The sequence below is a fragment of the Amblyomma maculatum genome, chromosome 6 (genome assembly GCF_055883805.1).
Source record: "Amblyomma maculatum isolate TAMU_Amacu chromosome 6, ASM5588380v1, whole genome shotgun sequence".
Classification (NCBI taxonomy): Eukaryota; Metazoa; Arthropoda; class Arachnida; order Ixodida; family Ixodidae; genus Amblyomma; species Amblyomma maculatum.
This window is the reverse complement of record NC_139349.1, coordinates 25,637,333-25,709,421: the sequence shown is the minus strand read 5'-3', so window position 1 is coordinate 25,709,421 and position 72,089 is coordinate 25,637,333. Positions and strand designations below refer to the sequence as shown.

Below are 72,089 nucleotides of genomic sequence, written 5' to 3'. Positions count from 1 at the left end.
CGGCGTAGTAAAGAGCTGTAAATTCATTTTGACAACATGGCGTTTTTTGGCCTGCACTGCCATCGCAAAAATAATGCATTTAGCGTTTTTGATTTTATCCACAACGAATTGCGCCGGACCCCGCTGGCATCCAGAGGAAACGTACGGTTGCAGTGCCTTTGGCCGATAGGTCAGTACAAGTAGTGATATTGCCTCCATGATCGGAAGGTGAGGCGAATTGGCTATTAATATTACTGCATTAGCATCACCAGAGTCAAGCAGCTCCAGGAATAATCTGAATATTAATTAGATACTGAAGCAATAAAGTAACAGTCCGAATTAGAATAAAGATGCATTGATGAAAGGCGCCGTACTATGTCTTCGTTTATACGCAGCTGCGGACCTATATGCCGCCTTGGAGGCTCATTTATCTTCAGTGGGCGTACTAACTAACAAAATTACAAATGTGTAGTTTACACTGGCAAGCCAGCGCACAAGTTCATTGGGAGAAAGTGGACTGACAAGAAGCGGTGTTCTTCACAAAGATCCAAAGTAGCCATGGAGGCAACTAGACAGAGTTCTCTGACGGCTACACAAGGCTACAAAAAGGGGTTAATCAATTATCTTCGTTGCACCGAGGACTTAATTTGATAAAAAAGAAACGGTTGACAGCTTGTACGTAAGAACACAACACCTGTAGTACCAACGCTAACTATCAACTAGCTGCTCCTTGCAGAGTTCTTGCTCCTTTTTCTGTACGATTGTTTTGTTTTTTTGTTTTTGTTTTTTGTCGAAATATGTAGCTTTCGGAACTCTACCGCTAAGCTGTTGTAAAAAAATAAGTAGGAAAGCTGCTTTCCTCACTTCATAATTTACTCAAGCGATGCAATAACTGGAAACTGGACAATTATTTTTGTTCCAATTTCTTGTGTCTTCTCTTCGATTCTTTTTGGGGACGTTTGACTATTTCTAAAGTATGCGCCCGCCATCTTAATATTGCACTCTTTCACGGGCACTACAGCAGGCGCTTGCAGGGACATACGAGGAGGCTGAAGGACTTTCCACATATAAAAACCCTAGCGTTGAAGCAACGTTTCCGTGAATACTCGCGATATCCCGCTGTGATTTTTCGTCGCTAACTCTCCTTGGAGCTCTATTTTAATGTCTTGGTCGAATGTGGTCTCCGAGGCCTCACACCGACAAGAGAGAGTGTCTCTGATGAGTTTGCAGCGAATATCAGTCACTCAAGATATAAGCAGGCCCTTAACAAATACTCAGCATGGTAGATTTTAAAGTGCTCTGATTTAGCTGAATCTTGTCTGAGTCTTGTTTGAGAAGTATATGCTTTAAACTATGCGCTGGCAAAAAGACCACGAACACACACAAACACGAGAGGAGCTTCACAGGAGGCATGGCATACGAGTGCCTAAGAAAGTGAGAAACATGTCTTATGCTACAAGATAGAGCGACCCCATTTCCGTAAGGTGTACTCCTGTTCCTTGGTCTTGAGCTAAGATACCGATAAAGCTGTCTGCCACAGAAACATATCCAAGCTCAAATCGCTAATTGTTTGCAAAATGTCCATCTCAGACTTCCGCGTCTACACTCAAGAACCCCCCACCCCTCTCAGGAAGTGAGCTCGCATAATAGTCGTGCCACGCGTATCCACCCGTAACACAAGCGTAAAAACAAGTGAAAACAAGAAAAAGCCGGACTCAAAGCGCACGAGGAAAAAATACAACCCTTTTCCGAGAGGCTACACGGCTCTCGCACCGTCGCGGGCGCCTCGCGCGGATCCGTCTTCATCTGCGCGCCACGCTGTATATTCCGCGCTGACCCAGTCTCGTGAAGGAGCGGGGCCTCTCCTCCTCCGGATCCTCCCACTGCCCCTCTCCATAACTACTCGCTACGTGAATCCGTCGGTGCGGTTCGTTTGACTGGCCGCGCGGCGGTTTTGCTTGTCTCGTTACTCACGCACTACACAGTAAGGCCACTCGGCCCAGCCGAGCTGCGCCCAGGGTGAAGGGTCGCCCCTGAGAGAAGAGCAAACGAAGCTGGCTACACGCAGCTGGTGCGTTGATGCTGGAGCTGCACTTTCGTTTGCTCTTCGTCCGTCGGCTGCCTTCCTTCCGCGTGGTCCCCCGATCCGGGAAGAGAAAGAGAATTACGCACGAACGCTTACGTGCAGTCCCGGAGTTGTTTCGGTGCGCAAGGGAGACGGTGCAAGGACCATCCTGTACAGGGCGGGGTTAAACTTGGCGTTTTCGCTAAACTAGTAGTGACGCAGGTAAGATATAAATCAGCGCACATTCAGGCTTTGAATAAAGGAAATGTCTCGTTCTTGAAAATTTTAGTATTTTGTATGTTTTTTTTTTTTTTGTTTAAGTCATATTTTGTCTTGCCGTTGTTTATGGCGCATATAATCATTATTTTGCTCTACCTGCAGAAATATTCGCTCACATACGTTCCTATATTGGATATTCCGCCGAATACATACTGTCTCTAGCTACTAAAAAAAAAAAGCAGAACAAAAGAAACGATATAAGCTATCGGGGACATCATGTTGATCGCACATCCCCGCCGGCAAGCAATAATAATCCAGTGCGAAAGTGGAGGAAAGCTAACGTATATAGGCGAGAACTGTTGTTCCGTCGGAACTCCTTTTATTGCTGCATTCCTGATGTTCGATTTCGCCAATATAAAACGGGTGCAGAACACAATGGAAACGAACAGAGCAACAAGAACGTATGTTTGTTTGCACATGTATAAATATAAACAAATAATGAATATAGTCTTCGGCGCCGTTTTTATCCCCGTTACATCTCCCGTATATGCTATTTTTCATTTGCTTCAACACCTTTGCCGTTGCCCGAGTCTTCACAGGCGAGCCCTTGATTCTCCTGCTGCAGGATATTGAGGACAATATCGTAAGGCATTGCTAATGTCAGGTGTCGACACTGCCTACCAGCTACTCCTGCAGCCATTGGCGTCTAACGAATTAAAAGTGCATGGTTATAGTTAGGTGCTCAGTAAAGTAGAAAGCTGGCCCAGTTGGTAATGACCTCTGTCAAACGGCGCACATTGAAGACATAGAGAACAACAACACAGACAGGATCGCGCTAACAACTGCTGCGTTGTACTAACCACGCATCGGGTGTTAATGCGCACCTGTCCGTGTTGTTCTCCTCTGTGTCTTCGTGTCTATGTACGCCGTTTAACACGGATACTTGGGTGCACCTGGTATCATGCATATATATACTTTATTCTTCGCTCGACAGTAAGGCATGTTTAGATATGTATTTAGATAAATAGGACTGTTGATTTACTTCGCCTGGTTCTCTCAGTTTAATTTTGAAGACAAACTTTGTGATGATCGCGACAATTTTGCAATTATCATTTCTTTTCTAAATAATTTGCGTTTTATTTTCATTAGGCGACATCGGTTCTTACACTACATAAAGCAACAGACTTTGCTTGTAAGCTATAAGTCCTTACTTCACATGCGATCTCTTACATGCAGTAAATGAACACAAGTAAAGTGAACAGGGAAGCCAGTTGTCACCAAGCTCAACCACTATGACCACGTTAAGCCAGCCATGAGGGCAGAATTGGCCGTCCCCCTCCGTCTATATTAGGCGCGCAGTTTTCTTTACTTTTTTTTTTTTTCACTTAAGCGGTAGATGACTGCCCACCCTTAAACGTAAACGCGAGACGCTTGCGATAGCGTTGCTATTAACTAGTGCAGCTTACATGCGTCAACATAGGGCACGCAGTATATGACCCGCACCGCTAGCAATGCATGTAAATGGCACCGGAAAAACGAAGGCTGCGCGAGAGGAGACCATAAAGTAACAAAGAGGGACGGGAAAGAGGGTTACACTGACCTCAGGCCAGCTGACCGAAATGGGCCAGCGAGTGCCCCACAGCTTCGGGGGGCCGGTCTGCACCGTACCTGTGGCGCACACGGCAATTGTCGGCCGCAGCCGGTTCTTCGGAAGCGCCAAGGGAAAATCCTCATCAGCGGAAGAAGAGCGCCGATACAACAATCATACCATGTTTTCCACTGCTATAGATTAGATATTTTTTGCGCTGGCCGGGAAGCGCGGTATGAGGTACATTCACAATGTGATCCGCGCGATGTCTGAACACAGGATACACGGGCGGCAGTATCGCTTCGGCGAGGTCGTTTAATTTAGACACGCCTCCAAGATCGCCTAGTATCAGCCAGGGCACTCCTGATGGCAGTCATACATCAATCCCGAGCACGTCAAATTTGGGCGAGGACAAAACATACTGGATGAAAATAGGCATATAGATAAAATGAATCACGGCGCTCTTCCGCAAACTCACCTTCAACACCGGAGCCGGCGGCGTATCCGAAGATGCACGCGGCCTGAATGGCCAGCAGAACAAGCGCGCTCGCACTGCAGCGAGTAAACTCCGTCATCGTTTCAGGTGACGGGGAGACGACACGTTGGCGGCGACGGCAGCGTCAAATTCCGGGAGACAACACTGTGACGCCAGTCGAGTGAGAGCCGAAGCTCATCGCACACAAACTGAGTCACGCGGTCAAACACACTTTGGCCCCTGACACGGCCACCCAACGAAGATCGCACTCAGAACGCTGACGTCTTCGCCGCCGAGCGGCCGCAAGGGAGCACACCTCGTCCGGAGAAGTCGCACGCCGTGCAGCAGTGTAGTGGACGGGCAAGGAGAGGCGCGACACGCCAGCTGGCCGTCCGGCGAGTCAACTGGCCGCCCTCGGAAGACGCAGCTCCACGCCGCGCGGACGGAGCAGTCGGAGGAGCATGACGACCACGCGAGAACGGAGCGGGGCTGGATCGAGGGAGAGAGAAGGGAAACGTGGTTGGGAGAGAGCGTTGGAGGGGAGGGGAAGGTTAGGGCGGCAGCGGACCGGTCGAAACTCAAGGGCGCCTGCGTGAAACGGCCGCCACTCGTCGCGTGCTCGGTGGCGCCATCATTTGAATGGCGGCTGCACTGTGGCGTCAAGCTAGCTTCACTAACAGGATTAGGCAGCATGGTCACTGTGGAATGACGCTGACTCATCTGTGAGACAAGCCCATCACACCGCTTCTCTCATCAAATTTGATAATTCTCGCTCCATCATACACCTAAACATCATCTCTCTTCATCCTGACACTCATGTCGCAACTGGCGTGCCCCCTAGATCCATACCCAATAAAGGTACCTTTGGGGAAAGGTACATTCTACTCCAACTACGAGTTGGTGTATGCTGGCACACTTCCGGGAAGCATCGCCTCAGCAAGGTCACCCCCCCCCCCCCCCCCCCCTTTGCACCCGATGCGGAGATACTGAAACATCTACTCTGTACTTGCCCCACTTTCACTCAACAAAGAATCTGCTACGCCAACACATCCGATACCTTGGATTGTCTTCATTTACTTAACATCACCTCCTCTTCTCAACATGTCACCGCTTTGCTGCCTTTCGCGGCCTAATTATATTCGTGAAGAGATTAACCTCCTGAACTGCCTATAAACCTCCCCCATCCCTCTCTGCACTCTCCACACATCGTTCTACTGTATTCTCTAAAAGGTTTATCTCAACCTTAATATACCCTTCCCAGACCTTTAGGGCGCAGAGCAGTGCTATCCACCAAGGACTGCAAAAAGTCTTACTCTTTCCTTCCCTCCTTCATCAATGTACTTCTTTGCCAAAAGTAGCCAGGCTGTGCTGCGCTTCTCAGTCTGGTAGTAGAGACTACGTAAAACTTCTGAAGCTCTAAACATATGCAAAGTAAAGGCAAGCTCCTATCCTCAATTTCTAAAACTTTTGATACTGTGGAATTCCATGTTGACTTTAGAATTCAAGCGAGATGCAAAACATGCAGCCTGGTTACTTTTGGCAAAGACTGTACGTACGTACTACGTACATACATACATACATACATACATACATACATACATACATACATACATACATACATACATACATACATACGTACATACATACATACATACATACATACATACATACATACATACATACATACATACATACATACATACATACATACATACATACATACATACATACATACATACATACATACATACATACATACATACATACATACATACATCCCACTCCATGGCTGCACCCGAGGAGCCTCAGGAATGCGCCAATGTGGAAGAGAACCTTGATCATTTGTATGTGCTCCTAATGCTGTCAGGTTATCACTTTCTTGAATTGCGCGTAGGGGGCCCAACGTATCTCGCTGTTTTATCGACGAAGTTACATGTTCTCAGCACCAACACATTCTGTATGGATTCATTAGACCCCATGCCGAGATACACAACCACCTGTGGCAAGGATCAAACCTATAAACTAGCCAAGATGCATATAAACGAACTCACAGATGTCAGAGCGACGCAAACCACGACGACAATCTACATGTGAGCTAGAATTCTATCCGCGGACTAATATTTAACCCTGTCGACCAATGTCAGCCTTCATGTACACCAGGCCTAAAAGCTTTATTAATAAATTCATACCGCGAAGAGAACAGTGTAAGCGGGTGTTGTTACAAAACCTTATCGAGAACAAGCGGCCACCTAAAAAGCCTCACAGCAGCTCTACCCCCAATCCAATCTTGATTCCTCACAACGTATGCATTTGAGCCCTAAGGCTCAGCCTTGGGATAGGATCTATTTTCATTGACAAGACGCAAAAAAAAATAATAATAATAATAATAAAGCCATATAGCCCTTCCGTTGCACATTGTAGGCTCTACCGAAATACCTGATCAACGGATATAGGAAAGAGATGTGACGTAACCTATCGCGCAGTTCGGGCATATGTTACCAGTTTTACCAAAGAAAATATGGTAATTATAACCGATGCAAGAGCAAACATGGATTGTGCTGGCCGAGCTATTGGCAACGGGAAGTCGAATAATTATCGAGTCAGCAAACTTTCGTCAATTGGTTCGCTTTAAAGAATGGTCAATGTTTTTCTTTCTATATTTCAGATGTTATACAAGCAACCAAATCGACCATGATTTCAAATCGGCTTTCTTTTTTTTTTTTTTTTCACAGCCGTAACTGCAGTAAACTGAAACTTAATTCTATCCTTTCTATTTTGGTTCTTCTTTTCCCAGAGTTAAGCTAGGCGCTTATGCCTGCGGTTCCGTTCTCCACTTTTCCATTATTACAGCACTCAATCTTATTTTTTGTTTCATGATAAGGATGTGACATAAGGGAAAGGATATCAGTGATATTTCATACCAGCTGCCCATCAAGAGAAACAAAGGAAGCGTCGTTGTATAAACGTCGCGGTGTACTACTTGTTTTACGTTTGTATGTGTTCCTCCTACAGAATACTGCTCATTCCGAGGGCCCCACAGGCAACAAATTTTAAAATAAATAGATAGATCAGCTACGTCATTGGAAATGGCAACTAAAGAGACGTGATGCCAAAAGAGGGCAAAATGCTATGCCATGCATTAATAGATAAATTATCAAGACATTCGATTCACGTCGACCCCATAAGATTCGTGCTTCTCTCATTTTCAACTCGAGCTTAATTTTACTCGCTCGGCAAAGAACATTAACAAGGCCAACTCGAGCCCACAAAACGCAGTTCCCCAAATCTTTTTGTAATAAGGCCCCGCCGTATACGGAATTCGATTTGTCCAGTCTAAGCCCGATTGTGAGGAAGTTTAGGAAGTTTTAATGAACTGCTTTCCATGTATTCCTAATGGGGCTTTCCGTGTAAGGTTCACTAGATATGTAGTGGAGATTTTATGCGAAGCTTCAGCCTGTCCTGGTACCGCAAAAGCGATTAGAGAAAATTTTGTAAATCGCCGCTGTCGCAGCTTACGTGATTTGTTCTCGAACGAAAGCTGAACTTAGGAAAAAGCACTAAAGACACCAGCCACCGAGGAGCAGAAATAGAATATGCGGTTTAGCTTGACTGAGTTCTACAGCGAGCTAGAGGCGATTCAGTAGCGTCCTCCATCAGGTTTATGACTGTTCGATCGTCTCAATCGATACCATAGCAGATAACCCCATTCTGGCATTTTCATAACGTTTGACATTCATTAGAGGTAAAATGGAACATAGCATGCTCCGTTAGGTGCGCCGCAAGATTTCTAGCCGCCATATAGCTATGCTTAAAGCCATGTTGTCCATGGACAAGAATCATTATGGGGTAAATAAAGTTCAATCGCTGTGATCAAGGAGCATACGTAGTAAGTCTTCACTAAAGGGCGGTCATTGGTAGCCAGTCATGCTTATGTCGCGGTATGCCGCGAGCGCTTGTTTCTTATTGCTCAAGCTATTACAAGATTTTGCCCTAGCCCAAGACTCGGATCAGAGGTTACCGGTAAGCTAATATTGAGCTCATATAGCCATCCGCTGTGCTCTTTCCATAGACTTTCGGGTGTATCATCGTTCTATGCATCATACATTACCGGCTCGCTGTGTAATAAATAACATAAGGACCTGCTATAAGTGTATTATAACTAATCTCCTTGAACGTCCCGCTAACCGAGCCAGGGCTACGAAAACAAAAGCCATAACCACAACCACTCTTTAAAAATACCGAATAATTAGGGCCGACTAATGGCGGTATATTACGAGCGATAGGAGCATTGCACATATTTTACTCATTACAGTCGTCGTAGACGAAATAATTAATGAATCAAGGAAGGACCAGCCCGGAAGTTAGGTTGCAACTTGTTTGGTTACAATGGCGCTTGCCTAGCAACATCCAAAACACCTTTACATAAACGGAACAAGACCTTGAGACATTGTGGATCATTGTTCAGACCTAACACACACACACACACACACACACACACACACACACACACACACACACACACACACACACACACACACACACACACACACACACACACACACACACACACACACACACACACACACACACACACACACTGCACGGCATATTAACTACACAACAATACTTCACAACAGCTGCAAACTAATTGTCCGTTCCTTGGGTGCCTAACCATGGGTTAACGTTATTCGGTGTGCACGTTACAGCAGGCGGCTAACGAAGCTTCCGAATAGCCTCATTCCCAAGGTTACTGCAGCCAAAGGAGCGGTATTTTCCGCAATTTGCTTCGTATTTGTCGGCGTTCACTTCGCATCGAAACATCTGAACCTTAAGGTTACGTCATGGATACTGAGTCGATAGCCATCAGCCGTTTCATGGCCGTCACTTTCACCCCATTCTGAACTCCCACGAAAAAGTTTCCGCCAAAGCTGCAAGGCAGAGCTAACGTAATTGCGACCTTCTTATTTCTACCGAGCCGCGTAACGTCGTCGTGGAAGAGAACTCGAAAAGAGTGCGGACGGCATTAAATAGGGCACTGCGTATAAGGCGGTACACGCCTAAGCAGCAGTAGCGAGACGGCGTCGCGCCGCAGTTGGGAGCGCGCCATTCTGGCGTCATCGGACAGGCACGTAACACCCCTGCCGAAATGTGGGAGCCCACCCGCTCTGCGCGTGTGGGAGGTGTCGGCCTTGCAGCAGGATCCTGCTAGGCAGGCACCCAGCCAGTCGCGCATGCATTGAGGCTCTGCCACTACAGTAGAGGGAACAGAGGACATGGCCGTGGGTCGGCCCACAGTTCCTCCTTGAGACGGTCCTCATCTGCGAAAGCGCCAGTGGCAGACCGCCCACTGCTGCGTTGCACCCCCCCCCCCCCCCCCTTCGACTGTTACGCTTAACGAGATGTGTGTCCGCGCCGAAACTGGAGCAAAGGCGGCACACACCCGACGACGAAAGATCTTCCAGGAAGAGCGAAGTGGGCGGCGGCACAATTCCCCTCGCTGCAGGGTGCGCCTAGGTAACACTTCATTCTCACATCAAACAGTTAGGCCACATGTTGGCGCTGATTTCCACATATTCTCTCTGGTCACTTAATCACACTTACTACAGGTCAAATGCAGGTAATATAGTAATAACTCTTCTTACGGGGTTTAACGTCTAAAAGGGAATCAGGCTATGACAGATGCCGTAGTGGAGGGATCCGGAAATTTCGACCAGCCGAGGTTCTTTAACGTGCACTGACATCGCACGACAGACAGACACATTGTTTTTCGCTTCCATCGAAAAGCGGCCGCCGTGGTCGGGATTTGATCCCCTATCCTTACCTGCACGACTTATTGTTTGCGAAGAATGATTTGCCGGTCGCTCGAGTATGTAACTGTAACGGATGTCTTTCCAGAGCTAGCTCGCCAGAGGAGTTAACGATTTCTCCTTGAAGGACTAATTGTTCGACCGCACAATCCGAAAATGAGTATTCTTATTTGACGCTCTAATACTATGCGGTTAACTGTGTTTCATGCGAAGATAAATAACCTGGTTATCTTCAGTAATTTCAAAAGCAAGATATATTTAGGCGACACCTTCCGGTCTTCCCCTCAGTTAAGTAATCACCCCGTGTACGCAGCTTGTGCTTGGCGCCTCGGGCACTTCAAATGTCATCAAGGGTAAACAGCGTCCTCAGATTATATGAGTACTAGACACCTTCGAAATGCTTCTTGAGCGCTCTATGCGCCTTTCAATGGTAGTTCGAAGTAGTTCAGGTTTAAGGAATGTACAGTAGCTATATCTTCTAAAGGCATGTGCCTTATCTTGAAAGAAGAAATTAAGGATAACGTGCAATGGACAGACATCTAAAAAAAAATTATATTAGCACTTTCTCCGAGTTTCTTGATTTACGATAATAGTGTAAGCAATAAATTTTCGTCGATATGAGATCGCACATTTTCGCCCGCAGTGGTGGGTCAGTGGTAAAGCGCTTACCTTGTGAGATTAAGGACGATGATTAAATTTTAGTCGTCGATGCCGGGTTTCTATAAAGATGAACTCGCTATCACATGACAGCATATTTGAAGGCATATATATAGAGCTGTGGATGTCGTAGCTTCAAGGAAACAACGCAACTAGCCGTTTATTGAGATCTACAACTTCTGCATTGCCACCCTTCTGAAGGCAGTATTTCTTCAGGGACCCTAAAGAAGGATGGTCCACTGTCCGAAACTGCCGGTAGAATAAAATAAGATGATCGGAAAAGCTGTGTGCCATATATATGCACGTAGCAATATATATATATATATATATATATATATATATATATATATATATATATATATATATATACATATATATATATATATATATATATATATATATATATATATATATATATATATATATATATATATATATATATATATATATATATATATATATATTATACCCCCCGGGTGGGGTATTACATAAGAGGGGGGGGGGGAGGTAACACATAAAGATAATTGTTCATGGTCTAAACATTGGTACAAAAAGTCGAAATGATCAAGTGCAACAATGTGCGTGTGTGTGTGTGTGTGTGTGTGTGTGTGTGTGTGTGTGTGTGTGTGTGTGTGTGTGTGTGTGTGTGTGTGTGTGTGTGTGTGTGTGTGTGTGTGTGTGTGTGTGTGTGTGTGTGTGTGTGTGTGTGTGTGTGTGTGTGTGTGTGTGTGTGTGTGTGTGTGTGTGTGTGTGTGTGTGTGTGTGTGTGTGTGTGTGTGTGTGTGTGTGTGTGTGTGTGTGTGTGTGTTATAATTAAGTTTCTTCGCATTGTCTTCCCGCACTCTCAAATAACGAATTAGTTCCATCTGCACAAATGGTAGAATTAAGTACTGTTGATATTTAAAACGGCGCGATTGCCGGCACAAGCAGAAACACACCCCAGAACCCTCCATTGTTGTATTACTTGTTCTTTATTCTTATTACGTACGCAAGGGAGCAAGCAAAGAATCGTTTGTTTTCATAATTTCATGACAAACGTATTCCGTGCAGTTTCTTGCATGCATATGCACAAAACGCTGCCCCTTATCCAAAACCGCCGCCGGTTTATTCGAAAGGGTGCAAGCAAGTCTCAGAGTATGAAACAGCTGCAAGATTGGCAGGTTTTAATTTTTAATTCCAAATTGCAGTTGTAAAATGAAATCATGTTTAAATGAAGCGAGGCATATATAGACGGGCTCTAATTAACGTCACGGCTGTGTTTATTTATGTGAACCAAGCATATCGAACAAAGCCAATCGATCTAAAGACTAAAGAAGCTACTGAGCACATCTTAATCAAGCACTCAATCACCCAGGACGGATCAAAACTGAATGAAAACAAACACTGCAAGGAAAATATGGAAGTAGGCACGACGGGCGTTCATGTGGATGTAAATTTGATAAGAGGAGGTATTTCCGTCTCCCTTTTATTTACAGGGGTAGTAATGCAGCGTTTCCTACATCCTTTTGATTGTACTCGGCCGCTGCAGTTGCAGACATACGCGATCTGGTGAGTAGCGGTTCCACTTCCTTTTTTTTCCAACAAGACCCTACGTGGGGAGCATAATATATATATATATATATATATATATATATATATATATATATATATATATATATATATATATATATATAGAGAGAGAGAGAGAGAGAGAGAGAGAGAGAGAGAGGGGAGGGTTCCACTTTTGATCGATCGTTATGCTAGTTCGTTTTGGTCGACGCGGTGTGGAAATTGTATTCCGTGTTTTGGGGTATCTCTGAGCTCAATTCTGAAAGCAGACCCTAAAATCGATGTTTTACCTTGAACAACTTCCCAAATGTGCTGAAAAGCCAGTTCTCTAGGGAGTGAATAGTCGTTGGCGCGTTGTGTGTGTGTGTGTGTGTGTGTGTGTGTGTGTGTGTGTGTGTGTGTGTGTGTGTGTGTGTGTGTGTGTGTGTGTGTGTGTGTGTGTGTGTGTGTGTGTGTGTGTGTGTGTGTGTGTGTGTGTGTGTGTGTGTGTGTGTGTGTGTGTGTGTGTGTGTGTGTGTGTGTGTGTGTGTGTGTGTGTGTGTGTGTGTGTGTGTGTGTGTGTGTGTGTGTGTGTGTGTGTGTGTGTGTGTGTGTGTGTGTGTGTGTGTGTGTGTGTGTGTGTGTGTGTGTGTGTGTGTGTGTGTGTGTGTGTGTGTGTGTGTGTGTGTGTGTGTGTGTGTGTGTGTGTGTGTGTGTGTGTGTGTGTGTGTGTGTGTGTGTGTGTGTGTGTGTGTGTGTGTGTGTGTGTGTGTGTGTGTGTGTGTGTGTGTGTGTGTGTGTGTGTGTGTGTGTGTGTGTGTGTGTGTGTGTGTGTGTGTGTGTGTGTGTGTGTGTGTGTGTGTGCGTGCGTGCGTGCGTGCGTGCGTGCGTGCGTGCGTGCGTGCGTGCGTGCGTGCGTGCGTGCGTGCGCATAAGTTTCCTTTTTTTTTACTTCGCGTGTGGCATAAAGCGCTATGCGTTTAGATGTTGAATCTCGAGTTAATGAGTGATATCCCTCACTGAATACCCCGAGTAGAAACACTGATGGTAGAATAGTGGCGCAGCATTTATCATACCTTACCTAGTGCTTCCATAGTACCGCTGGATATCAAATATACCCTTTGTAAAAAGTTACCAGGCAACGGGATTTGTTTCTCAGCCGTATATAATGGAGGCTTGGCGACACACCTAAAGCCCAAGAGGTCTCAGAAAGTGAAAACAAGAGGTCACGGTCCCTGACTATGATGAGCTGCTCAAGTGCCTAAGGGCTCCTTTCCACAGCTAAGAAGCAAACCTCTACTTGAGTAGAATGAGAGACAGAAGGTGGCTACACAGTATGAAAGAGCACTGAACAAGGGTAGAGTCAGAGCCTCAGTTCTCAAGCCAAGTAGACTTGTATTCGTCTGTGCCCAGACGAAGGCAAGTCTACTTCTCCAAACGTTGACTCGGCTTGCGAACCGAAGCTTCCCCTCTAGTCTTGTTCAGTGCTCTTTTAAACCCCTACATGATTTATAGTTGGTTAGTAGGCAAAAACGGCCCCTAACTCGGCAGTTATTATGATTGATATAGTAGTCTGCCAATAATGACCGTTTTAATAATCCGATAAATGGTTTCTGTGGCGCTCGATCGCCATTTTGTGGAAGTTAGTTTTTACGCAGTTACGTGCGCCATCACTGGAAACACAGCTCCTCGCAAGAGTCTTATCTGTTGAAGTTGAAGTTTATTGTGGTGAGAGTGGTACTTGGCTATATTTGCGATAACGTGTCCGTAAAACGTGGAATCAAAAGTTGGAATCAAAACATGGAAGCATATTATCGGAGCCATTATCGGAGCCAAATGACGTCACATTAAGATGAGACTGATAGTCACGATTGTGTATGTAGTCACAAGTGGTATATAAATGTCGTGTCCTGCCTACTGATATCATGTGAGCCATTATATTTCAGTCATGTGTTGTAGCCTATTCTCATGAGTCAATCAGATTGGAAATTCAAGGTGCATGACTATGAAGTCCATGACTAGTGTCTAATCACGACTCTCAAAAGTGCTGAGTCATGACCCTCTAGGATGTACTGAACAGCAGTCAACGCACATGCCTCTGCATTTCTCCAATGGAGATCTCTGCAGTAAAAGTTTTACCCTCTATTACAGAGCAGGAGTCGGGACTAAACGCTGGGGCAACAGCATGACGAAAACGTCCCAGCTCGTTTGATAAGTGGCAGAACAGTAACACGGTGGTCGCACCACATTACACAGATTACAAAAGGAGGAAAATGGTTGTAAAGCATGTCACGACATTTCACGCAAAGAAAATACTATATTATTTTTATCGCTGACAAAGTAGTGCATAAACAAAATGCAAGAGTCACGCCTGAAGATGCGATTAAACGAGCAATTCATAGGCCATGTATGCGCGTCGCAAAGTAATCACCATGTATTATAAACAAGCAAGTCACACACAGACAACACATGATGAATCTGATGCAACAAAGTGCAAAAAAAAAAAACGAGAAATCAAGCTCTCAAGAGCAAAACGTGTATCGACAGAAATCCCGGAATACGAGTTTTGATGCACAATAAGTTATATCTGAATTACCATGGTTTACTTTCATTAGTAGAGTGGGAAGGCTATAGCATAGAAACAGGTTCGTATAATATAAGCTCTTAAACTTGGTATAAATCAAACTTCTCTCTCATAACCGCTCGTGTTTTCTTTAAGTTGCGCAAGCAAAATGACGGGATTCTAAGGTGATGTGGCATTTGTAGCATACTAGAATATTGTAAGGGTATAAGTTGAATATAGGAAGAATGTAAAACCTTATGAACTTTGCTAGACCAAATGACATTTGCGATACATCGCATTGTCTTTTTCTGAAGCAAATCTAAATTGCTAAGATTGGTCAAGCCTGTGGTACTCCAAACAGGAATGGACTATTGAAAATAACAAACTACTAACTCATTGTAAAGCTATGTATTTACCCTTACTGGAAGGTGCTTAAATCGTGTAAGTATGCCAAAAGCATAAGTGACTTTTGACCTAGTGTATTCTATATGAGCATTCCAAGCTAAACTGTTTAAAAACGTTATATCCAATGTTTTCGCAGAGTCGACAAGCTCTATCGGCTGATTATTGTACATTACAGCAATAGTTTTTATGAATTTCTTGCAGTTTGGACGATAAAGAATTCTTTTTTGTTTTTACCAGATTTATTCACAAAAAAATAGCTTCTTGTCAATTGCCTTCAGATAAATAAATGCATTACTCTTTTTTTCTTCGACATCTGCTTTTAAAGCACCTGTGACAAAAAAATGTTACTTCATCCGCGTTTGACACCACCTGCGAGCTGGCTAGTGGCTTGAATTCCGCGCGGACCTTTCCATGAAGGATGTCTTTCTCCAACCTCGCGAACACATCCTTAACTCAATCCTGAAAATTCGCAGAAAGTATGAGCTTATCTGCCACCGAACCGTGTTGATAGATAGGGTCGTCCACTTTAGGCTGCACACGCGAGCACGTAGCTGCTTCTTCCGGAGCCCCGGTGCGTCCGACTCAATGATGCGTCGAAGCGAAATGACAGCCAGTGCGAAGCACCACGTCCAGGTTTCTTGATGCCTGTCCACTTTACCTTAATAAGCGACTGATGCGGCCGCTACAGAACTTCGAAGAGAGCGACCATCGCTTCGCACGTTCACCCAAAGAGAGCACAAAAATGTATCTTCAGTCGCAGTACAATTTCAGCTAATGCTTAGCGCTCACCCTATATTTTTCTCTCTCTTTCTCCGCGTCCTATGCGTTATTTTTTCTTATCGTTATTCGCGAGAAACCAACTAGCCCAATAAAACATGTTGCCGGGCTAGTTTGTCTAACATCTTTTAAAAATTAGCCCAGCCTTCTGCAATGGCCCCATCTTTGCTTGATTCTTCGCTATACTGAGGCAGTGAAACCACTCTATTTGTACACAATCACATTTCAATTTTCTGAACAATCGCTGAACGCCTTCAAGAAAATATCAAAATAGCCAGCGTTCTCGCACGCAATAAGTAAATCATTCATGTTGTAATTCATTTTGCATGCAATGAAGGAAGTATTTCTTGTTTCCATTCCTTCTGATAAGACACGTGTATCATTAAACATATACCCTCTATTGACGTTAGTAAGGCAATTGCAAAGAGGAGGTTCCGAAGAGCAATTTGTTTTGAAACTTCGTTGTATTTGCCTATCTCAAAGAGAAAAACTTTCTCTCTCTCTCTCTCTCTCTCTCTCTCTCTATATATATATATATATATATATATATATATATATATATATATATATATATATATATATTGTCACGCTACTGACGACGAGGAAGGATTGTACTGGTGTGGCAGAAGAAGAGGAAGAAGCGTTGGTGTCAGGGGCCTAGTAGGCTTCACCTTGTCCCGCTGCATAGCACTGTAAATAAACACCCCCTTTCTTATTTAACCGTAACAACGTGGCGTCTGTCATGTTCGTCCCCGTGTCCGCTCCACTTCCTGACCAGGTTTCATTTCAGGCCGTATTGCACCCAGTTCGCTCAGCATGCCTGAAGAAAAATGTTGTTATTCCCCACTGTATGTTCTCCGTGCATCACGGTAGTGCCTCGTTATGGGCAATCAATTCATCGTCCGAGCCCGCAGTTTTACCAACGGGATTGAAGCTTGCCTCCTGTGGACCCGATGCGTCCTGCATCGTTGCTTTGGTCACAGATGCTACCAGTGCCACCGTACCTCTGGCTTCTGATGAAACTTCTATCTTCCGCATGATCAGCGCTGATCTCAGCTCACCTCAACGCCGTACTCTTGTGGATATTCTTCTACCATTTTCGCCTATGTTTGACTTTTCTCAAACAGATGGACCAACCTCTTGCCCTGCACCTCGGACCCATCATACCATCGACACTGGTTCGGCTCACCCCATCCGTCAAATGCCATATCGCGTGTCCCCATCTGAGCACAAAGTCATTCATGAGCAAGTGGAGGACACGCTACGGAAGAAGGTGATACAGGAGTCATCTAGCCCCTGGGCTGCCCCTGTTATTCTCGTACGCAAGAAAGACGGTTCGTGGCGATTCTGCGTCGATTATCGGCGTCTAAATTCAGTTACGAAAAAGAACGTCTATCCTCTTCCTCGCATAGACGATGCCCTCGACTGCCTCTCTGGTACGTCCTATTTTTCTTGTCTTGATCTCAGATCTGGCTACTGGCATAACGCCAGATGGCCTTTATGAGTTTAATGTTATGCCATTCGGGCTGTGCAATGCGCATGCCACATTTGAACGCTTTATGGACACAGTATTGCGCGGCTTAAAATGGGACACTTGTCTTTGCTATCTGGACGATGTCGTCATATTTGGGAAGTCCTTCCAAGAACACAATGACCGTCTAGTACGCGTCTTGTCTGCACAACGCCGCCCTAATTCTAAACTCGAAAAAGTGCTGCTTTGGAGAGCGCCAAGCGCTCGTGATAGGACACCTTGTCAATGGTGATGGTGTAATGCCGGATCCCCAGAAAACTGCCGCTGTTGAGTCTTCCCCACAGACAGTGAAGCAGTTGCGCAGTTTTCTAGGGTTGTGTTCGTATTTTAGACACTTTATATATCGCTTTGCTGACGTTGCTTACCCATTGACGTGCCTTCTCAACAAAAACTCCACTTTTTACTGGACACCAGAATGCGACGCGTCATTCCGTCAACTGAAGTTTCTTTTAATATCGAAAACCATCCTACGTCACTTTGATCCTACTGCAGTGACAGAGGTTCACACGGACGCTAGTGGAATCGGTCTCGGGGCAGTCATTGCCCAACGGCGCGATGAACGAGAGCATGTTATCGCGTACACAAGTCGTACCCTGAGCAAGCCGGAGCGAAACTACACAGTCATCGAACAGGAAAGCCTGGCTGTAGTTTTCGCTGTGCAGCGTTTCCGTTCATATTTGTACGGACGGTCGTTTACTACCGTAACTGACCATCATTCACTCTGTAGGTTGCAGAACCTTCGAGACCCATGTGGTTGCCTCGCACGCTGGGCCCTCCGGTTACAGGAATATGACTTTGCCACGGGAGACGTCATGCAGACGCAGATTGTCTTTCTAGGATGCCGATGGCCACCACCAGACCTGACAGCGACGATTTCGACAATTACATATCGACCCTCGAGCCATGCGTTCCCCGACACGAATGTTTTCAGAACGGAACAGTAAAGTGATAGCAGTCTGCAGCCTCTCTTTGCCGCTGCCCAAGCCAGCGTACCTACAAGCCGTTTTTTTATGTGCGTGATGGCCTCCTATGGAAAAAGCGTTATTCGCCTGTCGGCCAGCGATACTTACTCGCAGTTCCCAAGACGCTTTGCACGGACGTATTGCGTGTCATGCATGATGATCCAACTTCAGGGCATTTGAGATCGGTTCGAACACTCCACCGTGCTCAAGAAAGATTTTACTGGCCCAGAATGCGCTCGGCGATTGTACAATACGCTGCCAGTTGCAAGCAATGTCAACGCCTCAAACGTCCAACTGCAACTCCATCTGGCTTGCTGCACCCTGTGAAGACCCCGACAGCTTCGTTCGATCAAGTAGGCATTGACCTCGTAGGTCCGTTTCTGAAGTCCGTGGATTTAAATCGCTGGACTGTAATTTGCTTGGACTATCTCTCACATTACTGTGAAACCGCCGCCCTTCCATCTGCTACGGCGCATCAGGTGTCGCTTTTCTTGCTGCACTCAGTCATCTTACGACACGGGCAGCCACGAATTGTCATTACTGATCGGGGCCAACAATTCAGTGCTGATGATGTTGAAGAGCTCATGCGCTTATGCGCCGTAACGTCCCGACACTCGACGCCATACCATCTCCAGATAAATGGCTTGACTGAGCGCGTAAACAGAACGCTTATCAACATGCTAGCCATGTATGTGGACGCAGGGCATAAGAACTGGGACACTATACTACCCTTCATCACGTATGCGTTTAATGCCGCCACGTACGAGACGACTGGGTACAGCCCATTCTTCCTACTCTATGCCAGACCGCCACGCTACTGCCTGAATACTATCCTGCCCTTCTCAAGCCGTAGAGACCCCTGCCTGGCTGAGACCCTCTGTCTCGCCGAAGAAGCTCGGAGAATCGCCTGATTACGGTCTTGGGCTTCACAAGAACGTTCTAAAGTACGAGACGATGCCAGTCACCGGCGGGTCATGTACTCTATAGGCGATTTAGTCTAGTTTTGGCGTCCAATTCGGCGCCGTGGCTTACATCAAAAACTCTTGGCCCACTATAACGGCCCATATGTGGTTGTCAAACGCATCACTGATTCAACTTATACAATAACCCGCCAGACAGCATCGGGTCGTCTCTCTGCCGAAACCGAACTATGTCACGTTGCCCGCTTGAAGCCGTGTCAGCCTCGCACGACTCACGGACACGCCCAGAGGGCTTAGGCTGAGTAGGGGGGAAATGTCACGCTACTGACGAGGAAGAAGCGTTGGTGTCTGGGGGCTAGTAGGCACCTTGTCCCGCTGCATAGCACTGTAAATAAACACCCCCCTTTCTTATTTAACCATAATAATAATAATAATAATAATATATATATATATATATATATATATATATATATATATATATATATATATATATATATATATATATATATATATATATATATATATATATATATATATATATATATATATATATATATATATGCACGTTAAAGAACCCCAGGTGGTCGAAATTACCGGAGTCCTCCACTACGGCGTCTCTCATAGCCTGAGTCGCTTTGGGACGTTAAACCCAACAAACCAACCAACCAACGATATATATATATATATATATATATATATATATATATATATATATATATATATATATATATATATATATATATATATATATATATATTGAAAGCTCCGCCTACTAGAATACGGTTCCGCGAGCCATGCTCTCGCCCGACGAGTGAAACACCAAGTCTTTCTTAAAAATACCGGTATATACCGGGTCAACAGAAAAGTATTAAATAAAAAAGAAACAGCATTGGTGGACAAAATCGCGCTGAAATAATGCCGTCGAAGTGCGCGACAATGGACTATCAAGAATAAAACGAAACATGGGTCAAGGCTTTACCGCGGCAACACAAAACACACTGCGGCGCGAATAGGGGCGAGTAATAGGGCCACGGCGTTGACGACGGTACAAAAACATTGCTTCTCGCGTGGCAGCACTCACTAATACTCCTAAGGCATTCGTAGACACCGCTTCCGTCTTCGTCTGCGAGGACACCGCTCCGTCGTCCGTGTACATCCCGCCGGCCTATGACGCTCCCTCGCCGCCCTTCGCTGGCCGGCCGCCCGGCGAAAAGGCCTCAAGCCTTGCTTCCGATGCGCTTATCTACCCTCGGTTTCACGCCGATATATATATATATATATATATATATATATATATATATATATATATATATATATATATATATATATATATGTGTATATATATATATATAATTATTGTCGCGGTGCTCACTGCTGCGGAGCGCATGCTTTGTGAAAGTGCAAGTGCCGCTTCATAACGAACGACTTTGCGAAAGATGCCTGGAAGGTTTCTCTGTGCATATGACAGGTATCTTCTGGAGATAAAACAAACTCCCACGAAACGCACGTGCCCTCGAAAGAGCTCAAATTAATATTACCTGAGGCCTCTAACTACGAGAAATATCTGAATCACGGTTGTCGCGCTGAGCGCGATCTTCTTATTTCTGAAAAGTGCACGTCATCCTTATCATCATCAGCCTGACTATACCCACTGCAGGGCGAAGGCCTCTCCCATATTTCTCCAATTAGCCCGGTTCTGTGCTAGCTGCATCCACTTGACCCCTGCGAACGTTTTAACCTGCACGTACACTGTGCAAGTACACTGTGGAAATTAAGGCACGCGTAGCCGCGCAATCTCAATTGCTTTCAGTTCTCTTCGTGGCAGCGCAAACGACGTGTTCACGGCCCTCACACTCGGTGTTGCTAGTGCAAACAAATTTCTTCGCGTTATTATCCTTGCCGACACTGCACGGAAATACTTCGGATCGAGCAATCTCCCTCGCGGGTGGCTGCCACGTACAACGGGGCCACGCTCCAGTCGCGTTTTGGCTTCAACCCTCGAGTGGTAGCCCCACGCCTTCCTCAGCAGGTGTCAATTGGGCCTACGATTTATCAAGTAAGCGAGAACGAACCGCAGCTTCCGCATTCTTTCTTTTCTTTTTTTTCATCTCTCTACTCAGTGTTCCACTCGATTTCCGCCTTCTCGTGGGCGCTGTGCGTTTGTCTTTTCTATTTTGTACCACATCCCGCCGGACTTGTGCCTTGTTTCCTGTCTCGTCATTGTTCTTCTTTGCTTACTTTTCTGATACATTTTTGTTCTTTTTTTTGCTTCCGCTCTCCCAAGCATTCACTTTCATGACATGAGGTGCGCATGTGATCGCCACGTCCAACTCCTGCTCAGACAGTGCGTCGAATTTCTATCGCTATAGCTTCTTTCTGCCCCCTTTGTTTTCTCCTCAAAAAGTGTGATTGCTATTTCGGTTTCTAAGCAGATATTCCTTTTTTCATTGCCGGCACCTAGTTTGCCGCCACAGCCGCCAAGGCGGAAACACTGTCATCTTGAAACTGTTTGTGCCTATGTGCTCCTTCTAGTCCCGTATATTTTGAGCAGTTTTACTCGTTCGCTTCAAATGAACCAACACCCCCATCAGAGCGTCTTACTATCCTCTTGACATTACAAATAACTAGAGCATCTAACCTGGCTCGGCGGGCATTCAATGCGGGCCCGTTGCCTCTAGCGGCTCCCTGTACCCGGGTGCAAGGACCGCCAGGGTTGGTGGAAGGGAGAGCACTCCTGGAAGCATTTCCCTCGGGTGGTTCGCGTTGTCGGGGAGGCTGTGGTGGCGCGGTTTACGATAACGTCGCCTGAAGTATTCCGCGGTCTGCGGGAACCCGAGTTTTGTGCGATGTCAATGTACGTCGAAAAACCCCATTCATTTTTCAAAACTGCGCGAATAAAAGAAGGACAAGACGAGAAACACAGAAACACACAAAAGCGCAGACCTTTCAACTTTTATTCAAAAAGATACGGTAGTCTTAATATATATAATCTGCAGCCATCAGCAATAAAATAAACCAAACCATTCGTAACATTTAAAACACGGGCGAGATATCTGCTTAGAATGTCCGATTCCGTCCACGATAAAGGACAAGCGCCTGACCAGCACACAAGTAACTCATAAACCCTCAAATATTTAAACTCATCGAGACAAAGATCGTGTGCCACGTGCCTCAGCCACCACAAGCCGAACACGCCGAGAAGATTAAACGAGACAACAAACCCAAAAGAGGGGGGTGACAAACGGGAAAACGTAAGAAGACATAAAACCCAACAGGAACACTGTGAAAGGCAATGATGAGACCGCTAAAAACGGAGCTACAATAATGAGAAGCCCAACAGAAACGCGGTTATAGACGAAGATGGGACCACTAAAATTGGAAATACAAAAATCAAACACACAAAAAAAAATTAGAACCCAACAGGAACGCGGATTATAGGACCAACAGATATGTGAATTCATTAAGTGCAAGCTGACATCAAGAAACTGAGTTTGAGTGTTTTTAGGCAATTCATGCGTAAAGTTAAGCCCTGTCCCTTCAGATTTGAACACTAAGAACGTTGTTAAAGTATTCGGAGAGGCTAGACGCGGAAGGAAGGCTAAGGACTACGATATAGGCCTCAGCATATCGAAATACGCGCACAACATACAGGTAAACAAGGCGATGTTCCATGCTCCGGTCGAAGTAAGAAAGGATATACTAATCCAAACACGCCGAGAAGATTAGACGAGACAACAAGCTCAAAAGAGGGGAGTGACAAACAGGAAAACGTAAGAAGACATAAAACCGAACAGGAACACTGTGAAAGGCAATGATGAGACCGCTAAAAACGAGGCTAAAATAATGAGAAACCCAACAGGAACACGGTTAAAGACGACGATGGGACCACTAAAACTGGAACTACAAAAAGCACACAAAGAAAAACTCGAACAAAAAAATAGAGCCCATCAGGAACGCGGATTGTAGAACCAACAGATATGTGAACTCATGAAATGCAAGCTGACATCAAGAAACTGAGTTTGAGTCTCTTTAGGCAATTCATGCGTGAAGATAAGCCCTGCCCCTTCAGATTTGAAGACTAAGAACGTTGCTAACGGATTCGGAAAGGCTAGACGCGGAAGGAAGGTTAAGGACTACGAGATAGTCATCAACATATCGAAACACGCGCACAACATAAAGGTCAACAAGGCGATGTTCCATGCGCCGGTCGAAGCAAGAAAGGATATACTACACAAAACAAGTGCAACGGAGGCCTCAATGCAGATACCGCTTTTCTGCACGTAAAACTGTCCTTGATGGCAAATGGCAGTCGAGGCAAGGTAAAAGTCCAACAGTTCAAGGAATTGTTTCAAAGGCATGCCAACCGCATTACGGAAGCTAACTTCCCCATGTTCTTCGATTTGTTACCTAACAGCTACAAACAAGGCATCATGGGGAATGGAGTAGAACAAGTCTTCTATATCTTGGAGAAGGCCGTGTTGGCAGAAGGAGTATCTTTCTCTAAAGTGACGAGAAGTTCTTTTGAGCTGCGTACTAAAAACGGGTCTGGTCCCACTACTGTCTTTATCGTACAGTAAATAACGATCTCCTAGAAGCCCCGTAAACGAAAATTTTCAGCTTCTTTAAAAAGAACTAACTTACAATTATGCAGGCTGACAAGGAAGGCGAATTTGTAGTTATACCAGCAGGAATGTTTGAGGAAAAAGTGATGCAGGCTATCAATAAGAATTTTCGGCCGATAGAATTTTCCGACAAGAGACAAAAAAAAAAAGAAAGAAAAAAAAAACGTCGGCCAGAAAGTTCCTCAGGAACTAATCTCGACTCAGTGGCAAAAAGGATCAAGCAGGACCAGAATGGGTTCCTGCACAAGTTCTTCACCGGGAAAACTCACAATGTGGATTGCCCCCTTCGAGTGATAGTTTCAGAGGACAGCTGGCAGCGAATGGTGGCAGATTTCTTAAAGAGGCACCTGCACAAAGTAGTGGGGCAAGACCCGTTTCTAGTCCGCAGCTAAAAAGAACTTCTCGTCACTCTAGATTCTTTCTCACGGGCATACAAGTACACGCCTGCTCGTTTCTGTCTCGCACCAAGTACGCCAAGAAGAAACTGCGCGCTGCACACACGCAGGTTTTCTGCATTGTGCGCTTCACCGCAATGTTTAACCGCCTAGAGGCGAAGCATCATAAAAACGTGACGGGGCTGCTTTAGCGGACATGCCCGACTACTACTGCGTCCCACTGCGAGGAGAGTAGCGAAGGCACTTTTGAAGCACTGCTGCTGTGCATCAACTCAGAGAAAGATTGACTCTGAAAGAGTCAAATATTGCGACAAAGTTGTAACTATACGATCCTGCTGGCATGGAGCAGCGTCTAACCGTGAAGTCGATTAAGCGGAAAACGCCCTCTTTTTTTGCGACGGTGACACCGCTACGTCAGTAAAATTTCCGTTGGGCTTAGTTGGTTCATAATTTCCTAAGGAACCGATGAGTGCAAACAGTACACGAACCACGGAGGAGACAAAGGGACAGGCGCGTGTCCTTGTGTCTCCTTCGTGGTTCGTCTACTGTTTGCGCTCATCAGTTCCTTAGCAAGACACCGTTACTGGCTGCATCACTCCGAGATGTGGCCTCAACGCCACTGATAGCATTGGGCCAGCGGTTCCTGGCATACCTATATTTTGCAGTTACTTAGACAGAAGCGGAAAATATTTTTCGAGTGCTGACAGATAATTTCGCCGACACCGAGTACTAGAAATTCCACAACAAAATAAACTTTCCAGGCAGTCCGAACTCCCTTCCGAGTATTTCAAGTCAGTTGGCCCTGTCATCCGTCTCCTTGTCGGTACAACACGTTTTGTAGTAAAGAAAACGGTGTGGCTGAATACGTTTCAAGAACAGTTCCAAATCATCGCGTCGCATGTTCACGCCCCCAAAGCGACCGCCTATTACCCCGCTAAATCCACGCAGCCATCGCCTGAACTTGGACTGACGTCATGGTTCACGGTCAGCTTTGATTCGCTGCTTCGTGGTGCGAAACAGGATAAATAGCTCCCGACCCCATCGCTGCTCAGGAGGGAGGGGGAGGTGGTGAAGGGTGGCTGATCCTGGCGTTGTTGGGGCTGTGGCTTGCGGCGGGGACTATCCTGCCACCGAATTTTATCTGTTGTAGGCCGTCATTGCACCCGCCACTGCTTCAGTGGTGGACGACGGCTGTTGTTGCGGCGCGCGTCTTTCTCTCCATCTTCTTTTTTCTTTCTTCTCTATTTCTGTCCGCACGAGGCAGCGGTTTCGATGGAGGTGCCGGAGTACCCGGGTTCGAACCCGACCTCGGCGGCTGCGTTTCGATGGAGGCGAAACGAAGAGGCGTCGTGTGCTGTGCGATGTCAGCGCACGTTAAAGATCCCCAGGTGGTCGAAATTACTCCGTAGCCCTCCACTACGGCTCCTCTTTCTCTCTTTCCACTTTCACTCCCATCTTCCTCCCTTCCCTTACGGCGCGGTTGCGGTGCCCACAGAAATCAAGTGAGACAGTTACCGTGCCTTTCCCTTCCTATAAATAAATCAGTTTTTTTTTTGTTTCGATGGAGGCGAAACGAAGTGGCGTCCGTGTGCTGTACGATGTCAGCGCAAGTTAAAGATCCCCAGGCGGTCGAAATTACACCGTTGCCCTCCACTACGGCTCTTCTTTCTCTCTTTCCACTTTCATTCCCACCTTCCTCCCTTCCCTTATGGCGCGGTTCGGGTGTCCACAGAGCAAGTGTGACAGTTACTGCGCCTTTCCCTTCCTGTGAACCAATTATTAGGTGGCTCAGCTACAGAGCCAGTAGCAGGCCCGTGCATTTTCTTTTCCTTCTTCCTGCAGTCACAACAATCGCTCCTCAGGACGTGAAACAAGTAGCCCGAGGAGAGAAAACAAATTAGTGGAACGGAAGCTCCGTCGTTAATGGTACGATGCGATAGCGTTTCACACACTAACGGATGATGTTTTGGAGTGAGGGTCGACTTCTCGCACGCAGAGCTGAAGGTGAAATAACGCTTGAAAATGACCTCTACTGCGCGGTTCTATGTCAACGAAGGATGTGTGACACATACTCCGCCTTTTATTCCTATAAACAATTCTGTTAAAGGTCATTTGAAGATAAAGTTAGGCTTGAAAATAACCTCTACGTCGCGGTTAAGGTGTTCAGAGAAAAAGTGAAATACTGCGCTTACCTTCCTATAAACCATTCCGTTAGAGGTCATTTTTCACTTCTCGCATGCAGCGCTGAAGATCAAATCAGGCCTGGTAAAAAACCTGAATCAGCGACAAATTGCAAGGATAATAACATTGATCTGTACACCGGCGTATACCCCCACCCCTGACTACGAAGTGACTCACGAGCTGGCTGGAATTTTATACTACTGGGCTAGTGATGACCCCCTAGGGAAAAGGAGCGGGCAACGCATGGTGAAATATGGAGAAATCATTCAACATATTTCAGATTGGAAAGTAGGCTGGTACCCCTCCCCCCCCTCCCCCCCGTCTCGTAGTTACATAATACGGAGGCAGTCGTGTGGAGACAATTCCAAACGTACACGTACTCACGCCCGATGCTGGCGAACCATATGTTCCCGGAGATGTAAGATCTGACGAGTATACACGCCGCTTGTAGAGAGGGTTCCTTCCCCATATAATATAAAAATACCCCAGTTCTCCTGGGAGGGCGCTAAACATCAATTCTAAAGAATCCTGGGAGACCTCGCTGCGCAGTTTGGACCCCGAGCTCCAGCTCCGCCTCGTCTGACTTGCTGAAGAGGTCGCCGGGACACAAGATCTGCCGGCGAGCATCTAAGTTGGTGCCTCTTGCCTAGAGCTGTGCACCGGCTAGGGCCGGCCTGGAAGCCCGCACCCTGCCCGGCCCGCGAGCCGGGGGCTCCGGTTGCTCGGAAGGCATCTCCCTCGGGATCGGGCCGGGCCCAGGCCATGTTATATTTGTTTGGGGCAAGCCGGGCCCGGCACCCTGGTCATGAACACATGCAACTTTTGCTAAAGTGTGAATACGGCCTAAATGAGATAAGTGACTAGAATGCATAGCATTTTCTCGCATCCTCCCCACGCGAGAGCTTCTGACTTCATTCCCGGCGTCGACCTGTCTTTCCTCTCCGCCTCCTCTTCGCCGTCAGTAACCGAGCAGAGGGGCTACCTGTGGGTTATTTAGTGTAGAGTTTCGCGTCACCCCTTTGATAAGGCACGCCACGCTGTCGCCTATCAAATCTATTCTCTATTGTCTCTATTGTGCCTTACCCCTGCCTCGACATGGCGTCGTCGGAAGCGGGACATAGCTCAAAGCATCTGCAGTGCACAAATTTCCTCTTGTTTCTCTTGTTGCAAGACGTTTACATGGAAAGCACACGGTGAGACAGACGAGCTCGTCGAGTACTTGGCCACAAATTGGACCCCTTGTTTTGGCTTGAAGCTAGCGCAGGTTTAGAGAAGCAAACAAGCTTCTTACCGAAAACTTGCTTTCCTATCAAATAACGTGCTAGTCATTCTAGAAGCAAGTTATAGCACCAAAAGAAGCTTGAGTGCTAACGGGTACATTATCCAAGAGCGGCACAAATGCCCCAATTCAATGCATATTATTGTTTTTGCACAATAAGTTAATTCTAAGTATGTGCTCTGCCTCTATCTACTTAGCAAATTTCTCATTTCTAACGTGAGAACTCAATATTTTGAATAAACTTATCCTGAAATCATTTTCTTCTATATTTATATCTTCAGCTGTATTTATAGCCTGATGAACCGGACCGGGCCCAGGTCTCAAATCTGAGGGCAGCATTGGCCCGGACTCGGGTTTGTCGCATCGGGCACGGACCGGGCTAAAACGTTCAGCCCGCGCACACCTCTGCTCCTGCACCCCGGCCTAGTGCAGAAGGGGGAGGTGCCATTTCTGACGGAGAATAAACCTTTTTTCCTCGTCCTCCCTTGCACATGACCTCTACAGAGCAGTTCAGGCATCCACGAAGAAAATGTAACAGAGACAGAGCTTTTCCTTCTTACAAAACATCCATCAGAGGTAATTTCCAAGCCTGATTTAACCTTCAGCTCTGCGCTTGAAAATGATGTCTAACGGAATGGTTCATACAGAAGAACGAGGCAGTATCCGTCCACTTTCTCCTTAGATGCCTAAACCATGCCCTAAGGAAGGGAAGGAAAGAGGTAGTGAAACTATAAAAAAAAATAGGTACCGTAGTAGAGTGCTGCGGAGTACTTTCGACCACCTGGCTAACCACTTGGCTGATATGGTACAGCACACTGACTCCTCTCCGTCTGGCCTCCATAAAAACACACAACCGCTGGCGGTCAGGTTCGAACCCAGGTACTAAGATTCAGTAGGTGAGCGTCTTAACCACTGGCCACCGCCGCAGGGCATGTGGCGTACTCGGTCATGTTTGGAGAGAAGCTCCACTTCTTGCATGTAGAGCTGATTGTTAAACCAGACTTGGAAAGACCTAGACGGGAGGTGCGCCGTACCCACAGCTGTGCGCTTCGCAGTGACCTCCACCGCAGCGACGATCGTCTCTTCAAGCACTCGCACTCATCAGTTGTGTCACGTGGGTCACCTAGTGACTCGTCAGGTACGTGGTCCTCTCCACAGATGGCAAGAGAAGGGTAGAGGCATTTCAGCGAATGCGTGCGCCCGCGCACAGAGGAGGGCAGTTTCCGCACTGCGTATTTACGCGCCACCAATGAGAGCTGACCGAGTGGAGCAGGTAGAGGTCTGCCGGCGTCACATGCGCAGGGCACGAAAATGGGCTGTGCATAGAACGTCGGTGAACTTTTATGCGTTTAACGGTACACTGGTTGTGTTCGATTCAACATTCCGTCTTCCAGAGCCAAAGCTCCACATTCGATCCAGCTGGGCGAACCCCTCTGATTTTTATTTTGTGGTGACGTCATGCTGTTCTAAAGTCTATATATTCCTTGCGTTCATCCACTGATACTGTGAAACTGCATCTATTCAGTAGACTCCAACTCACAGCACTGTGCGCTTCGCCGCAATGCTTCAGCACATGCTGTGCACAGAAGCATCCTCAAAACGGGACAAGACCATCTTGTGAAGAGGAACCGCTGCCTCGCACTGCGAAAGAGTGGGGTCGGGCTTTGCGATTTGGAAACAATTTTTCGATGCGTCCAATGGTGTGCGCAAAGCAAAGCGCTTGAACCTATTTATAATAAGAGTATTCGAATATTCGACATTTCTCATATGTTATTAGATTCGCTAAGAACAAGGCCATGCTTGAACCGCCAATTCGTATGCAAAACATTGATACTCGGAATTTCCCGAATGATCTAAAATTACCGAATACATAAACGATTTTCGATTTATCCGCAGTTTCACTACACTGCGCACTCCACCGCAACGCTTGACCATGTGGACGATGCAGTGAAACATCATCAAAATGCGATGAGGCCATTTTGTGAAGAGGGCCGCCCCGACTGTGTGCGCAAAGCAAAGCGCTTGACTTGACCGAAAAATATAACTCCGTTGTTACTTTGGTTTCATTTCAGATGCATACAACTGTCGTGAAAGTATTCATTAGAAAATAATTGCAAATGGCTTTCGGCAGCTTTAATGCGAAAGTATTTCTAGGCTCATAGAACGAAATCCCGTTCGCGAGAGTTGTACGCAGGATTTGTGCGTTGCACCTGTTCGCTCATGGTATATTGCCATTACCCGAAAACTGCAGCAGGGGAAGTGCCGGGTGCATTACTAAAAAATAAAACAACCAAAAGCAAGTCAATAAAGGCTTATGTTTTGTTGAGTATACAATGCAGCGCATAAAGTATAATTCATATGCAATACAATAGTTTGCTTGATTAAAATTGCTTGCAGTTCTCCGCTGATTATGCCACAGCGTCCGTCGCGCCATCTTTAGTACGTTGAATAAAAAGCGAATAAGAGCGCATTTAAAGTCCGCAGCTCGATCTGGCAAAGGCATTTGGCAAGGTCTCGTATGAAATAATGTTTGAGACATTAGAACATATCAGTACTGGTAACGTGATTATTGAAGGTGTGACGATTATTTATAGCAATTGTACAACGCGCATTGTAATCAATAGGACATTTAGTGAACTGATTGCTGTTTAATAATCAGTGAGGCAAGGCTGCCCACTCTCCCTCCTGTTGTTTGCCTTGTATCTTGAGCCATTTTGCGTTGCTCTGATGCGCCGTGAAAGCATTCACGGCTTCAAACTGCAGTCATCAGAAGTGAAAATGCTGGCTTACGCCAATGATATCGCTGTATTTTGTGAGGACAGAACTAGCGTCACTGAGGCGATTGAAGTACGCGAAAAAAAAAATGTGCAAACAAGGAAGGATCTCAGATTATTTGGGAAAAGAGCGTTGGCATCTGGCATGGTAGCTAGGACTTGACTCCGGTTTATTTTGCAAACACGCATTGGATGGTGACGCCCGATAAATATCTGGGAATCCCATTAAACTATTACTAAGAAAATAACGAATATTGGGAAGCAGAAATTGCTAGTTTGCGCGAAAAGACTGCATCATGGCATGGTCGCGGTTTCTCGATGTTTGCGCGAGCAACAGTGTGTGGTGTATTCCTTACCGCAATGATTTGGTATTTATTGCAAATACTTTTTTTTATGTCACGAGTGACTGTAGATGAAATGCACAGAGCATTTGCGGTGTTTATTTAGGGTTCGAGTTGGAAAAGGGTTAAAATCTGCTTAGGTCTGTTCGCTATGGTGGACTTGGGCTGTCGAAGTTGTTTGTTAGACAATACAATTCTTTTTCTTACGAGACCAAAGCAACGGTTTTTTGCGTGCAATGTTACATGTCTGACTGGCTAAAGCTCAGCCTGATTTCATTGTTACCACGAGTGATGCTGTGAATTATAAAGTCGCTGGTTTTTTTTTGTATGAAATTGTTGTGTCATATCGCATACTAACAGCGCGGTTTTCTTTGGAGCACTTGTATTTGGTTAACAAAAGGAATTTGTACAAAGATTTCATTTATGTTATAATGCCAGTCCCTCTGTATAAAACGGTGCATGGTGGAGGCCCAGGGGGTGAAGTTTTAAAAAAGAGTCAAAGGGATGCCTATAAAAGCTTCTATAAAAACCTTTTTCTTCAAGCTGCACAATAACACTCTTCGAGTCAAAATATGGCTCGAGGAAAAAGGTAATTTTGTAGCCTGGACAATTAACTTCTTTTTTTTTTTTGCAAAAAGCCAGGAACCATTGAACATGTATTGAGTGATGGGACCCGGCCTTTCTTTGTGACATTTTACAGCGAACACTTGAAGAGGAACTACCAATTACCCCTTCAGGAATCAGGTTTTTAAGAGAAGATGACACACCATATGATATGGCCACACCACCACCATGTGGCCAAAACATATCTTGGCACGTGGCCGAACATCTTCTTCTTCACTCTCAAGGTTCGCATCATTAAAAGACCGGCTTGGTTGTTCTACTGCTCGCCACGTTTTTGCAGGTGCAGGCTAAATCCCATGTACGTTGACCAAGGAAACATCAGTGATGCTGCTCACCGACGTACGGATGCCACTTCCGTCCATAAGGCGAGCAGTCGCCTCTGAGGCCTCCAACCCGAGTTTGAGCCACTGACCACACCAGTGCGAGCCATGAAATTCACTACGAGCAGCCAGACAAGTCTGTATTCCGGCAGCACCTCACCGTTCTTCCTTCTCGCAGCTCGATCCCCGCCATCATTTCACTCTGACCGGTTCGAGGATGTGGTAGACTGGTTGGCCAGTTTTAACCGTGTGGCCGCGTTCAACTAATGGGACGACGAGCGGAAGCTACTTAACGTGTACTTTACGCTGCAGGACTCGGCCAAAACGTGATTTGAGAACTACGAGGCGTCCTTTACCAACTAGGCAGCTTTTCGACGTGAGTTGCTCGCAACATTCAGCTCGAGCGTGAGAAAGGAAAACGCAGAGATCGCCATTCGTTCGAGATCTAAGCAATTAAATGAGAGCGGGATCATGTTTGTCGAGGACATGAAACGAATTTTCAATCGGGCCGACCCTACCATGCCTGAAGCAACGAAGGTACGGCACCTCATGCATGGGGTGAAGGAACAGCTCAGTTTTATGGCCCCATTCGCGACCCTTCAAGAACTGTCACAGATTTCGCGAAAGAAGCGTTCAGTGCAGGAACGGAGTGTCCAGTACGGCCGTCAGGCAAGCGAAGCGGCCACACGCTACTGTGCGTCCGTGCTAGCAGCCATAGACGGGGCATTGCGAGAGTTTGTGAGGAGCATTGTCCGTGAAGAGCTGCAAAACCTACACTGAATGCTTCATCTGCAATTATTTCTTCTGCCGGAGACATCATACGTGATAAAATCCGGCGAGCAGTGCAGCCATCACCAGCACCACTACCAAAGCCATGCATCATGACTTACAGCACTGTCCACGCCGACCTGCCTCTGGGCCGCATGCACAATTCCGCCCTGTTGCTAGACCACCTCCTCGCTACCTGCGCCCCATCGAACCACAACAAGACCTGCGTCCCGCTATCAGCAAAGCGACCTTGTGGCGCACGCCCAACAGACGGTCGCTGTGTTATCACTGCGGGGAGCTGGCCACACTAGTCGCAATTGCCCTAACCGGAGGATAGATATGAGAGGATTTTCACCGAACGCGCCTCGAGCCCGCTATGGTGAAAGATCGCAGGAAATTGAGGACTACCTGACCACTCATGAGCTGCAATCGATGTCACCGCAACGGCAATCGCGACGATCATCACCTTCGAGGCGCTTTGCTTCACCCAGTCGATTCTCCTCCTCCGGGCAATTCACAGGCACGTCCCCTTGCCGGGAAAACTACACACGGCGACCTCCGGGCGTTAGGCTGCTGCTACGGCTCAGATTCAACAGCCTCCACCAGACGATCCGACGCGAAGGCCCGAGCAGCGACGACCCGATCCGACGAACTTAACGACGTGCTGCGAACACATGGTTTCCGCTGAAACCAACAGTTCCCGCCAACAGTTGTGACGTGACCTCACTAGTGGATAGCGGCGCCGATTTTTCTGTCATTAGCAGCCAACTAGCCACGACACTCCGTATGGTTCTGACGCCTTGGTCTGGACTAATGATGCGCACCGCCGGTGGCTATGTAATGACGCCGATTGGCGTATGCACATACAGCATAGAAATCCGCGGTTTTATTTTCGCTGGCGCCTTCGCCGTATTACAACAGTGCTCAAAAGATCTAATTCTCGGTATGTATTTCCTTCATGAGTGTGGTGCGGTTATCGACCTTTGGGATCTCATGGTAACATTTTCAACCCAGCTAGCTGTTGACACCAACACGGACTTCCGGAAAGGAATGTTGCGCGTATGCGACGACCACACAACGCTCGAGTCGAGTGTGACCACGGCACCGGCACGCGTGGCATTGCTGAAGAGGACGCGTCACTGCTTCTCACTCGACAATTGTGTAGCTCGGGGCTTTGTCGAACTTCTCCAAGGGCGAGCCGAAATCTTAGTGACCAACTTCACGTGTGAACCCCAACATTTGACGGGGAACACGATGGTCACTTAATTTGAAGAACTTGGAGAGTGTACAGGCCAGTGCGTTCTGTCCAACACATCAGACCTCGACAACGTGACGCCTATGGCCATTAAGACCGATGTGAACCCGCATCTCTTGGACAGTCAGAAAAGCTGCGCGGAGAATCATATCAATCATTCCGCAACTGTTTTGCATCAAGCTCCAAGGTCCGATAGACACCGCTAACGAAGCACCGAATTATAGTTGCCGACGACCAACGATCACTATGTCAGCGTCCTTACCGGGTATCTTCAAAAGAACGTGATGCTATTCATCGGCAAGTAACAGAAATGCTCCAGGACGACGCCATCCAACCGTCGACGAGCCCCTGGGCTTCAGCTGTCGTCCTCGTTATGAAGAAAGGCGGAACCATGAGGTGCTGCATGGATTACAGTCCCCTCAACAATGTCACGAAAAACGATGTGCACCCCCTGCCGTGCATTGACGACTCCCTCGATCACTTTCGCCATGTCAATTACTTTTCGTCACTTGACCTCCGCAGTGGATATTGGCAAATAAAGGTTGATGAACGAGACCGAGAGAAGACCGCCTTTATGACACCAGATGGCGTATATGAGTTTAGGGTCTACCGTTTTGCCTGTGCTCGGCCCCTACTACATTCTAGAAATGATGCGCACCGTGGTCTCAGGCCTAAAGTGGCAGTCATGTTTCGTATATCTCGACGATGTTGTGATTTTCTCGGACACGTTTGACGGGCACCTGAAACGTTTGCGCGCTGCTTTCGAGGCCATCCGATCTGCCGCTCTCTGTCTCTCTCTCTCTCTCTCTGAAGCCAGAAAAATGCCACTTTGTTTTTAATGAGCTGAAGTTTCTCGACCACATTGTCAGCCCTCTAGGCGTTGGCCCAGGCCCCGTAAACTGTAGATTCATTCCCCAAGCCGACGCATAAATGGAGCTTGCGTCAATTTCTCGCCCTCTTCGCGTACTATCGTAGTTTGTTCACAATTTCTTCAAAATAGCTGAGCCTCTGACACTCTTGCGAAAGACGCCGAACCGTTCTTTTGGAGCCACGATCAGGAAAAGGCCTTCGCGGAACTCATGTCCCGTCTCCAATGTACGCCTATACTTGGCCACTTCGACGAAGAGGCCAACACGGAATTGCACACGGATGCCAGTAACGCAATGACCTACCAGTCCCAGCCCCATAGGGCCAGGAGCAGCCACCAACTCCTGCCCGACCACTAAAGTGTGACGAGGCAAAGCCATTATAGCACGGTTGATCATCGTCCTCAACTATGGCACCTCTATCTCCCTCTCTTCTTTCACTCCCACCTTCCTCCCTTCCTTTACAGCGTGGGACGTGTGTCCCCGTCCGCCGGGGTGGTGCAGTGGTGCAGTGGTGAGACGCCCGACTACTGTGCCGGAGTACCCGGGTTCGAACCCGACCTCGGCGGCTGCGTTTCGACGGAGGCGAAACGAAGAGGTGTCCGTGTGCTGTGCGCTGTCAGCGCACGTTAAAGATCCCCAGGTGGTCGAAATTACTCCGTAGCCCTCCACTACGGCTCCTCTTTCCACTTTCACTCCCACCTTCCTCCCTTCCCTTACGGCGCGGTTGAGGTGTCCATAGCAAACAAGTGAGACAGTTACCACGCCTTTCCCTTCCTATAAATCAATCAATCAATCCGCGGAGAATTGTGACAGATCCTGCGCCTTTTAATGCGAAAACATTACTTCGCTATGTTCACAGATTTCTGTCCGCAGACCGTGTCCGCAAAATCGTGTCCGCAGCAGTTGTGAGTAATTGAGAAGTGGTAAAGGTTAATGAGTGGTGTCAATCGATAGAGGGTGACATAATGTTGTTGCCGAAAACAAAATTAGGCCAATACGTTAATTAGGTAATTAATTAGAATAACTGGGTCGCAGGAAAGCGCAGTATCCGCCACACTTGTTCTGTGGACACCTGAACCGCGTGTAAGGGAGGAAGGTGGGAGTGAAAGCGGAAAGAGAAAAGGGGTGCTGTAGTGGATATGACGTCAAGAATGTGACGACACGTAACCGGAAGTAGAGCCGAAAAGTGGCATAGGAAGGGAATGGCGCTCAATTTGAAAGTACCAAAGACTAAAACGGGCAAACAAGAAGTGAATTAAGCATCTACAAGCAACCAGAAACAACCAACAACAGTATTCGTGCTTTCGCATTACTCCAATGCAGATTTTGCAGTGCCCTTTAATTTTTCTATCCTGTAAATCAATTTGAAATGCTGCTGATGCCTGCTGTACTAACGCCTCTTAGACATCTGGGTATGCTTCTGTTAGTTGTGTGGTTCGGCGTTCGAGGAAGCCCCAAATGAAAGGCGCCGCTCAGACGCCTGGATCGGACGCCCGGTGGGATCAGCTTCGTATATGCATGAATATACTGGTGACGTCATGACCAGTCGGGACGGTACCAAACGCGCCCTTTGTCGAACACAACCGGCATTCCATTGAAAGCATCAAAGTTTAGTGGCGTTTTATAATTCATTTACAGGAAATCAAAGGCGCAGTGCAGTATCTGTCACTCGAATTTTTATTTGTTTATTTTCTCATCTCGATGCTTTTGAACATCCATGTAATAAGTGAAGTGGTTCGAGGACAACACTCCCAGGTGATCGGAGAAAGAGAGGACCATGAAGAGGAAAAAGAGGCGGACACTGCTTCCTAATTAATAAATTATCTATCATACAATCTAAGCCGCGATCATGTATTCAGTTCTTAGACATGCACTGAACTCCGTCCAGTCTCTCCCTTTTTGTATGTGTCATATGCACAGATACGAGAAGAAGAAGAGCCCGCATGTGCGCGAGGCCTGGCTCGTGTACGCCGCTGTTCACCTGTTCGTTCGAACGTCGTCGCCAGCTGAGGAACCTCGACATCGCGGCGCCGGTTGGACGTACGAGAGAGGGAGAGAGAGAGAGCAAGAAGCGCAGTTTCAGCATGGAAAACACCGAGGGAGGGCGCGAAGCCATGAGCCCCAGCACAGCCGCCCTGGCTGCCTCGGGGAAGCGTTGCCAGTCCACGCAGTCTCAGTGGCCGTTACCTGCGGAGTCTGCGACGTGTCACAAGTGCCACTCGGAGATCCCAGCAGGAGAAGGTGCCGCCGCCGCCGCCGCCGCCGCCGCCGCCGCCGCCAGAAGCGTTCCACTCCAAAAGCAGCAGCAGCACGCCGCAGCAGGCGACGCGTCGGACTCCACGAGTGAGACGAGCGATACTTCGGATACCTCATCCAGGGTGACTTCCCTTCTGGATGGGGACATCCGTTGCTATGGAGACTTCCTCAACGATGAGGCCTGGCTGGATCGCATGCTGGAGCAACTCGGCTTGCCCAGGTGGGATATTTGCCTAAGGGCCGGCAGGAAAGGGCTTAGAGAACGCAGAGAGTAGGCAGCAGTCACTAGGTATTGCTGCCTCGGCACTGTTTCCTTCTAGTTGTTTCGCCGTTGCATACGTCGCATCGCTCTTGCTCAGGCATGCATTGCCGTCGAGTAGGCGTCAATTCTTACCCTTCAACAGCTGACAAAGTAAGCTCGCGCATTGAGGGCACGCAAGCATTGGGGAACATTGGACATAATCTTGGTCTGCTCGCGTGTGAAAGATGCGCCTATTTTTTCCGTTTTTTCTGTCGTCCACGTTCGTGTGCGCAGGCAATATTTTATTTCGAAAGCAATACAACTCGCACTTTCAAGCCTTCGCGTGACCCAGCAGCAGTTACGTCTTTCCCACGTGACGCTGTGACGTCACACCCCACGTGACACACTGGCTGGCTGGAGCTGCCAACTTTGGTCTCTCGTTTCACATGGGACGGTTATGTCAGAGTCAGCCTGCTAGGACCCTGGCATTCACGTTACCCCTATAGGCCGCTAAGGCACGTTCATATGGGTTGGTTAAAAAGGGGCTTTATATGTGAGCTGAGGAAGAAGAAAAAGAGAAGACTGCTCGGTCACCCGCAGCTAATGCTTGTAATTTTTTTTCTTGTGTTCGCTGCTGGATTTTTGTACAATTTAGCCACGGAGCACCACGAAACAACTTTGTCAACTTAACACTATTAGCTTATCATTCATTAGTTCTCTAACAATAGTAGACGTCGGCGTGTTAAGCAGCTCCTAACAGCGCTCATCCCCGATTCAGTGTCGTGCAGAAGTTAAGAAATTTCATTATGAATAACATTTTTTAACTTGCATATGCCTGACTGCACAGAAGCTTGCTATACTTGGCTTAGCGAGTACAATTGTCGCTTCAGGTTGTTAAATCCCATATACGACATACAGTATGGCATAACCCACAGACATTTTTTTTATCGCCCTGAAGGATCGCCTTATCACCTTTTTTGTTTTAATTTTCGCTAGGTTTTTAGAGCACACAGTTTTAGAACCTTCTTTGATGAGGTCATTTATACTGTACGTGCCACAAAAAATGTTTACCACGAGCTACAGAAATTAATCATTAATTCTCTACCAAAGATATGATAGTAACAAATTTTATAAAAGGGCTCATGAAAAGCTATTTACTAAAGTTAAAAACGCGCACGAGCCATAGGTAGCCCCGGCAATCCTCTCTTCAGCACGAACATTTTTTAGCTAGCTTTATTAGCACCGAACATAGGGGCGATCGATAATGATGCACCTCCTTCCCCCCTCAAGTCACCCTCCCCCCCCCCCCCCCCCCCCCCTTGGTGCTGAAGAAAAAAAAATGTCGCGACGGCGCCCCACCCCAACACCTATCCCCACCCACGAACGGGCGCACCCAGAAGCCCCACTGACGTCAGTGGAAAGTTCTGCGGACGGAGATGTGCCACCCCAATCGGTTGCGAGTGGTCCCCAGAAGCGTTGTTTGATAATTATCTGCAAATTATTGGCTCCGGACAATGTTCTCAAATTTGGCTAGAATACTCAAAAAGAAAACCTCGTTGAATTTCTTGCATCAGAATTTTATTACAAGTAGCATATTAGGGACCCTTTAGCATTTCTTTTTTAGAAGCTGGTCGCGCCTCAATTGTATTTTCAACACGAACTGCCGTCGAACTGTTCCAATTTCACCTATAGACGCAATTGGCCACAGGGCGCAACTCATTTGGTAGCCTTTGCACGTTTAACAGTATCGTCGCATTGTCCGGCTCCGGAAACCGCCTGAGGCAGACAGAGATCATTGGATGTCATGCCAAGGCTCCATTCGACCTTGTCCATTAACAGCCGTCCGGATCACACGGCTCCCACTGCAACGCGTGCAGGCCGTACTACAACGACGGCCCAGTGTCGGTGAACGCAAGCGCCGGCGCTGCCTCTGCCGCCACTACCACTCAGGCTGCAGCCGGGCCCGTGGCCACAGTGGTGACCGGGGCCAGTGTGGCTACTCGCAGCGTGCATGGGGCCACCGCTGAGCCGGAAAGGGAAATAGTCGAACTGTCGGCCGAGGAGTACTACCACAAGGAGCTGCGGGACGTACTGTGGACCATCGTGACCCTCAAGCTGGACGACATGCGCGTGGCCTCATCGCAGATACGCGCTGCTTGGAAGTCGTACGTGCGCAACTCGAAGATCGTCGACGACATGCTCCAGAGCAAGGACCGCGCAGTCAGGGATCTCAAGGTAAAGAGGTTCACGGTGCACGTGCCGTTTGATGAGACTTCACAAGCTACGGGAGATGCGAGAGTTGTGTTGCGGATTGAGATTTCCCGTGGGTACACAAGGAGCACTTGCACTGCAGAGACCGCGGGCGCTCTTGCTTTTCTCTTAAATGAAATAGAGGCATCGTGGCTGGGATTGAACCCCGGTTTAGTACTAGTAGAGCTCTTCTTTGTCCACGCGCATGTCTGCGCCTTTGTTCCCCTTGCCTCCCCCACCCTACCAAGTACCCGTCGTCGCTGAATAGGACTATTTTAGCTTTGGACGGGGGACAATTGTTCGAACTTCCAGGATTCCCCCATGTCTTGAGTTGCAGACGCCAGTTCGAACGCTGTCATTTGTTTGGTCGCCCTCTCCGGCGCGCGCTGAGCGACGACGCTCATAACGAGACGCTGTCGTGACGCCGAAGAAACGCTGCCATGTGGTCGGGCCTTTACTGTAAATCAATTTATGCGCCCCGCCGGGGTGGCGCAGTGGTTAAAACGCCCTACTACTACTCCGGAGCAGTCATGTTTGAACTCGGCCGCCGGCGGCTATGTTTCGATGGAGGCGCAACGAAGAGGCGTCCACGTGCTGTGCACGTTAAAGATCCTCTGTGGTCGAAACTACTCCTCAGCCCTCCATTATGGTACCTCTTTCTCTCTTTCTACTTTCACTGCCATTGTCTTCCCTTCCCTTACAGCGTGGTGAGGTGTCCACAGAGAAGTGTGACAGATATGGCATTTTTCTATTCCTATTATATCAAATATGAAAAAACAAGCCGTGAATATAAAGGCTGTATTAATAGGGATATCGCGGCTGCCCTCACAGTTATCGCTCGTATCACTAAGTTCAAGCCATTTCTAAGCCCTAACAATTTTTTATATCATGGTAGGATGGGAAATGACGGCATGTGGAGGCACATCATTCAGCAAAGAACAAATCTGACAAAGTTTGTGGCAACATTTTTCAAGCATTTCGTTTTTGAAAAATTCTATCGCCTGGCGTCGGGATTCCTGTATAAGAAATCCGGCGGGTTCGGATCACCGCCATCGTTCAAACCCAGGTCCCCCCACCCATCCCGCGTGCGAAGCGTGCGCTCTATCGCTGGAATGTTTCTATAAAGGAAAGCTCAATTATGATGCATCCTAATCTCGGCAGGAAAGCTTTTGGTGTTTCTTGGATCACGCCCTGGGCTATTACCTATTCCCTGTGTTGAGACGATTTTTAATTGTGATTATTGCAAACCACGCCTGCTCACGATAGCCACCAGCGGTTCGCCACACTGTGTGCGGTTTCAACGAAGTGAATTACTTCAAATGTCGTGGACCTCATCGTCAACCAGATCCCACTCTAACTAAAGTTTTACACGCATTTATGACAGTACTCATGCCTTTAACTTTTCGGCCCTGCCACGTGTTATACGCCTGTGGAATGACCTTCCAAACCACATCGCCTCCCAGCGCAGTCGTGAAATTTTCCATGATCATCTAGTCAAACTTTCCCATCTGAAAGATATGCATCTGTTTTTCTGCCAGGTTACTTTATATGTATGTTTTCTTGTTTAATTATTTTGTTCATGTTGGGCTTGGGCTATTTTTTTTTTTTGCATGGTTGTTATATTTGCAATGATTGCTTAATATATTTGCATATTTAACACTGTTCATTCCTGCTGATTTTGCTGCTTTTTTAGGCACTATTATATGTATCTATACTTCTTTTTGTACCTCCCTTGCACAATGCCTCCCTGGAGGCCTGTAAGGTATTGTAAATAAATAGATAAACTAGTCTTAGTCAAATGTATATAGTATTCAAGGGGTTTACTTCAGACCCAATTCGTGCGGCGTGTAATGCCTTTGCAATGTTTCAAATTTTCTGAAGGTAGATTTTTTGTCCTCTCTTCTTCAACGAGGAGGACTTCCATGAGTGCTAAAGCAGCGCCATTAGTAGCGCACTAGCAAAACCTCTGGACTCTAAACTTTTGACAAGGGTTGTACTTTGGTAACCGTACCGTCTAACTTTCAGGCTTACTCTAGCTGAGCGTCCCAAAACAGAAGTATACACCTCTTATCTCAGATAGCGTCCACTAAGGCGTTGTGGGCCATTCAATATAGATATCCTATTTTCTGGGCACAAAATCTCCATTATGTTATCTTTCTTCTCACCGGACTTAAAGTGACCATCGTTTTAATCTTTTCGCTCACGAATGAGAGACGACTAACTCTGGCGTTGTACTAGTTCTGTAATGTCGTACTAGTTCTAATCTTCTTTAAACGAGGATTTTGCCATCAGTGTTAGGCAGTGAAGGCAGCCTTTATGTGAAGTAGCTTGCCAGTTTTGACCGCTTGCACCGCATTGCAAGCAAAATTTCAATATCTCTGTGGATGGCGGAGATATCGCGTGTACGGATGTCATCTCGTCATGTATGAGATTTGCTGGTGAAGTAGTAACGACTAGCGGTGGACAACTCAAATAGTCTGAACATAATTTTTATCGAATCTGTTTAAGGCATGGTTTCGATGAAAGGCTTGCGGTGAAGTCCCACCAACGAATCCACATAAGGTGACGAATGCGTCCCCCAAAAGCTTTCTTCTCACAATATCGACAGATCAGATAATTTGAAGGCTTCGTGCATCTGCTTGCATTCCAAGAAAGCAAAATGAATGAATTCCTTGTTGCTGCATTTTTATTCATGATATTCCTGTAAAATATTCGAGCTCCACCTAATCACAAGTCTTTTATTTTTTCTTTTCCTGTGCTGCTTGAATAGCCTGTTGCATAGCCATCACAAACCTTGGTTCTCTTGATGCTTGAAACTGACGCGTAACTTTAGGGCGGCTCTGTTTTTATTTTTATTTTTTCAAGCAATCAGTTATCCGCATTCCCAAGAAAACTTTTTCTGAGCAGTCGCAGCAGCTGACACGTACATCTGGGAAGCATCTGCGTAATATTATCTCTCCTTTCACCTATGTTATGCCTTGAGAAAAATGAGGGCGAAGAGACACTGCGGAAGGACGTTCGGGGGAAAGTTCAAGTGAATTCGAGAAGAGTTGGATGCCTAGGCGGATACCACTTCGTAGCAACACTTACGTAAATGCGATGCTAACGCCACGCCTAGCAACAGATGTCTCGCGACATTGAAAAATGCGAGACAAAATGTCAATGGTGCGCAGAGCATTTTTCATGCACGCAGTCTGACTGAGGGACTATTTACAATTGCAGTAAATACGCCAGACCGACTTCCGAGGAAACCCAAGGCTCCGAAAGGGAGCGCCCGAACATAATCGAACAAAGTGGTGCCTTAATTGAGAATTTGTCTCTCTTTCCTCCTCAACGTCAGCGCATAAAGCTTTTTAATTAAAACACCGGGGTTGCACTCGCTTCGTCGCTAGAAGCGAAATGGTGCGATATTAAAATAAAAAGGTTTTCCTAGCCTGAGGAGAGAGGAGTGGATGGGGAGCAATACAATACAATCTGTCACTTCTCTCACCGTTCTTCCTGGTGACAGATGGTGGAGACTCGAAACGGCCCACACTGATTGGGGCGGACCTTTAATTACTACGCTGCATCTCCGTCCCCGCATTAAGAGAAAATACGTAGAAAGCAGTGTGCTTTAATTCACCAACTTTAAAGATGATTCCCAAATTAGCTCTTTCAGCTTATTTTAATGCGGCTGCATGTGATGCGACGCGCCTTTTTTTGTCTTGATATCGAGCGGCACTAAAGACGTGACGAAAGTAAGGAAAACAAAAGCAAAAATTAAGTGCGGCACCGGTTCTCTTAACAGCAGTTTTTGTTTGCAGGTGCTGTCAACTTACACATGTGCATTGTTTTTAGTAGTTTCGAGTCCCGATAGCACTCAACTCCTGCGGTTCTGTCAATTAGCTAAACATATAAGACGTATATTGAGAATCATTAGCAAATTTTGCAGCATTGCTTTAAAACTATGCAGTTTTTGTTATTTCATACAAACCTCTTAGACCGTTATCATGCGTTCTGTTTTTCGTGAAATGCTTTAAACGCTTCAGTTGCCCTTAAAAATCCTTTATCGCTTTCTAAGTCTAAGCGCAACATTGTTTATGCTAACTGTTACCGTGTCTTTCAGTTCTTGGTATGTGAATCACTGCATGCTTTAGCGAACAGCACCCTCTTGCCTTTTATAATATAAATATCATTCTAATATTGCCGTAAAATCAACTCCTAATGCGATTTCCCACATAATACTTGCCCTATTCGTGAAAAAATAAACGTGACGCTAATTCTTAAGTATATATATATATATACTTCTTTCTTAGTCGTAAGGTATGCGATCTGTTACGTGGCTAGAACGAATGCAAATTTATACATTAAGATTACAGACGTGACCCTGCAGTGGCGAGTCCCGCATCGTCAACTCCTCGCGCCACGTATCGACTCGTTACATACGCTGCACACAACAAGAAGTGCCCTTCCGTAATTGGTGCCGACTGATCATGGAAGACTCATCGTAACCTCACGCAGCAGCAGTGGTATAGAGAAGAGAGACGTTTTTAAATGCTAACGTCTGAGCGCCTGACAACTGGTGTCGTCTCTGTGTTTTTTTCTTGTTTGTTTTTTGTCGGCAGACTTTTGAAAGTGAGAAAAGTACCCTGTTGCACTGAAATGAGACTCCCAGGTGCGGCGTTCATTTTCTCATCGCCGTGTCAAGTGCGTACTGAGCATTGCGCTTCATTCCGCTTTCGTGTTTTTGTTTTTTGTTTATTTGTTTTTCCAAACAGGAGCAGCTGGCGCAACTGAAGCTGGAGAACAAGTCACTCCGGGAGCGGATATTCGAGGGCCCGTCCTCCTAAAGCCGGAGGTGGAAGGCTCCGAGAAGCGGGGCTCCCCGAATCTCCACATGCATGTCACCAGAGCTGTGCCAGCTTGTCAGTGTGCTTTTCTTTTCATTTTTTTTTTTTTTTTGCAGAACAAAATAAAGGCTAAGACTTGTTCCGGTGCGCTTCCGACGATGCGTATTATTGACTCGTACTTGCGAACTCCAACTAAAATTTCCTTCGTTAGACAGGCGCGGTCCTCTCATTTTAGCAATCGTTCTAGCACGCTCTGTATTGGCGGCGGAAACAACAGAAAAACCAACCAGCTAGGCTTTGTCCACTTCAGGACAGCCATCGATTTTAATTATTCCTGTTACGCGCAGGCCTCGGTCACCATGCGCCCGTACAGTTTACCGACGTCTTCCCGCCTGGTTATACAAACGCGCCCGGCTGCGTTTCACTGCACTTTGAATTCATTCAGTTTTCCGCAGCAGGCCATGGGTTATCCCTTCGTTTGACATGTTCCTTATATATCTTCGTTTCGGCTGGGATAAATTTAACCCTAATTCTCTAATCCACTTTTCACTGACATTCCCTGCCCACATTAATATAAATTTCGTTTCCATGGCCGCTGCGCTGTCCTGGATTTTGAAAATGTCGATTACCGTCCAATTTTTTGTCCCTGAGGTGAGTGCTGGCGGCATGTTAATCCTTAGCGAAATTCTGTAAGCAGGCATTTGTGTAGCATAGAGAGGGAAGGTAGAGGCAAAGTGTAAATCTCATCGCGTCGAGCGCACAGGGTATTTTACCACCGATTGATATACACATGTAAAAAGACTTAGCGCTGCGAACTCTTCTTTCCCCACTATTCCTGCCTGCAGCTTCACCACGTGTGCAGGCGTGTATGCTAGTACAATTTAAATAGCGCCATCGTCCGAATGCTGACGGCTTCTAGGCAGATTAGGGTTCCCAAGGTGCCCCGAGGCGAGCGCCCCCATTGCCGCCGAGTATAGGTGGAGACAAGTGCGTTGTCTAGTACGACGTCCGCCTTTATGATGCCCACTCAGAAGGCAGCCATAGGCGACAGAAGTAGAACACTATAGAGGAGTATCGAGGCGCCAACGGGCTTCGGGCAGCGACATGAGGTGTTGTGATAAAACCTGTGCCGCTTCAACGATGTGAGGAGAACACAAAATTTTCGCATCGGCAGTGCAAAGGTCTCGTGTTGATATTCTGCAATCTTTACATTTTTAGGGTAGTTTTCAACCGGACTTCCTGCAGCAGAAAACTGCCGTACAGGTTAGCCACGTAAGACTTCGTAAGAAAGTTTTGTTTGCTGGGCTAGTCGGTAAAAATTTATCTTGGTTAAAAGAGCGAAACGCGCGCGCACGCACGCACGCACGCACGCACGCACGCACGCACACACACACACACACACACACACACACACACACACACACACACACACACACACACACACACACACACACACACACACACACACACACACACACACACACACACACACACACACATGCACGCACACGCACGCACGCACGCGCAACAAGCGCCGTCCTCGGTCCTAGTGCCTGTGTGTTTCACGCATTTGACCAAAGCGCACAGACTGTTTGACTTGCTGCTGAAAGACGGATTTTATTAAACTGCGTGCTGCTACGAGACAAATAAAAACTGCCGTCGTACATCCTACTTTAAAATTTTGTTTTCGAATCAGCCATCAGACTGATTCGAATCAGACTGAGCCCCCTTGCTCGGGGCTCAGCCGAGAGCAAGCCGTTTTATTCAGACAGCTACAGACGGGCTCACTCCCCAGCCCGTCGCTGATGCACAGAATGTATCCCGAGACGCACCCGACAGACAAATGCAGAGTCTGCCGAACGGAGACGGCTGGCTTCGCACACATTCTGTGGAATTGCAACAAGTACCAGGAAGAAGCTAAGTCTGGGAGGATCCCGCCGCGACTGGAAGCAGCCGCAGGGAGCGACAATCAAGAGGAACAACTCTGGGCCGTCCAGCAGGTCATCAAGGCGCTGGCCCGGCAGCGAACCAGCGAGCCGGCCACGGCGAGCGGGGACCCAGGCCGCGCGGCCGGTGCCCAGAGGACGACGTAGGCCCCGTCCAGAGCGCGCGCGCGCGAGCGCGCGTTCTACTGCAGGCCTCAAATAAAGGTTTTACCAATCCGATACAATTCGAATCAGTCATCAGCTAGTCCATTAACGGGCTGAATAGTGCAACTATGAGCAGAAGGCAATGATCGTGAGAGTCAAATAATTACTCTGGGGTTTGATGGAGGCCATGTGTAAATGACATTCTACTACGTCCAAGGTTGTTTCCGCGATCACGGAAACTGCGGTGAAGCCTCAACTTACGTCGTCAGGATAAGCACTCCATCGCCATATATACAATCAAGCCAAAACATCAGGGCAACCGTGTTTCATACTAGTTCCAAATGTAATTATACTATTTTTTGTTGGGTATTGCGCATTAATACTATGAAATGAGCCACTTCTGGCACATTATTATGTTCAACTTGAGTATGCAGCATGCTCCTTCGTTATACGTTATACTGTATATTGTTATATTATATCACCCCGTTCTGATCAGCAAACTAATTCGGTAGCCATTTTGAGTTTCATATTGATTTCATTTACGTTACTGGAAATGTGCAGATGGGGGTAAATGATTTTATTAACAATGTCAGATCGTTTGGTGCTTTACAGATTTTATTTTTCGTCTACTCCTGTCATCACCATTAAGAAATTTTTGTTGTTAAGCGGCCTCGTAGCCATGAAATCTTCGTCATTCATCTCTTGTCAGATGTTCAGATAATTCACCGACCAACGAGTGGGGAAAGAAAATCTAACCCCTAGCAACAGAGTTGAAATTTGGGTCAGTCATGTTCTCGAAAAAAAAACAGTGAAAAGACGAAGAATAAAAAGGAAGACGAGGCACACACATCGACTGGACTAACAACTGGGTTTTATTGTTGTCCTGTCCTGGGCTAAACTGTGCTGGGAGACTGATCTGTGTTCAATAAAGCCCAGCTTGTTAGTACAGTCGATGTGCGTGCTTCGTCTTCCTCTTTGTCCTTCGTCTTTTGACTGTTTTTTTTTTTTCAAGAACATCTAGCGCCTAGACAATGCGTGAATACATGGCTCACACCCAATATCCGAATATGTCTTTTATATATAGCAATAACTAACCGTCACTAATGCAGACATGACGAGTCCTTACTTGAGATACTTGTCATGGCCCCACGTGCGTCATGCATGGTCATAAGCCTCATCAAACACACACACACACACACACACACACACACACACACACACACACACACACACACACACACACACACACACACACACACACACACACACACACACACACACACACACACACACACACACACACACACCGTCCGAGTTTGACAGCGGCACAAGGATAACAACGCCGGGAAAATGTCTCAACGCGCTCTGTATGTTATCACATGAACGGAAAACAGAGCTCATTTTACGTTATAATGCGTCTTGCGCACGCTCTTTCCACAGGGCACAACGTACACGCACATCTTTACGCACTTGCAGCCCCTCTACAAGAGACTGCGGAGGTCGCCAGGCAGGGGCGACCGCGGCCACATTTATTTGAAAAGGCGACGGCAGCATCCGGCCGAGGCGAAGGTCCCGAGCGTTCCGAGCGTTCCGGAGCTCTCGTGCCCGCGCTACCTCCTCCTCTTCGGCAGGTGCCGGTCTCCCCTCAGGACCGATCCGGGAGGCCAAAGAGATCCGCGTCCTTGGCCTCTTCATACACCATCAACGCAGGGTTGACACCACTCTGGCCAAACTTCGCATGGTGGGAGACCAAGTGGACCGTATGGTCCGCCGGGTCTCCAAAAAGCGCGGCGGATTACGAAGCAAGGATGCACTGCGGGTTGCCCATGCTTTTGTAACGAGCAGAATCTTCTACTCGACACCCTACTTGTACCTGCGTAAACACGATGAGGATCAACTGGAGGCCATCCACCGGAAAGTCATCAAGCGGGCTCTACCTTCCGGGAGCTACGCCTGGTGAACCTTCTGTCTCTGGGCGTGGTGAACACCTTCGGGAGCTACGAGAAGCCCCACTTACTAAGCCAATACACGTGTCTTACAGGAGACCACGTCCGGTCACCGCATCTTGGACCGACTACACATCAAACACGATTACCACGTTGAGGAAAGGGTGAGAGTGCCAGAACTCTGGAGACGCGCCCTCCGGGTCCCACCCCTTCCCCGCAATACGTCCAGAGAAGACCATAACGGTTGTCGCCAAGCGCGCGCGGAAGCGTTGGAGCGATACCGCCCGAGCACTCTCTCCCCGGGCTATCTCCCTGTCTTTGGAAGCCTACTCCCAATCAGACAATGTGGCCCTTACATTCAAAGACATCACCGATTACTACAAGGAGGAGCACAGGCGCTACCCGGCCCCTGGTAAGGGACTGGATCGTGCTGGCGAGTGCCTCCTCATCAAAATTTTTACCAATACAGCACTGTGCCCGGCGGTGCTTAAACATTTCAACTCGTCCTTTGATGGTGCGGTCCAGTACTGTGGGAGGTGGCTAACATCTTCCACGTGGTCTGGGCGTGCCAGTCAAACCCATCTATTCCCCCAACCCCAATCCAACTAGAGAGGACTGAGAGGCGGCCCTGCTCGGCTGTCAAGACCTCAAGGCTCAAAAGGCCTTGGTTCAACGGACGCGGGCGGCGTTGCTTGCCGATGGGGCCCCGGAAGAGGGGCTCCACCTAGTATTGTGAGGGGAGGAGACCGATACGTCTCTAACCCAAACACCTGTCTGTGACCATTTAGTTGTTAATAAATGTTTTAACCACCACCACCACCACCTCCATTATCTCTGCTCAATAAAGCTTTTTCAGTCAGCCGTCGCCTGTGAGGTCCACTTCGTCTTTCGGCGTGCGGCGGACGCATGTCACGCGAGTCGCTACAAAAATTAAATACTTTGTTCATCCAGAAATAAACGAGTTTAACACTATGTGTCAGATAACAAACAAAGACGAGCAAATGCTGCGGGTAAAAAACGCGCAAACGAACAACGTATACAAATCCAGTATTGGCATGTGTATACGCGTGCACACACTAGCGGTCCGTGGGTTGCCGCTTGTCGTATTTGATTTTCACCAACCAGAGAAGTGATCTTTTCGGTTATTTCCAAAATATAAACATCTTCCAGTCATTTTGTGTGTTGCTTGTGCACTAAGGCACAAAACATCGTAATACTGTGTGGTAAGGCACACAACATGTGCGGCGCTCGCTTCTTCTTCTACTTCGTACAACTGGTTCTTCTTCTTCCCACACCTGCCAAGCTTATCGCACCGGTACATCATCATCATCATCATCATCATCATCATCATCAGCCTGATTATACCCACTGCAGGGCGAAGGCCTCTCCCATATTTCTCCACTTAACCCGGTTCTGTGCTCGCTGCATCCACTTGGCCCCTGCGAACTTCTTAATCTCATCCACCCACCTAACTTTCTGCCGCCCCCTGCTACGCTTTCCTTCCATTGGAATCCCCTAAGCGACCATCGGTTATCCTCTCTTCGCACTACATGTCCTGCCCATGCCCATTTCTTCTTCTTAATTTCCACTAGAATGTCGGTAACTTGAGTTATTTCTCTGACCCACTCTGCACGCTTTCTACCTCTTAATGTTACACCTACCATTTTTCGTTCCATAGCCCTCTGGGTTGTCCTCAACTTAAGTAGAACTCTCTTGGTTAGCCTCCACGTTTCAGCCCCATAGGTGAGTACATATGTACCGGTGAGTCGCACCAGTACATATCTGCACAAATATACATCATTGCCTGAAACAATGCCACACAGCCTCCCTGCCCCCTGCCAACCATTTCTCTCAACTGCCACCCCCTTGCTCGCCACCTCTGACCACCCCTTAAAAAATGCCGTCGACACCGTCGTGTCATCCAGACTCTTCTGTAGTGTCTTTGAGGTTCGCAGACAGCCATGGAACAGTCGCGGCCTAGAATCAGTGCTTCGGCTGCGTTTCTTTGAGGTTCGCAAACAGCCATGGAGGGGTTAAACTGGAGTAAACCATGTCTGACCATGCTTAATCGCACTTTCGCTCCTCTGTAAACTAGCTGCAGACATATACGAGCCTAACCTAGCTGGTTTAGAAACACAGCCTAACCAAGCATAACAAAGCTTTCGCTTGCGTAACCGGGCTTAGCCGAGGTAGGTGGTGGTGGTGGAAAGCATTTATTGCAAAAGGAGAGGTTGCTGCAGCCAGCTTTAAATGCTCTCGATAAAGGCATGGTGTCAGCCATAAATAAACTGACAAAATTTTACGCCAGTCGATATTCACGCCTGCTCGCATGGACGTTGCGCTTTCACGGGGTGTTCGCTGTCATTCATTTTATGTATCGGTAACCAGGCTAGTGCAGCGTTTAAGCGCAGCAGTTTCCAACTGGGGATAGCTAACCCCCCCCCCCTCCCCCAAGCCTTGCATTCGCCAACGCACTGGCTTACGCCCCCGTCCATTCGCAACGGTGATGTCTATTCCACCAACCTTAAGCTTTGCGTTCAGGCTCGCTCGTCTCAGATTTATTTACAAGCTGAACTAAGCTCCCAAGTATCTCACACTGCACTCTATAAGGTAATGCACTTCCCGAGGGGAATGGCAAATCAGTTTCGAACGAAAAATTGCCTCTTCATGTACATGAACAAAAATATTCGTCATATACAGTTTTTTTGTGTGAGTGTGCTAAACTCAGATAATGCACCTCGGCAAAAGTATCGCAGAGCAAAACTCTAAAACGAACACATTCCTAGGAGTAAAAGAATGGCAATTTTGTTGCTCTTGATCCTTCATTTTAAAAGAAAAAGGCAGGAAAAAGCGTCTGTAAAAAAAGGTTTTGGTTTGGTCTGTGGGGACGTCACAAACCAAACCAAAACCTTTTTTACAGACGCTTTTTCCTGCCTTTTCTTAAAAATGAAGGACTAAGAGCAACAAAATTGCTATTATTTTACTCCTAGGAATGTGACCACAGCCGTTATACTAAGGCGTTCACAAACAAGATACCAATTCATTGCTGAAAACGAGCAAAACAAATAGCAGCTTTTAAGTGTGCTTTTACCGTTTTTCAGAAATATCCTCGTATTTTCAATGACGGATAGAAAGGAAATCATCTGGAAGAGAATGTCTAGCCCCGTGCCGAGAAAATAAAGGACCTTCTAGCAATCCGGTAATCAGTTCCCGCCCTAGGTATTTCAATTTTATTTCAATTTCAATTTTTATTTCCTCATGTATACATTATGAGAGTCAAAGGAAAAAAGCCAGAATTTGTGGCTTGACATGCCCCTCGGCCCCTGCATTGTAAGGGCCGAGGGGCATTGCAGAAGGGACTGAGTACGCTGCAGAAGGGACTGAGTACGCAAAAAACGTGGTAATTAGGGCTGCGTGCCGTGACTGAAATGCGAGAACCAATTAAATCTGCCTATCAAGCTCAGCGTACAGGAAGTATCATGTCAACACATCAGGTAATAGCATCCTGACGTTGCCGGGACCTGTTTCTACCTAATGTCTCATATAGGTTACGCCATTTACTCAGCCGATGGCGCGTAAATCGAGTGGCAGGTAAAAACTTGCTCTCCTATTTAGCAGGAGCAGGGATTAACTTTGGCCCGTTTAAAATGTCTAGTGGAGCCTCTATGCAACAGAAATTCTTAGAGCTCTGTGGAATCTACACTGTAGAAATACGAAAGCCTAAGCGTTGCTGGTGCACATGGTGCATCACGTTTCCTCTCATTATTATTATACTGTGGGTCATACATTATTGGTGTGCCCAGTGTATGCGCGTTAACTAAAAGTGCTAGCCGTCTCCTGGAGGCGTTTGGACAAGAGGTCGGAGGAGTTGCTGCTGGGCGCTTGGCAGGACAAGGGGAACGGTATCCAGGCAATGCGGGCAGTTTGCCGTTTTTGTTGCGACACGGGACTTGACTCGCGCTTGTAACGCAAGTTTCTGGGCCTGTATATATTTTCATATGCCTTCTTCCGCATCGTCGCCCATCCTGATCCTCTTTGTTCTCCCCTTCCTCTTCCCTAGTGTAGAGTAGCAGGTCAGCTTGTAATCATTCCAGCCAGCCTCTCTACCTTTTCTTTCAATAAATCCATCTATCTATCTACGGACTAAATGCGCCGTCATTATCAGTGTTAATGTCATCATTGTCATTATCAATATTGCAGCGTCATTGTCATCGCTACTATCATCCTCACGGTAGGCAAGGAGGATTATGATGTGCGTTTCACAATCCCGAGCGTGGCGCTGTTGGTTAAAGCTATCGGCTGGGGATGCAAGGGATGGTGGTTCGATTCCCGGTGAAGACAGAGGTTAATTAGTTTTAACTGTATTATTCACTGTAGACAAGTAGAATCATGGTGTGCGTTTCACGACCACGGGCGTGGCGCGGGATCGTGAAACGCACATCCCGGTACCACGATCCCTGGCATGGCGTACAGCCTGAGAAAAACTCGCATGTCGGACCGCAATGCTGAGCCTCTCGTTTCTCCAGTACTCATTTCGACCAGATGGTGCACCAGCTGAGAGACACTTACGAAGATAGTGTCTATCAACTGGACTGGCTCCCATTATTGAAGTGTTGTCTTTCCTTGCCACCGTTGTAGTGAAGTTTTGTTAAGACGTGTTGTAGTTGTGTGGTGTTGTGTAGTATATTTCAATTGCAATTGTTTGGCTACAAGTTGATTACTTTGTAAATAATGTATACATCCCTTTCCTGCATTTAAGAGTGTTTAATAGATACCATGCTAAACATGATCCCAGTAGTGGTGCAGTTGGTTAAGTGTTCGGCGAGATTTTCGGTGAAGACAGAATTTTTATTTTTCTGATGACGTCATCATGACGTCATTTTATTGGCAGCTATAATGTGAACGAATGAACGCCGACAGTATGAGCGATTAAAGGCTCCCGCCTTAATAGAATGTCCTTCCGGCAGGCCATGTAGAAGAGGAAGACAAAATGCTATACTACCATGTGAGCGTTAACTTGACATTCGCCGACGAGCGATCTTCTGTTCGTTGCATTCGCGACAGTGCAGTGCACTGCCTCAGGTTCACGTTCCAGTTCTCCTGGCAACGTTTGATAAAGCGAATTTGGCGACGGTGCAGTGCACTGCCTCAGGTTCACGTTCCAGTCCTCCTGGCAGCGTTTGATAAAGCGAATTTGGCGACGGTGCAGTGCACTGCCTCAGGTTCACGTTCCAGTCCTCCTGGCAGCGTTTGATAAAGCGAATTTGGCGACGGTGCAGTGCACTGCCTCAGGTTCACGTTCCAGTCCTCCTGGCAGCGTTTGATAAAGCGAATTTGTCTTGGAACCTGTCAAAATCCAAATAAAAGGTAATCCTCATTCTAAAACTCCTAAATGATTTCCATGCAGGTAATTGTCGGAAGGGCGTTTCCTACAAGCATTATTAATGTTGGTCCTGAGGACTCTCTTGAGGAAATGCCAAAGACGCGGATTGATTTTTGTTTTTCGTTCCTTATCAATGTGTGAAGCCAAGCGCAAGCGGTATTGCTCGCTGGGAATTGCCGGAGCCAGTGCTGCCGAACCATTCCGCTTCAAACCAGAGTTTGGAACAGCAGTCACCGCGGCTCCAATGAACAAAGTTCCGGAAACTGCGGCAGTAAATTACGCGAAACATCCTCCCGACAACGCACAAAAGTTTGAAATCGATTTTTTTCTATTTGTTCCGGGTATGCACTTCTACCTGCCCATGTCAAGAAAGAAACGCGTGCTTATTTGTCGATGTGAACACGACGCATCTTAAGCTGCCTGCAGTGTTTTCGATATAGCTTGTTCCTCCATCGCACTTCGCAAGAAATTTCCCGTCTTTTACTGTTGCTAGCGCATGCTTAAGTGCTCGCTTTTAAAATGTAAGGACACGGGAGATTCGTAAATGCAAACTGGCGCCTTACCTAACTATCCCTAACCGCATCGACGTTCTTCGTAACGATCCAATTTTCTGGGCCGGAGCGCAAATGGACGCGTGGAAACAGCATGCATTAGAGAGAGAGTAACGAGGAAGTGTCGCAATTTTTTGTCTGCGGGGATGGTGAAACTCAAACGTCATGTCGCAACTCACCAACATATTGCGCTGGTAGCTCGTTCTATAACGAACATATGATAAAAATTAACCGTTGACAGGCTGGCGAAATTTAAAGCCAACAAGAGAATGGGAACCATAGGAGGCAGTGGTTAGGTATTGCAGTAGTCCTAGTGCATTTACTTTCAAGCTGACATTGCAATCCACTTTTAACGAGCAAGACAGTGTACATGATGTTTTGCAGCTGTAAGACAGAAGGGTTAGGTTTTACTAATGAGCATTCGTGGTGACAAATAAATTTGGCAAAAGGAAAAGCACTGAGCCATTGAACCAGCATCGATGGTAGCAGTGATGGCATGGATGATGTCAAGTTCATAACACTGTTAAATTGTTATTTGACTTTATTGCCTTCAGTCACAAGACATCACAGCGGTGATGGGCGAACAAATATACATTACAGACAGTAGTGAAAAAACAAGATATATTCAGAGATAAAAAGCCCGAATAGCATATGCACTATGGTGAACGAGATCATTAATGGGCATTACGCATTTCGGAATACGGTTTCAAGCAGCTAACGCTAATGGAATTAATAACCAATAAAAGCTGCCAATGTTAGTCACCATACATGAGCATTGTGAAACTGATCGATGAGCGAGAAAGCGTTGTATATGCTAGTAACCAGAGCTTTTGCTGGGAATGATGTTAGATTTTACAAAATAAGAAAATTCTAGAAGATATTCCCCCGCAGCATTCAAGAATCGTCAATATGAGCATCTTTATTTCTGAGATATACAGTCCACGCTGTGCCTCTGGCCTCATCCAACTTTAATATAACAAGAATATAGCATGGCCAGACTAAGTTTGTCGGATTACCTGCAATAGTTTGAAAGGCTATGCAAGTGTAAAAAGGGGGCAAGGTCGGAGTCCCAATTTTATGGCCCTGTTTTAAGTGGAAGTAGCATTAAATGTCTTATACGCTGTTAGTTTGACTCGCGGTTTAATAATATGTGAGCGCGCTGTGTGAAGGTGGTCTGATTCACAAACGTCCAATATTAACTGATTATGCCCGAATCACCGTCTAAAACATTATACATGTTTTCAAACGCTGAAAAAGTGCGTAACACTCTCGTGAACTGATATCATGTACCGCTGTTTTCTAAATTGCAATTCGAACATTTATTCATCGTTGACTTAGCGAGACAAAACTAAGCTGGCATCAGTAATGTATTGTACCAGGGTGACGTCCTAGTGTGGAGCATTTTTCCAGTTCTACTTTACCCCCCCGATCTAGGCCAATTAGAATTGCGCGCTATGCATAAGCGTGATGGGCATAGCCCACTATTCCTTACGAATTGAACCAGAGAATGGAACGCTCGGCGAACTTTTCAAATGAAGTGCCTGGACAGTATTTTCAATTACTGCAATAATTGTTTTAAAATAAAAACAGTTCAGGGTCCGTATTTCGAATTTGCGTCCTTTTCGGGAGTGTCGTTATCTCACTGACCTCGAGTCGTCTTAGTGGTGGAAACAGCGGAACTAGATGTTATTACTACTACCGGTTCCGGCGTTTCCCTCAGTCAGACGACTCGAGACCAGAGAGATAACGACACTTCTGAAAAGGACGCAAACTCGGAATACAGACCCAGCACTATAGTGAAATATTTTCGGGACTATTTCCGGCGCTTTTGCAGTTTTTATTAGATGAGAGTGCTGTAGGATTTATAACGATGCAAGCAACTTCTGAGATGGCGCATAACGGCCGCTTTTAAAGTAAAAACAAAAAGTAAACGCTTGCAAGAGGTGTGTTGTGTGCTAGCGCTGAACGGTGGTGGCCTCCTGGCCAAACTCTCCCAAAACAAGCATCATGCGATAGATTTCAGTCTCTATGGCAACCAAAAAATTTTATGCGCCCATCCGTCAATCGTTGAAAGGGCGTATGTCATATCAGCGATAAATTTTACATCGTGATTGGTATCCAGATGGTGCATTTAAACCTTTCCACCATAGATACATAAGTATGCCATTTGTGTGGTTAATAATGTAGTCTAGTTGATTCTACTATGTAAGGTCGGAAGTTCTCAGCCTGTTTCAATACTGAATCAAATTCAAAATTAGTGCTTTTGAGATTATATTGCTGCGTGACACTCAGAGATAGCGAGCAATTCAATGTAAATTTAGTGACAGTTTACCTAACACGCAACTGAAAAAATCTTGTTTACAATATTTTCTAGCAGAAATCGTTAACTTTGCTAGGGATTTCACAACAGATGATCGACACAGCTGTCAATGAATAAATCAATAGTGGAGGTAGTAGAGGTTAAGAAGGTCACTGATAAAAATTGGGAAAGAGAAGAGGACCTAGCACTAAGTCGTGTGATATACATGATCTAGCAGGCATAGGTTAACTGTTAAAATTAATTACCGAGTGATGTTTAGACATTGAATCTCGACAAGTAAGATATGCTGGTTAATTTTGCTAAACGCTGCACAGAAATCAATGAAGACATAGTCATCTTAAGAGAGTAACATAGACATTTGTGTATGGACCCATAGTTTTAAAGTAGTGCGATATTTGAACCAGTACAGCTCAAGTAAATTGTTCCCTTCAACTAACTCAGACTGAGCAGCTGTAAGTGCATTCTTTTCGGCAATAGTCAACTCGAGTATATTCGTAAGTTGTGCAAAATTACAAACTTGAAATACAAGAAACTCGCAGTTACGTTAGTTTTGTAATGCACCACTCCGCCTGAGGCCCAAAGGTATTAGCATGAGAGATGGGTTGTGAATAGGATTAAGAACGCGCATACACTGCTGTACCAAAGTACAGTTCATTGTTTTTATCGATACATATTTGGCAGGTTAACGCAATTATAGCTGCAGTCTCATTGGATACCCATAGCAGGCAGTGTAGGAGCGAAGTACGCCTCATCACGACGCATGTTCTGTGAAAGACAAATGTGCGCAAAAGAACGGGCCTTTTCGCTAAAGTCGACCAATCTCCTCACGATCTCTGGAAGGGAGCACCGATTCATCCCATGCGCACCGCCACTTGGTCTTCACACCGAGCTCTCCTGCCGGCCCGAGTAGTTTGGAATAGGCATGGGTGTGCAGCGATTGTAAACGATCACTCCGACGAAGACGACCGCCGCTGACGCGATGATCCCGCACAGCATGGCGATGGAGGAGGTCAGCTCGGCCGTGCCGCTGTCCTCACACGAGAACTCGAAGGGAAGCAGGTCGCTGATAGCCCGACCTTGCAAGCTGCGTGGAGCCGCGCATCTGCGTGCGCGTTACCCGCTGAGGTGAGTGCAGAAAAAGAAACAGACTGGCACCCATACAACACGCTCAAGCCACGACTCACTAAGGTGTATGAATGCATTACCAAAACGGTTAGTTAGTTTGTTATTTAGTTAATTTTATTAGTGAAATGCTTCCCTAGTTATTTGTTTACATGGCTAGTTAACTAGTTAGTTAGTTAGTTAGTTAGTTAGTTAGTTAGTTAGTTAGTTAGTTAGTTAGTTAGTTAGTTAGTTAGTTAGTTAGTTAGTTAGTTAGTTAGTTAGTTAGTTAGTTAGTTAGTTAGTTAGTTAGTTAGTTAGTTAGTTAGTTAGTTAGTTAGTTAGTTAGTTAGTTAGTTAGTTAGTTAGTTAGTTAGTTAGTTAGTTAGTTAGTTAGTTAGTTAGTTAGTTAGTTAGTTAGTTAGTTAGTTAGTTAGTTAGTTAGTTAGTTAGTTAGTTAGTTAGTTAGTTAGTTAGTTAGTTAGTTAGTTAGTTAGTTAGTTAGTTAGTTAGTTAGTTAGTTAGTTAGTTAGTTAGTTAGTTAGTTAGTTAGTTAGTTAGTTAGTTAGTTAGTTAGTTAGTTAGTTAGTTAGTTAGTTAGTTAGTTAGTTAGTTAGTTAGTTAGTTAGTTATAGTGTCACACTAGTGACGCCTAAAGTTGAGATCGCTCTTGTGGGTTAAAATAGGAGAACCAAATAAAACTGATGCATGAACTTATAACAAGCAAACAAACTAAACCAAACCTTAGTATATCGAAACTATACGCTACCTTACAAGCAAAGAGGATCACTGTTATCCTCATCAATCTGACTACAACAGCTGCAGTTCAAAGACCTCTCTCATATCACTACGAAATACAGCAATTCTGAAAAACTGTGTGAATTGGTTTTTTGCACGAACCAGCAGGTGCAGCCAAAGCTGACGTGTCTGCTTCGCTGAACTTATCAGTGACATGCGATTAACAGAAATATGCTTTGGACTGGGCCTTTATTGTAGGTTGTATAACATGTCGTCATTAATTTTAGTTGTTTGTTTGTTTCCATTATTATTTTTTAAACACTTATCTTGGAGTAATGGCTTGAAGCTGCAGGTTACGTCATGAGCAGAAAAAATTCCAAGGGAGGCTTAATTGCATAACATGTTGGTAATTTGATAGCATCAAAGTTTGAAATACCCTCGGCCTCCTCCTCAGGTGTCATCACTGCTTCGTATGCTAAACCTGTAAAGTTGCCAATAATCTCTATTCATGCGACACACATTCGTGGTTTCCCTCTTTTCTAACACTGATCTTTCGCTATGGCAGACACACGCGGTTTTGGTTCTGACTCCTCCACAACCATATACACGCGGCCCTTAAACAGGTCTGCACACAACCAAGCGCAGCTTCCACCTGACGCTGAGCCTATTACACGCTCTCCACAATACGTGACCAGCGCCCGTTGCAAGCACGGCTATGTCACGCTGTTTCATGACGTAACACACCCCTCATATCAATCAGCGCATTTTGAGTCAAAATACGATGGAAGCTGCTGGATGTTTCCTCCGACGAAGATTTTAGGGCAATCGCATTCATAAAATAGAATAGAAGACACAACGACGAAACATATGCAGAGCGCAATGTGTAAATTTGTAAGTACACAATGACTCCAGTTTGCCTCTCTTTTTTTTCCTTTTCTCCTCTATATTACTCGTGGAACTAAACAAACATCACACACAATTTTATTCACACTTGTAATAAATTAAAGCTACATATTTTTCTCCACATGACATAGGCAGCTGACTTTGTCTATCATGCCGAAAAATTTCTTGATGCGCATTCTTGTTAATATTTCCTGTCAGTTTACTGTCGCGCGACAGCGCTGTTTTCGGACCGAACATGTGAAGCACCACAGTGGAGAAAATAAAATCAATAATCAAAATTCTAATGAGCCATCAACTCGTGCCAGTTGCTACTGCCTCAGTTTGACAACGTTCTGAATGCTCCCTAGCGACAAAGATTTCAGAAAGAAAGTAAATGTCTGCGCTCACATTGGCCTGAACGCTGTCGGCAGCTTGGTCGCGACTTCAACCATCCATCGCAGCCGGCAGTCGCAGTTCCACGCATTTTCGCTTAGATCCAAGGTTACCATCGTTTTCCAGTCCTGGAGCCGTGGTGGGAGGCTGCGCAGCCCCGACTGGCGCAAGTGGAGCTCTCTGAGACGAACAGTGTGGCCGCGCCAGTCGCTGTTGAACGCCTTCGGGTGAACTTGAGTCAGCTTCGGACTGTAGCTGAGGTGCAGCTGCTTCAGGCTGGGCAGGTCAGCGAATGCGCTCGCCTCGACGCGAGTCAACTGGCCGAGGCTGTCGAGTCGAAGTGTCTTCAGTGCAGGCAGGCCTCTCAGAAACGACGTGGAAAGCTTGGTAAACGGGTTTTCGCTGAGATCGAGTGACTCGAGCAACACCAGTGGTTTCAGTATGGTCGCGGGCATATGTCGAAGGTGGTTCCCAGCTAGACCCAAGGTAGAAAGGTACGGCAAGAAGCGGAACGCATTAGACGGCAAGATGACGGGTCCCAGGCGGTTCATCTGGAGCACACGTAACAACGAGACAGCTGCGAAGCAGTCGCTGCTTACGTAGTGCAGTGGGTTGTAGTCGAGCACGAGTTCTTCTAGGTTCCACAAGCCCATGAAGCTGTTCTCTCGGAGCACCCAGATCCGGTTGTAGCTGAGATCAAGGCGTATGACCGTGTCAAGGCCGTCGAAACTGTCGTAGTTGACGAACTTCAGCAAGTTGTTGGCTAGCGAAAGGCTCTTGAGCTCCGACGTTATGTTCCTCTTTTCCCTGTCGGGTAGCCACCAGCCTCGGGACATGGAAGTGATGTTGTTGTTAGACAAGTCCAGCTGCAAAACTGTCGGCGCCCAAATGAAGGTGCCTCGCTCGAGCTGCCAGATGCGGTTATATTGCAGCGACAAGGAGATGGTCGCCGTTGGAACGGAGATTTCTCGAATCTGAGAAATGTTGCGGTACGTGCAGTCCAAGCGGTGCGGATGTGGCTGCATCGGACAGCAATTGTACTCCGTGCATAAGGTGCCGTTGCTGTCGTTCACTTGCGGCTTTTGTTCAGGTAAAATCTTCGCGCCAGCAATGGCGACGTACCACGGCAGCAAGACAAGCCCGCAGGAAAGAAGTCCCCACTCTGGCGCTCTCATCTTAGCTCCGTGCTGCCGCGCTCTCCTGTGACAATGGACATCCACAATGTCAAGACTAAGCGTGAATAAAAGTGAAATGCTAGAAAACTTCTCCCCATAAGACCCCGTGAAAAGTACAACTGAAATCGCTTAGCGATGGTTTTAAACCATAAAGCACAGAACACATGGGCTTCTTGTATACCCTTCTGCATTTTGAGGTCACCATTCTGAGGGTATATGTCAAATAACGTCAGCTTCCTTTCTAAGTGTAAATGTTGTCATTTTTCTCAATAGAATTAAGAGACTCCGGACCAATCTTTTATTATTTAATGGCGGTGTAGTAACCAATAAGCTATTTGTTGTCTGGTAAGGTAGTAAGAAAGTGAACTGGAAATATTTGGCAATTTGTTATCTTTATTACAGCAGAATACCGGCAAGAATCAGGACCACGGAATCAAACACTAAGAGTAATAGCAGTTCTGCTCTTCAAGGAAGGCTCACAGAGAAGGTCGATACAGAAAGCGAACAGACAGCGCAGGAGAGAGAGAAAAAAAGAACAGTTATAAACTCGTTTCTTCAGCCAAAGACCGCATTATATCAGAATCCGTACGTGAAGTGAAAGAACAAAAATGTTGTGAAAAATATAATACTAAGATTCAGAGGTAGTTTTTCCTTCCAAATTGGCATTTCTCCAGGCACAGCGGTTCTTACACTTTTTAAGGAGGAAAGCAATAATGTCATCGTTTGCTGCTGGCACAATTCGCGGCATCACGCCAATGACTGGTGGGCATTACAAAGGCGTCCTATTTCATGGAGCGAAGAGTCTGAGAATGGGAACCGTTAGGAAAGGCAATCGAGAGACCGTAATCGTAACCAGTCCACGTAATGGTAACCAGAGTCATTTCGGGTCCTAAAATCACCCCCTTCGTCTGCCCGCAATTTGTACAAAGTACGTGAGCTCATAAGGATGCAAAGGCATGCACACGCAAAAACGAACGCCGCAGACTTTCCGCGGTGGCAATAGGCCCGCCTTATAACATCACCGTCGCGTGGAATCCTCTGATTGCAGCGAGCCCTTTTCACGCGAACATCACTAGGCCCCGGTGGAGCGGGCACAGCGAAAAACCGGACGATCTGTGGCCCTCCGGAGTCAGCAAAGCCGCTCGGATCCCCGGGGACCCTGGCGCGGACACTACGTGCCGACGCGACACCCTGCGAATCTTTTCGATTTCATTGAATCTCGGAACGAGTTGCGGCACTCATTCCTCGACTCATTGGCGTCCCGGCATCAGCCAGACCTCGTAGCCTGTCAATGAGAGTAGGCAACGAAACACCCCGCGAGATTTCGCAGGGGCTCGCAGTGAGGATCGCTAAGAAAAGAAGGCGAAATGGCGTCATCTCCGTAATCTCTGGCAGAGCTTGAAAAATGAAGCGCGCAGGGACTGACCCCAGGGCCGAGCGCACGCACAAAAAGTAAGATAATGGATTTCCGTCCCCTTGAGGCCTCATGCGATACTGATTTAGTAATCGATATGTTTACACGCTATGGCGTCCCACTTTGTTCATTTCGGACGGTAAATGAAAGATGAGAAAGAGGGAAGAAAGGTTTTACGGCCAAGATAGGCAATGAAGAGTACGCACATTTCATAAGAAATATAGCACAAATATAGCATTCACGCCTTGTCGTGCTATATTGTCTTTGTCCAGTTATGTCAAGTATCAAATACTCTATTGGTCATCTAATTTAATATTTCACATTTTGCAGAATGTTCAGATGAACAAGGAAGAAGTTTCAGAACATTTTCCTATTGGAAGTGAGAAACAAAACTGAGTCTTAATAAGAGAAGAAAAAGCAGAAAGCTGCCAACATAAACGGCATAAGTATTATTGGACAACCTGTGAAAGGAATAGCAGTTTAAAATAGGTGGCGAAGCGCTGGAAGTGATAGGCGAATATGTCTACTTAGGACACGTAATAACCGCTGACCAGACTACGAAAAGTAAATACTAGGGAAATAATATTGGGGTGGAGCGCATTTGGAACGTACTCGCACACGCATATTCTGGCTAGCAGCTTGCCGGTAACACACAAGAGGAAATTATAATAACAGTTGATCCTTACCGGTACTCAACTATGGGGCTAAAATGTGGAGGCTAAGGAAAAGTGTTCAACTTAAGTTGAGGAAAACACAGAGAGCTGCAGAGAAGCTATGGAACAGACAATGGTAGGTCTGAAGCGTGCAAAGTGTATCTGAGAAATAACTCCAGTTACTGATATTGTACTCGATATCAAGAAGAAATGGGCATGGGCAGGACATGTAGTGCGAAGAGAAGATAACCGACGGTCGCTAGTAGTATCCAAATGGATTCCAAGTGAAGGAAAACATAGCAGGAGGTGGCAGAAAATTAGGTGGATGCCTGAGATTAAGCAGTTCAGAGGGTCCAAGTGGATGTAGCTAGCAGAGAACAGGGTTAACTGGAGGAAAATGGGGGAGGCCTTCGCCCTGAAGTGGGTATAGTCCGGTTGATAATGATGCTTATGATGATGATGATTGGCTGGTGATAAAACGCGCATGCGTGGATGTTTTATGTTGTAAAGCTTGTTTCATTAAGCATGTTTAGTAACCGCACCTCTTTTGGTTGCATATCTTTGTTTATTTATTTGCGAGGAATCCGTCGGTGCGGCCTGCGCTTGTGGACTTAAAAAGGGAAAATAAAAATTAGACTATGAACCAAATTTACCTTTTTATCTTTCTTTTTGTATTGCGCAGCAATATATATCGAGAAATTCAAGGCCGTTAAAGTTCACGGGTGTGTCAACTTTAAAAGCTTTTTTCACCGGAACTGTTTACTAAAACATTAAATGTCAAAAATACGCATCAGAGAGCTCGTTTAGTTGGTTTCACAAATTGTAAATTTATCAAATGACGTCGCTGTCGATAGCTTTATATTGAGTTTTCTTACTTCTTCAAATACACAAACGTCCTCTGCATTTGAGGCATAAAAAATGCAAGCGACGATATTTTATAAATGTGCTCTACGCGAAAGCCAACTGAGTGACCTTTAATTTCCGTGTTATTTATGTTCAATATTTCGAAGCACGTAACAATTTGTGGGGAAAAAATAAGAGAAGGAAAAAGGGACTCATATTTTAAGTTGAAGACCTTCAATTTCGCAGCATAATATTTCCCTTACGATTAAATGTCCAAAGTTTAGCAGTTAATTTCACTTAAATAAATGTCTCAACATTAAGCTCTGTAAAAATATCTTGCGTTACAATAATGTGGCACGTAGCCCTCTAATAATCTCAATTCCGGGCGTGTACCGGCCAGCGCACTTAATGGGCAAAGGGCCACTCGCCTTGTCGTTGCCATACGCAGATGCCTCGAACACATGGGGATTCATTAGGAACGTTTGCAGCACCGGAAGCAATGCGTGCGCTTTATTTCCAGTGCTCTGCAATTCGAGATGCATACCTCACAATACTACTTCGCTTAGACAGTGCTAACCTCAAGAGAAACATAACTCCGCCACCTTCTTCAAATGGCAGGCAATGAGGTATGGCTGACATGTGCCATGATAAGTGCCCCTTTGTAAAGGCGAGGTCACAACCCCTTCGCCTTTTTCGTAGTCCGCTATCCTGTCATTTCTTTCGTGTGTCCGTTTAAAACAGGCGTTTTCGGTAATTGCTCCGCGTAGGACGATGAACTGCATTAGGAATCTTCAATCCTTATTCCGCTATAGAGCTATAAGACTGCTCCTGCGGATCCCCAAAATGCCCACTCATTCTTATTCGCACAGCGAGGTTCTGCAGAGGAAAGACAAAAGCTCGATTCGGTTTAGCCTTTTCCGAATCTATGACCTCAATTCGTGCCTTCTACCTCAATTTAAGCAAAGGAAGCGTCGCACTTAAGTTGGAGCATTCATTTGGATAGGAACCAAGCGGCTTGATAAACTCACACCTAAGTGAACTGATGCAGAGAGAGGCGAAACTTCGCCTCTTCGACAGAAAGGAAACGTTTACTGCTTGAATGAGTCCGAATTTGGTAATGAAAATTTAGGGCAACGCTGCTGAAGATATATTTTCCTTGTGTGTATGTAGAAGGCAGTTCCCACCACTAAAAGCATTTAACTTGCAGTCTAATGAATTTATTTCTACATGTCGGCGGTAACACACATTAAAGATGCGCCCTTGCGCTAATAGATGGCGCCACGATGCGCGTCTGGCATTAGTGCGCGGCAAAGTCGCGCAAGCGGTGGTAAGAACCGGCCCGTCCTAAGCTGGAAATTTTGAAGAGCTGTTTTTTACACGCTTCGGCTTCGTCAAAAAAGACCAGCGCTTTAAAATATCTACCGGTTTCAACCAGCGGTGCTTTTTATGATACCTGTATTCGTCGTGTGCGTCGCCGAAATGAGAGCGCACCTTCAATGCTGCATGTCTTTCTTTTAATTTTAATTCTTCACCTTTTTCGCCTTAGACTGAGGTATGATGCGCGCGCCAGTATATAGTTACTAGACTTGCCGTCTATAAAACTTGAATTTAGTTTCAGAAATATCCACCGAGTCTGCTTTTCTTTTCCAGACTTAGCAAACAGGTGCACCGTAAAATATTTCAGTATGCCGGTAAAAGTAGCACAACTATTTACTCAATAGCATTGAAGGTCGGTCCCGTTCATCCAAAAATTCATTCCTGGCGTTATCAGTGTCGTCGTTGTGAACAAAAACTCGAGCATGGTTCTGGCAGGTAGCAGTTGCATGGTAGCAAGGTGAGCCACTGACTGCGGTGTTTTGTGTGACGTCATAAAACAACGTCACGTTGCACGGGTTGCCAGCTTGGGCAATTTCCTTGAGAGTGTAACGTGAGGTGGGCGTCCAACCCAGTACCCTTGGATGCCTCGAAATTTACTACCCGAAATATTTAGCATTTTGTTTATTAAAATGGGAGTCGCGCTGATTCGCTACTTTAGAGATTGTCACGGCATTCGAATAATTCTGAAAGTAATTCCGAAGTCAGTGTTTATCTAAGAAAACGCATAGGACTTTGCTTTGCGTTAAGGGAAAATCCGGTCTTAAAGAAATGAGGCAATGAGTAACTCTCGTAGATCATCGGTATATTTCGGCGAAGTGTAATACCCCACTTTCATGTGCTGGTCAAATACAAGGCAGGTGCCAAATGCGACACCGGTATTTGAAATAATGTAAGCGATAGAAAAGAGACGCACAATTAAGACGGTCAACAGATCGTTACAAAAGAGGACAACTAGACGGTGAAGACAAATAGTGCGGAAATCTAAGTATATATGCATAAGCAGCCACGCCGTATTTACACTTAGTTTCTTTCTTTAATGCTGCAGAGGGTAGCTCGGCGTAACAGACTAGAGCTTGCGTTATTATAAACTTCAGAACGGCCTTGTAATATTTAAACTTGACCGCTCAAATGTTGTAATTCCTAGAGAAGCTTAAATAAAAAATTTCTAATCATCCACGGAACAAGCGAGTCCGTATGTTAACGCTGCAATGAGAAAAAAAGAATTTAAAGTAAATTTTCTTCCGGTAACAGCGACGCTAGGAATATAAAGATGGGGACCTTTCCAAAGCATAGGTGTAGCCTTGCCCACACCGTGTAACAAGATTATTAGCACCCCTATCATAAAATTAATGCCTGGTCTTGCTAACGAAGCTTATTGTTTAGTCACCGAGGCCAGCGTTGGAAAAAAATTGTGGAACCTTTCAATATGAAAGCATGACCATTATTTATGCCATCCACTGGTCCGTCACGTACATATCAGGATTAAATATCCTTCCAGCCCTATTAGTGATATTTCAAGAGAATTAATGCCGAAATTTCCAACTTGACATGTGTTTCAGTGTTAAAGGTTGCATGAAAGCCGCACACTTGCTTAAAGCGCATAAGCTCAAAATTCTAAATCTAATACCTATCATATTAGAAGAGTTCAGTGTGTAACCATGGTTCTTAATATCTTATGCAATCTGTCTCTTTTCTTTTTGCAGGCCGACCGCTATACCCAAGTTCTAGCTGCTTGCTATGTATCAAATGGAATGGATAGACGTTTGCACATACACATCGTATACTCAAATGTGCTATACAATAAAAATTAAATCTGCATTTACAAACACATGACTCCTTAAGTGCGCTGACTCAACCCGAATCATAGCAATGCGTTTTCGGAGACATCATGAAAAGTTAAGTGAACGTTAAAATCAAACCTTCACTGTTTTAGACAGAAGACAAGTCTCACCATTACGTCCACACTAACTACACGTAAAAGGCATGTTACTTCCACTGCTGGTGAAAAACAAAACGAAGATTATGAGCAGACGGCTGTTCTCATCAAGTGTGCGCACGGTTGTCAGCTTTCAATCATAATTAGTGCAACCCCTGATGTTATCCTTGCTGTAAGGCCAGCAAATCCGCCTGCGACTATGTGGTGAATTTATGACCAGCCACGTTTCACTCGTTTGAAAAGAGCTACGAGAAGCTACCGATCGCTTAATTTATCCGAAAAAGCTCGAAAATCACGTCAAATCGGGAGCGAGCATGTGCTCTTGTTGTGTAGTGACTATCCACTCACCTTGTTCCTTCAAGACTACTGAAAACTCGCCCAACAGCACTACTGAAACCACTATGAACAGCACCACCAGCGATCCTGATGTCCTCGCGAACAAGGAAGACACGCCGAGAGCTGGAATCGCTGTTATCTTGTAGTCAGCCTGTATCACTTATCGCTTAGAACAAGCCCTCATGACTGCGCCAGCCATGATCACTTTCTTTTCAACTTTCCCCCTCTCTCAACCACTGTGGCTGCTTCTGTATCTCTCTTAGACATGCCCTGTTAAAGTCCTGTTTTTCTTCTTTTGGCGACAAAGGCTGTATCTACTGTCTTGACCCTCCGGTGGAAATTTAGTAGAACAAGGGGCCGTTCAAAGGAAACAATTGCATCAGATTCGATGCAGAATCGATGCTACCCCAAGCATTCAAGGTGGGCTTCTGGACAAGACAACCGATCTTATAAACCCTTTTTAATATCTAACGAAAGGAAAAACAATATGTAACTACTGTAACCATATGTAAGCAATGACAGGTATTGTGTCAGATTACAAACAGTGGCTTTACTGTGCTTTCCTTATCGCTGCACTTTACGCTTTAACCGTCAAAAGCTTAACATTAATTAGCTTGTAAGGCAAGCTACTGTGTCTGTATATGTATTTCATGTGCCTTCTCTCACATCGTCACTCATCATGACCTTCTTTCTTCTCTCCTTCCCCTTCCCCAGTGCAGAGTAGCAGGCCAGATTTTAATTATTCCGGCCAACCTCTCTGCCCTTCTTATCAATAAATCCATCTATCTATATATCGCTCGCTGGGCCAGTTTTTATAATACAATATTCGTGTGGTGCATCGCTCTGGAAAGAAGCATTACGGCGCTGACGCATAGCATCGCTCCCGTCTGTGTGCTGCTTATTTCGGAAATGAAGAAATCCCGGAGCTAAAATTGTTTCAGAGGGTTTATGAATAAACCCTTACTAATACTTATGCTTTGCGCTGAGTGAAAGAAAACTCCTTTGTGGACGGACGGACGGACGGACGGACGGACGGACGGACGGACGGACGGACGGACGGACGGACGGACGGACGGACGGACGGACGGACGGACGGATGGATGGATGGATGGATGGATGGATGGATGGATGGATGGATGGATGGATGGATGGATGGATGGATGGATGGATGGATGGATGGATGGATGGATGGATGGATGGATGGATGGATGGATGGATGGATGGATGGAATATAGGAGCGTCCCCTTTGAAACGGGGTGGTAGCAGTAGCTATCATGCTCATTTTTCTCCATATATCTTAATTATTGATTTAGAATGGTTAACTAAACCATCATTCTATTTATTAAATTTTGTTCCTACATTAATAACATTATGTCACTTCTCTGCTTTTAAGCCACCAATCTTCCAGCCGTTTTTTGCTAGTTTCCACCGCCAGTTTATTCACCCGGCCACTGTTATCTCTAAACCCCAGAGCTTCAGGAACAGTGATTGCGCCTGCATCAACTTCCGGATGGATACCATTGCATTCGAGTATAATATGGTCAATTGTTTCACTGGAGTTTCCACATACAGCACATGCGTCATCTCCATTGTTAAACTGGACCGAGTTCAATCAGCGCCACTCAGTGGTTTTTTTGCAAATAACTCAGGACGCGCACACCTGGCAGCTTTCAACGACACAAACAGAAAAGTTCAAAAGTAAAAGCGCAAAACCCAGCAGCGTGGTATACAACAGTGCAGTTCATATGGAACGCTGTAACGCACGGCACACGTCTCGTTTGCACGTGCGCGCGCCCTCTAAAGTAGACAACTCCACTTGCTTGAGATTTGTCATCTATTAATGAGAACACTCCGTCGCTCCTAGTAGAAGGGGCTCTGTATTATCTCGGTTTTGTGTTACCGCTAACGACTGGACACTTGAAGCCCCTGGAGAAGGACCTTCAGTCGACTGCTCTGCATTCAGTCGTCTGTTCAAAGATAGCCTTTGTTTGTCTGCCTTCGCCTAGCCTTCCCTCCCCCCCCCCTCCCCCCTTCTCACCCCAACGACAAATATATGTGCTCAATAAACAGGCGTTTTGCTTTTCATCTCCATAGAAAAGCGGCAATGCGACCATGAATTATTCACACGAATGTGTAGATTTCTGCTTTTCCTGTCTTTCCCACGCAGGTTTCTATGGCATAGTTGCCAGGGGCTGTCTCTTAGTGTGCGATTAAGCAAAATATTTGCTCCAAGAGCCATTGCTTATAAAAGCCATGTTTAAAATTCATGAAATTCATAGCTCTTAAACGTGCATCAAGTACGATAGTTTTAAACGATAGCCGGGTCTCGCGCGGAAAATATAGAATTCATTTGTTTTTGTTTATCTCGTATCACTGCACGGTGCAATTAAAAGCAGGGAAGAGCAAACATGCAGGGGAATAGATGGAGGGCACAACAACACAGTTCTAACAATTTCGGCGCCATTTTATCTGTCATTTAAGAAATGTGCTGTGTAGGAGCATTAAAGCACACCATCTTTATACTGCTCGCTACTCACAAAGCTTCTCGCAATACATCACGTTAAGTCACGGGGTCATGCTACACGGCACGCGACACGATATAAGAACAACAGGGATTATGTGTTCTCTCAAGGACCTGTTCTGTACCGCGGCCCACTATGAAGAAGAGAGTAAGCACTGCCGCAGGAGGAGAAGAGCAGGCACGGCGGCCCCTTGTTTGCTCCGTCGGCGCCGTGTGTCAGACAACGATTATAGATGGCAAACATGCCCGAAGCCCCTGGGACGCTCAAGAATCCCGGTCCGTCGGTGGCACTGTGAAATAGCAGTGACCTTCGGAGTCTAAGCGTGACAAAGATTGGTACTGATGACCCACTGTGCAGCACCGCCGTTGCTTATTCAGTGAAAATGCCCATCACATTCATAGTGCGTGCCGCTCACGAAGTTGTTGCAGTAGTTGTTACTGTTGTTGGCGTTTGCGTGGCACGTCTTTCTCGAAATGATTGGTTTAGATCCTGTGCGACCGCCGCACTCTGAGCTAAACACACAGGGACAGCATGCACCTTTACCACATAGGAGGTCGCATTAGCTGCGGATCATAACATTTAGTTAAAAATGAAGGATTTCATAATGTCCGCAAAATCAAGGAAAAAAACTGCATATCAAAAAAAAAGAAGACATGAAAAAGTGGAGAAAAAAATACAAGGGCATGGAACTACAAATACAGTATTAGCGCCAATTTCATCAAAATTTCTTTAACTTTTATTTCATAATGGGGCACATCAATAAAAAATAGGGGGCGGGGGGGGGGGGGGGGGGGGGCTTTGTATCTCACAGTATTGAAGTTAAGTGCTTATAGTTATATAAAAGAGGGAGAGCGGGGAGAAAGGAGGGCGTGCACTGGTTTCTGGGTTGCTCCCTCCTCAATCCCAGTTAGAAAATTTGCTTAGGCAATTCCTCCTCAAGTGACTGTTGTCGCCGCTTGAATTGGCACTTTCACGCCAAATATGTCCCTCATAGAAATGTCTTCACATTACTGTTTCGTTGAATGAGCCCGCGGAGGGGTCGGTAGAGAGCGCGCGAAATAATATTGAAAAGAAACGCCGCCACCGCCGCTAACAAAAGTAAGTTTCGGCTAAGTGATATTTTGCGAGCAGGGAGATGGGCTCACTCGTCCAACGAAGCGAGGTAGACATATTCATTGGTATGGTGGAGATTTTATGATATTCGAAAAAAAAATTGCGTTTCTAACCAATTTCTCGTTGACAAATTCACATGTCCAGAATTTCTGGGCATGATTGAAAAAGTGCCTTCCCCACCGGAGAGTGCTTTCACAAAATGACAAGTAGGGACAGCTGCCTAATTGCTTGCTCAGTTCCAATTGTGGCCAGTGTATCAGTCACCGATCAGCCAATATTTTTTTCGCCGCTTTTTTCGTCCTTTAAAACTAGACGGCTAGGTGTGCTTTCTTTTGGGAGCTTGATTTATTATTTTTGAGGAAGATGTACAATGTTTAAGTTTGTTCGGTACAACAGAGCGCTGCAACCACGCAGTTAGTTTAGGTATATACAAGATTAAATATTGAACAACGGTCACTTCGCGGAATTCCATTTTTATTGCGTTCTTTTCGGTGGCAATGCAAATAAGTAGTAGATGATCGCCGCCCGACTACCCGCAAAATTAAAGCTTGCATGCCGTCTCGGTTACGATTGTCGCTTCAGGACAGCAACAAAAAATTCACCCCGATGCTCAGATTATCTCATGAATGATTCAACGAAACAAACCAGTCGCATATGCATATAACGTGATTCGGCTCGTAGCTCTTGCGAGCGTGGCGCGCGTGGCGCGCGATTGTCTTTCTGCTTTGCACGTACAATTCAGCCTAGTCGTTCTTTTCATCTGGAATCCCGCACTATTCTCAGGACCAGTGCGGTATACTCAAGCGGCGACCTGCTTGCGGTTTATTAAACTGAAAA

The 72,089-nt window shown here is 46.2% G+C and overlaps 3 protein-coding genes across 4 annotated transcripts in view; 1 reads left to right on the top strand and 2 right to left on the bottom strand.

Annotated features, from left to right (window-relative positions):
• qsm (Zona pelucida superfamily protein qsm) overlaps positions 1 to 4,761 on the bottom strand; it is a 304,012-nt gene extending 299,251 nt beyond the window's left edge. Inside the window, exon 1 of one of the 2 annotated variants that reach the window (XM_084606244.1) lies at positions 4,330 to 4,761. In XM_084606244.1, the coding sequence (XP_084462370.1) occupies positions 4,330 to 4,426 (97 nt within the window). In that variant the 5' untranslated portion in view covers positions 4,427 to 4,761. The remainder of the gene's footprint in view (positions 1 to 4,329) is intronic. The other variant, XM_084606240.1, reaches the window with a different exon arrangement.
• Positions 4,762 to 28,900: 24,139 nt separating this feature from the next.
• Positions 28,901 to 44,479, top strand: LOC146185292 (uncharacterized). Its single transcript, XM_084607794.1, has 4 exons — positions 28,901 to 29,090; positions 36,824 to 37,379; positions 39,278 to 39,635; positions 44,408 to 44,479. Exons 1-4 carry the CDS (start codon positions 28,901 to 28,903, stop codon positions 44,477 to 44,479), a joined length of 1,176 nt encoding a protein of 391 aa, XP_084463920.1.
• A 10,536-nt stretch (positions 44,480 to 55,015) lies between these two features.
• Positions 55,016 to 67,724, bottom strand: LOC146185291 (uncharacterized). The gene is made up of 3 exons (XM_084606239.1): positions 67,630 to 67,724; positions 59,899 to 61,083; positions 55,016 to 57,871 (listed from the first exon to the last, which is right to left on the bottom strand). The coding sequence occupies exons 2-3, from the start codon at positions 61,056 to 61,058 to the stop codon at positions 57,649 to 57,651; spliced, it is 1,383 nt and encodes a 460-aa protein (XP_084462365.1). The 5' UTR covers positions 61,059 to 61,083; positions 67,630 to 67,724; the 3' UTR covers positions 55,016 to 57,648.
• Between the last annotated feature and the right edge of the window lie 4,365 nt (positions 67,725 to 72,089).

What these genes read in the sequence shown, in the direction of transcription:
- LOC146185292 (XM_084607794.1), top strand. Translation starts at nt 28,901, where the DNA reads ATGTTTGGAGAGAAGCTCCACTTCTTGCATGTAGAGCTGATTGTTAAA. An exon ending in GTCACCTAGTGACTCGTCAG is followed by an intron (nt 29,091 to 36,823) that starts GTACGTGGTCCT and finishes TCATATGCACAG; the next exon opens with ATACGAGAAGAAGAAGAGCC. An exon ending in GAGCAACTCGGCTTGCCCAG is followed by an intron (nt 37,380 to 39,277) that starts GTGGGATATTTG and finishes CAACGCGTGCAG; the next exon opens with GCCGTACTACAACGACGGCC.
- LOC146185291 (XM_084606239.1), bottom strand. Translation starts at nt 61,058, where the DNA reads ATGAGAGCGCCAGAGTGGGGACTTCTTTCCTGCGGGCTTGTCTTGCTG. An exon ending in CCGACAGCGTTCAGGCCAAT is followed by an intron (nt 57,872 to 59,898) that starts GTGAGCGCAGAC and finishes ACGCGCACGCAG; the next exon opens with ATGCGCGGCTCCACGCAGCT.